Genomic DNA, 72,089 nt, shown 5'->3' with positions numbered 1-72,089 from the left:
ATCGAAGATGTTACTGAGTACAAATACCAGGTTAGAGTCATGGCCAGATATTTCATCATCTCATAAGCCACTGATACAACACACAGTACCATAATGGTCTGAAACCAGGGCCCGGAGAGGATAAACAACATGACAGAGAGCACATACGGAAAATAACGTGCTATAATACTCAATTTGGAAAACAGGCGCACCACAGTTGAGATTAAAGCAATCAGCATTATGACAAGTGACTATTAAGCAGGTCTAATACTTATACCAATTTTAGTTTAACACACTCTGGTCAGATCTGCCGTTATCTCAACCTTTCGAGCCCCACGTTGGGCGCCAAAAAGACTGTCGTGGTTTAACCCGGCTGGCAGCTAAACACCACGCAGCCGTTCGCTCACCCTCCCCCCTCCCTCTCTGGGACGGGGGAGAGAAATGGAAAGTGAAGCCCGTGAGTTGAGATAAAGACAGTTTAATAAGACAGGAAAATAATAATAATAATAATAATAATAATAATAATAATAATAATAATAATAATAATAATAATAATAATAATAATAATACAATGATGATAATAGTACTACTACTACTAATATGTACAAACAAGTGATGCACAATGCAATTGCTCACCACCCGCTGACCGATGCCCAGCTTAACCCCGAGCAGTCCGGCCCCCTCCCCCGGCTAGCCACCCCTATATATTGTTTAGCATGACCGTCAGATGGTATGGAATACCCCTTTGGCTAGTTTGGGTCACCTGTCCTGGGTCTGTCCCCTCCCAGCTCTTACTGCACCCCCAGCCTGCCTGTTGGCAGGACAGAGCAAAAGGCTGAGGTGTCCTTGGCTTGGTATAAGCACTGCTCTGCAACAATTAAAACATCGGGGTGTTATCAGCACTCTTCTCATCCTAAGCCAAAACACAGCATTCCACCAGCTACTAGGAAGAAAATTAATTCTGTTCTAACTGAAACCAGGACAGACATCCACTTCTGACCCCAAATAGTAGAGCAGTGCATCCGCGAGACCCTGCTTCTCTTCACTGGTGGCCTCTTGGACAAACAGGATGTGGAATTCTTCTTCAATGGTATTGGCATTCTTACCGTGCAAATAAAAGTGGTCGCCGTGATCTTCTTTACTGTCTGCATGCTGGAGGTGGCTGGCACTTGCAACATGCTCAAAATGCTTCTCATGGTGAATGGATCATGTCTTCGAAGAATATCAGGAGGAGTGTGAGCGGGAGATAGCAACTCCCTGCCATGCCTGAAGGAAAGGCACCGGGGTGAGACACCCCAAAGAGTGGCGGACCCGCTGACCTGCTGAGCAGAGGGAGCGGACCTAGAAGTTGAGGAGGAATGGAAAGAGGTCCCTGCTAGACATCGCAGGCAACCCCCTTCCCTACTGGCCCTGCCTTCCCAGGTGCCCTTACACAACAGGTTTGAGGCCCTGGAGCTTGAGAGACTGATGGGTGAGGACGAGGTGAACAGTCTACCCAGGAGGATGCCTAGGGCGAGGAAGTCAATTCCACGCTTCAGGACTGCCTCCACGAAGAAAGAAGGAAGGGTGATCGTTGTAGGTGACTCACTTCTCAGGGGAACAGAGGGCCCTATTTGTTGACATGACCCTACCCGTAGAGAAGTCTGCTGCCTCCCTGCGGCCTGGGTCAGGGACATTGCCAGAAACCTTCCCAACCTGGTTCACCCCTCTGACTATTATCCTCTTTTGATAGTCCAGGCTGGCAGAGATGATATTGAGGAGAGAAGCCTGAAGGCTATCAAATGGGACTTTAGGGGACTGGAACGATTAGTAGATGGAATGGGAGTACAGGTCATGCTTTCCTCCATCCCTACAATGGCAGGGAGGGGTATAGAAAGGACCCGGAAAGCCTACCTGATAAACAGGTGGCTCAGGGGCTGGTGCAGAAATTTTGTGTTTTTTTGACCATGGGGCGCTTTACTTGGCACCCGGCCTGATGGCTGCAGATGGGTCCCACCTGCAAGGGGAAAACAGACACTAGCGCAAGAGCTGGCAGGGTTCATTGAGAGGGCTTTAAGCTAGGTAGGAAGCAGATGGGGATGAAATAAGGTTTGCTGGAGGTGTGCCAGGGGGAACAATGTCCGAGCTGGGGGAGCAGGCAATGGCCCAGCTGAAGTACATCTACACTAATGCACGCAGCATGGGCAACAAACAGGAGGTCTTGGAATCATGCAGCAGGCAGGCTATGACTTGGTTGCCATCACTGAGACGTGGTGGGACCACTCCCATGACTGCAGTGCTGCAATGACTGGCTATAGGCTGTTCAGAATGAACAGGCAGCACAGAAGGGGTGGTGGCATAGCTCTCTGTATTAGAGAGTGTTTTGATGTTTTGGAACTTGAGACTGGGAATGATAAGGTTGAGTCCCTGTGGGTTAGCATCAGCGGGAAGGCCAAGAAGGCAAGCATCCTGGTGGGGGTCTGTTACAGACCGCCAAACCAGGTCGAGGAGACGGATGAGGAATTCTACAGGCAGCTGGCAAAAGTTGTGAAATCGTCAGCTCTTCTCCTTGTGGGGGACTTCAACTTCCCAGACATATCCTGGAAGTACAATACAGCTCAGAGGTAGCAGTCTAGGAGGCTTCTGGAGAGTGTGGAAGATAACTTCCTGACACAGCTGGTTAGTGAGCCTACCAAGGGAGACACCCCACTGGACCTTCTGTTCACAAAGAGAGAAGGACTGGTGGGACATGTGGTGTTTGGGAGCTGTCTCGGGCAGAGTGACCACGAAATGGTAGAGTTCTCTATTCTTGGCGAAGTCAGGAGGGGGACCACTAACACTGCTGTCTTGGACTTCCAGAGGGCTGACTTTGAGCTATTGAGGACACTGGTTGGTAGAGTCCCTTAGGAGGCAGCTCTGAAAGGCAGAGGAGTCCAGGAAGGCTAGGCACTCCTCAAGAAGGAAATCTTAATGGCTCAGGAGCGGTCTGTCCCCATGTGCCCAAAGACAAGCTGGCATAGAAGACCACCAGCCTGGCTGAACAGAGAGTTGGGGGTAGAGCTTAGAGGGTTTATGATCTTTGGAAAAGAGGGTGAGCCACTCAAAAGGATTATAAGGATGTTGTAAGGATGTGTAGGGACAAAATTAGAAAGGCCAAAGCTCATCGGGAGCTCAATCTGGCTACTGCTGTTAAGGATAACAGAAAATGTTTTTATAAATACAATAACAGAAAAAGGAGGACTCAGCAGAATCTCCATCCTTTACGGAATGTGGGGGGAAACTTTGTGACGAGAGATGAGGAAAAGGCTGAGGTGCTTAATGCCTTCTTTGCCTCAGTCTTTAGCGGCAATACCAGTTCTTCTCTGGATACCCAGTACCCTGAGCTGGTAGAAGGGGATGGGGAGCAGAATGTGGCCCTCATAATCCACCAGGAAATGTTTGGTGACCTGCTACAGCACTTGGATGTGTGCAAGTCGATTGGGCCATATGGGATCCACCCGAGGGTACTGAGAGAACTGTTGGAAGAGCTGGCCAAGCTGCTTTCCATCATTTATTGGCAGTCCTGGCTATGAGGGGAGGTCCCAGTTGACTGGCGGCTAGAAAACATGACGCCCATCTACAAGAAGGTAAATCCTGGGAAACTATAAGCCTGTCAGTTTGACCTCAGTGCCAGGGAAGCTCAAGGAGCAGATTATCTTGAGTGTCATCACACAGCACTTGCAGGGCGAGCAGGCAATCAGGCCCAGTCAGCATGGGTTTATGAGAGGCAGGTCCTGATTGATGAACCTGATCACCTTCTATGACAAAGTGACGCGCTTGGTGGATGAGGGAAAGGCTTCAGTAAGGCTTTTGACACCATTTCCCACAGCATTCTCCTTAAGAAACTGGCTGCTCTTGGCTTGGACTGGCGTACACTTTGTTGGGTTAGAAACTGTTGAGGAATTTTGGAAAGAGCAAGGAGGCCATGACTTGCTGCAGCTGAGCAAAGCAAGCTACCAGGACGCCTACGAGGAGTTGCCATAACAATGCTCTTCTATCCCCCAGTTGAGGAATTAAAAATATTGTTGCAAGCAGCTGGCACTTTCTTCAAGGACAAGGTCTACGTGACTGCTATCACAAGGGGGTTGTTTTCTTGTAGGTGGGGTTGTTTTCTTGTAGTTGTTTGTCTGAGTGCTTTTGACCAATAATCTTGTGTTAGATGCTGTACGCCCCTACTAGATTGGTATAAGAATCAGGCTATTCGGGTAATAAGAGAGAGCATGATCTGATCATATTGGGGTATGTCATGACTTCGGCCGTTCTTCCTGCAACAAGAAACTGGCTGGGTAGCCGGGCACAAAGCGTCGTGGTGGATGGAGTTAAATGCAGTTGGAGGCCCATCACTAGTGGAGTCCCCTAGGGCTCAGTACTAGGGCCAGTTCTCTTTAATATCTTTATTGATGATCTGGACGAGGGCATCGAGTGCACCCTCAGTAAGTTTGCAGATGACACCAAGTTAGGTGCGTGTGTCGATCTGCTCGAGGGTAGGAAGGCTCTGCAGGAGGATCTGGATAGGCTGGACCGATGGGCTGAGGTCAACTGCATGAAGTTCAACAAGGCCAAGTGCCAGGTCCTGCACCTGGGGCACAACAACCCCAAGCAGAGCTACAGGCTGGGAGATGAGTGGTTGAAAAGCTGCCAGGCAGAGAAGGACCTGGGAGTGATGGTTGACAGTCGGCTGAATATGAGCCAGCAGTGTGCTCAGGTGGCCAAGAAGGCCAACAGCATCCTGGCTTGTATCAGAAGCAGCGTGGCCAGCAGGGCTAGGGAGGTGATCGTCCCCCTGTACTCGGCTCTGGTGAGGCCGCACCTCGAATACTGTGTTCAGTTTTGGGCCCCTCACTACAAGAAGGACATGGAGGTGCTCGAGCAAGTCCAGAGAAGGGCAACAAAGCTGTTGAAGGTCTGGAGAACAAGTCTTACAAGAAGTGGCTGAGGGAGCTGGGCTTGTTCAATCTGGAAAAGAGGAGGCTCAAGGGTGACCTTATTGCTCTCTATAGGTACCTTAAAGGAGACTGTAGCAAGGTGGAGGTTGGTCTATTCTCCCAAGTGCCTGGCGACAGGACAAGGGGGAATGGGCTAAAGTTGCGCCAGGGGAGGTTTAGGTTGGATATTAGGAAGAAATTCTTCACCAAAAGAGTTGTTAGACATTGGAACAGGCTGCCCAGGGAAGTTGTGGAGTCACCATCCCTGGACGTCTTTAAAAGGCGTTTAAATGTAGAGCTTAGTGATATGGTTTAGTGGAGGAAGGGTTAGTGTTAGGTCAGAGGTTGGACTGTTTAAATATATCTCCAATCCATGTAGGCATTTAATTCATGTAAGCACTTCTTGTATGTCTCTGATATGTTTTCTTTTTTTTAAGATATTTTGTCCCAAGCTTCTGGAATTTGTCCACACTGTTTCCTCATTTTCCACCACTGGATTTACAACTAGTGTGGTTACTGTCACATTGTGATGTTGCTGCACCATGAGTAAACAGAAGTTCTCACTGCTAAACTGATTTCTGTAGCTATAAGTGGTACCCTGCATGGTGGTTTTCCAGAGTTCATTAATGAGATGAAATTTACAGTTTTCTGGTAAACATGAGCAGTTCTTATTGCAAACACACTTTATCTCTGAAGCTATCCTTCCCAATTGTTATTCATACTCACAATATTATGTGAGACAAAATGGATTTGGTGGGACAATATACTGCAGCATTTGTCTTTTCTTTTCTTTTCTTTTCTTTTCTTTTCTTTTCTTTTCTTTTCTTTTCTTTTCTTTTCTTTTCTTTTCTTTTCTTTTCTTTTCTTTTCTTTTCTTTCCTTTCCTTTCCTTTCCTTTCCTTTCCTTTCCTTTCCTTTCCTTTCCTTTCCTTTCCTTTCCTTTCCTTTCCTTTCCTTTCCTTTCCTTTCCTTTCCTTTCCTTTCCTTTCCTTTCCTTTCCTTTCCTTTCCTTTCCTTTCCTTTCCTTTCCTTTCCTTTCCTTTCCTTTCCTTTCCTTTCCTTTCCTTTCCTTTCCTTTCCTTTCCTTTCCTTTCCTTTTTTTTTTTGAGTTTGCCTTTAGACATTTCTCTGCTGCGTGCTTTTTAAACACTTGTGGGATAAAGAAACATCCCCTCCCTCACATCCTCTCCCTTCCTCCTTTCTTCCCTCTCTTATTCCCTTCTTCCCCGTCTGCCTTAGAAAACATCCCTACATTAACTACAGTTAAGATATGAATGAATCCCCCCGGAGAGAAATGTATCTTTAAGAATGCAGCTAAAATTTGGAGATACAAGTTACAATGTTGTATGCATGGGACTATGCCTGGTTCACGGTAATTTTCTTCAGTCACCTTACCATGGCTACTCCAGGCAGAAGACACAGAAATATATTTGATTTAAAAATAAAAAAAGCCAGTGATCCACATCAGATGAACTGTGTGTTGCAACAACAGAAACTTCTAAACCTATACTTAAAGGACCTCACAGGGGTGTTTTTTTGTCCCTGAAGCCCAGAAATGAGCTTTATGAGCTGATCATCTTTTCTGAAACCAGCATAATACAGACCACAGAAGCTTTTCTAATATCTCAATTGAGCACATAAGTTGTCTTTAAGTCTCCCTAGCTTCTCTTTCAGAGTATGGCACAGTAACTGTGGGATCCAGAGCATCCATGGCATCCTTAGGTAAGTTTAGGACTTAGAATTAGATACCTGCTTGGGTACTGTACGTAGGCCTTTAAAAAGAGCCTTACTGATGTGGGGGATATTTATTTCAGCTAGTTCCATTTGTTCATCACTATCATGATATGGCCTTAGAGGAAACAGATGACAATACACATTGTGTACTTTGGGTTGAGATTGTCTCTCCATGTGGAGCAGAGAGCAGTGAGGCAGTGCTGACTGCAGTCAGGCCATATTCCAAAGAAATAGCTCCCTTGGGTGATGTGAATCAGACGTAGCCTTTTGCATAAGCCTTACCAAAACTGTTTTGGCTTTCTGAGCTCATTTTGATTCCAGGCTGTAAAATCTATAAGATTAGGAAAAGCTCCCTCATTTATTTCCCACTGTTGAGCCAGTACTGTGATACGTTCAGTGGCCAGAACATCACTATGAGTCTCTGCTGTGCTTCAAAGCTAGCATCTTCACCATCCAGAGCCATCCAGTACTGGGTGAGATAATTAATCTCCCACTGTAGGAGGTCAGGTTCAAGACAAGCTAAGGAACCGGAAGGGTGCACAAGTCCATGGGGCCTGATAAGATGGATCCAGGTCCTGAGGAAATTGGCCCATACCATGTCCCTCATGATATCTTTGTCTCTAAATTTGAGAGATTTGACAGATGGACCTTGATTTGACAGATGGACCACTTGGTGGGTAAGGAATTGGCTAGATGGTTGCACTCAAAGAATTGTAGTCAACAGCTTAATATCCAGGTGGAGATCAGTAATGACTGGTATTCCTCAGGGATCAGTATTTGGATTGGTACTGTTCAACATCTTTGTCGGTGACATGGACAGTGGGACTGAGTGCACAATCAGCAAGTTTGATGATGACACGAAGCTGTGTGGCACCGTAGACAGGCTGGAGGGAAGGGATGCCATCCAGAAGGACCCAGGCAGACCTGAGAATTGAGTTTTTGTGAACCTCATGGAGTTCAACCAGTCCAAGTGCAAGGTCCTGCAATCCCCAGCACAAATAAAGGCTGGGAGAAAAATGGATTGAGAGCAGCTCTGAGGAAAAGGACCTGGGGGTGTTGGTTGACATGAAGGTCGACATTGTCAGCAATGTGTGCTTGTAGCTCAGAAAGCCATCTATATCCTGGGTTGCATCAAAAGCAGCGTGGCCATCAGGGAGAGGGAGGTGATTGTTTCCCTCTACTCTGATCTCATGAGACCCCACCAGGAGTGCTGCGTTCAGCTCTGGGGCCTCTACCCAGCACAGGAAGGACATGGATGTATTAGAACAAGCCCAGAGGAGGTCCACAAGGATGATCAAAGGGCTGGAGTACCTCTGCTATTAGGATGTTTGAAACTTTATTGTTTGAAACCCAAACAGCTCAGTAATGTACATAACAATGATGGATGGATGTATAAGTACATTATAACTTCAAGATTCTGCTGATTCATATGTTTAAAAAATAATAATAAGAAGAAAACAATAACAAGAGAAGCAGGTGATGCGCAATGCAGCTGGTCACCACAAGCCAACTGAGGCCCACCTTGTCCCTGAGCAATAGTGGCCTCTCCCACCAACCCCCCAGCGTTATTGTCCCACATGACACCACATGCTATGGGACATCCCTGTGGCCAGTTGGGGTCAGCTGTCCTGGCCATGTCCCCTCCCACCTCCCTGTGCACCCCCAGCCTTCTCGGATTCACCAGGAGGAAGTCATGCTTGATAAACCTCTTAAAATTATATAATGAAAGGACTGGCTTGGAAGACAAGAAGAGGGCATTGGATTATGGTGGTTTTACTTGGGTGGGCAGCCGAGCTCCAGCACAACCGCTATCTCATTCCCCCTCCTCAAAGAGGAACACGGAGAAAATACGATGAAAAGGACTCAAGGGTTGAGATATGAACAAGGAGATCAAACAGTAATTATCGTGATGGGAAAAACAGACTCAGAATAGGGAGGTAGTGAGGTTTATTACCTATTACTAACAAGCTAGAGAAGTGAGAAACAGAGGAAAGAAACCAAAAGCACCTTCCCCCCCTCATCCGCCCTCTTCCACCACCTCCCCCCGAGCGGTGCAGGGGGACAGGGGAATGGGGGTTATGGTCAGTCTATAGCACTTCTCTGCTGCTCCTTCTCGGTCACTCTCGTCCCTTGTGCTGTGGGGTCCCTCCCATGGGATGCAGTCCTTCATGAACTGATCCGGCATGGGCTTCCCACAGGCAGCAGCTCTTCCAGAACTGCTCCAGATATGGGTCCGTACCACGGGGTCCATCCCTCAGGAGCAAACTGCTCCAACCTGGGTCCCCCATGGGCAGCAGCTCCTGTCAGGTCACCTGCTCCTGTGTGGTCTCCTCTACACAGGCTACAGGTCCAGCCCGGAATCTCTTCTCGGACCAGAATGTCTTCCACAGGCTGCAGCCTCCATCGGTGCAGGTCCAACTGCTCCACCCCGGTTTCCTCCATGGACTGTAGTGTGGAACCCTGCTCCACAGTGGTACTCCATGGGCTGCAGGGGGAAATCCTGCTCCACCATGGTCCTCACCACAGGCCGCAGGAGACTTCTGCTCTGGCACCTGGAGCACCTATCCCCCTCCTTCACTGACCTTGGTGCCGGCAAGGCTTTTTCTCACTCCTCTCCCAGCTGCTGTGTGGTGCAGCGTTTTTCTTTCTCCTGTCTTAAATATGCTCTCACATATACAGGCACAAAACAACATCATAAATTGGCTTGGCTCTGGTCAACAGTGGGGCTCTTAGCAAACATGGGGCAGCTTCTAGATCCTTCTCACAGAAACCACTCCTAAGGCCCGCTGCTCCCAAAACCTTGCATGTAAACCCACTGCATGGATATAGACAGGGGGACTGATGGCTGAAGTGCAGCCCTGCAGAAAGAGAGTTGAGTACTGAGCTGCACAACTGCTCTGCTGCTACCACACTGCTATTAGTATTCAACAAGTGTGTAATTCAGAGCTTAACCCAGCCTCACAGAAGGAAGCGAAGTCCCAAATGAGTCCTCCTGAAAACTGACAGCCAAAACACAAGTGCAACATTGGGGGAAATTCAGAGAAGATGGGACCGGTGTTGCAAAGGACAGGGCAAACTAGAATAAACACAGCATATGGTAAAAATAAAATAAAATAAAATAAAATAAAATAAAATAAAATAAAATAAAATAAAATAAAATAAAATAAAATAAAATAAAATAAAATAAAATAAAATAAAATAAAATAAAATAAAATAAAATAAAATAAAATAAAATAAAATAAAACAGTAACACGCAGAGGGTTGCCCGCTGCTGCTCAGAGCTATTTCCTGCAGGACTGTACTAGGAGGGTCAGCCTCAGCTCCTTGCAGCAGGTCTTTAGGAGACTCTTTTGGTTTTGCAGAACCCTGTCTACCACCTCCTGGAGGGTGACCAACGTCCTTCCAGCACTGTGAGAAAGGAGTATGACAAGAAGCTGAAGGACAGGATGAAAGAGAATGTCAAAGGCCAAAGCCCTGCAAGTAAGACAGCACCAGATGCCTCGAAGGAAGAGCCAAAGGCCATGAAGACAACACAGACAGAGTAAGTGTGCACCGGTCCAGCTGAGGCCTGGGAACAGCCCTGGAGGCCCTGAGCCCCTGAGCCGTGTTCTGGGGTTCCAGGCCTTGTCGTCTTCCCCTTCCTCGTGACACGGGAAGGAGCTGGGTGCGATGCCAACCCAGGGACCTCTCTGCACCCCACAACTGAGGCATGACACAGGTCCCGAGGGGAAGGCTGTGGGTGCAAAGGGCCAAGGGGGCCGTGTCTGATGGTGTGCGTCTGCATGGGATGTAGCAACACATCCCACAGCTGGAGGCTGAGTGAGTCCTTGGGACAATTGTGACCCTTCCTCCGCACCCAAACTGATGGCCTTTGTTTTGGATCCTGCAGGAAAGGGGAGAAGACGAGGCTCTTGGACCACCATGAGAAGGCCCAGGTCGTGCATTCCATGCCAGGAAACCGCAAGTGGCCCTGCAGCTTCCAGCTGCAGAGGCCGTAGCCATCAGCTCCCATACCAAAAGCTGGAGCAGGCGCCGGCACCAGCACCATGGACACTCGAGAAGAAGCTCCCACCTCTGCTCATGGCGCTGCCCCCTTTGCAGTGTGACAGCTGTCAGCAAGGGGTGTGAGGAGTGCCTTCCAAAGGGTGACCTGCCAAATAAAGAGTGCTGGTGCCTGCTGCCAGCTTATACTTCAGGACCCACAACACAAACCGATTTGCATCAAGCCCAAAAGAGATCCTTAGCCTTGGGGCATGGGTGGCCGAAGAGGTAATGTCCCAGTGGGCTCCTGGCAGGGGGTTGCATGTTCTCCTTTTGTCCTCGCAGGGCAGGAGAGCCAATGTTGTTGTGGGGGGGATGCGAGAGAAGGGTGGTGCCAGCGGTAGCAATGAGTGTGGGTGGGCATGGCTGAGCAGCTCTGCTGCTGCCGCTCCCCTGCACAGACACAGAGCTGACATCGTGGTGTTCTCTTGCAGTGAGTATGCTGGACCCGGTGGTGATGGCTCGGAGGAGGGTTTCTCTAGCCAAGAGGGCAGAGAAGAAAAGAAAGGAGGATGCAAAGAAGCAGGGTGACCAAGCCAGGTGAGCCTGCTGGGGAAGTGTTGTGGCGGAGTTAGGGGACTCGCTGTGCTCTTGCCATTTGTGCCAGTGAGAAGTTTCCATAGGCTGCAGTGCCGGTGCTCATGCCAGCAGGCACTGGAAACATCAAAGAGACAGGTGTTGTCCGGGCGGGGCCGTGGTCTTCCTCCTGCAGAAGCACCTTGTGCTGCTGGAGCTAAGATGTGAGCTGCGAGCCCGCCTTTTAGAAACTGCCTCCCATAAGCTAAACCTGCTGTGTCTTTCTAGATCCCTGCCACCAATTCATGAGAGGTCTGAGGAGGAGCTGAAGAAACCAACACCTTCAGCTTATCCACGGTCATCCATAATCCCGGCTTGTGATAAGGACACTCCAACAATGGTACGCCATAGGCATTTGTCAGTCCCGTTTCACTTTGGGGGTTCCAGAGCAAGGCAGAAGCAGCAGCTGTTGCTGCCCACCGTCCCTGTGCTCCTGCCTGTGCCCAGCCCCAGGAGACTAACGCTGCATGCAGATGTGTTTCCCTTGCCTGCAGAGGTGGCGCTCTGTGCATGCTCGGATGGAAGAAAGCACTGAATACTCATGGCCCACAAGCGCACCGAGCTTGAAGATGAAATCGGTGGGGAATACGATGCAATCCTACGGAGTAGGAGCAGAGAGAGAAAACAGCTATGTCACGCATTCAGAGCCCCCATGCAGGGGGTTGGATCTAGGTGATGCTTGAGAGCCCTTCCACCCAAGCCATTCTATGATTCCTTTTTCTTGCCTAAACTAGAGGTCTTTAGGATACTTGGACTTGCTATCAACCCCATTGGAATAAATCTCACTGCCTCTGCCTACTTCTTTTAGTAAACATGGTCAGATACTACTCCTGTTCATTAAGGCACACATGAGGGGTCCAAGAGAGTTGTCATGGAAACAAAAATGGTGCTAACTCTTAAAACAACCTGAGTTCATGCATGAGCTCAGATTGCCAATGGGACCGCTCAGGGAACTGTCAACGATTGCATTACCCTGACCACCCCCCTCACTGAGACCACCCCCCTCACTGAGACCCTAATCACTCTGGAAATTACGTAAATACCAAAATCTGGTTAGCTTGGGAATTGAGAATCTTTTCCAACAAGGTCCAAAAGAACCCCTATGGAATTTTCAAATTTTTGCGCCAACTTTTAAATGCAATGAAAAAAAAAACCATGGACCTGGCATCTGAAAACAAACAGAGGCAATTGGCTAGCCTCTTTCTAGGGCAATCGGCCCTTGATATCAGAAAGAAATTGTCTTAGGCTGCAGGATAAACTTACAACAGTCAGGAATGACGGGGACCAGGAGCATCTACCCTAGCAGGTCCACTAGTTGAAATAAAACTAGGAAACGAAGAGAGAGGCTTGAATTTTTTTGTTGGTTATGGGAGCTTCTTCCTCTGTGTTAATTAGTCTGTAAGTGTAATAGGAGCAACTGGCCAACAGGAAAAGGTGGGTTTTTTTTTTTTGCAATACCAGAAATTTAAATTGGGAAAATTGGGGAAGTAAAGGGACTCATAGGCACTCAAGGAAAAGGGCTAATTCACCAAACTGTAGTTACTCAAATATTGCCCGTATTGAGAGGACCTAGGGAAATTGCCGTAGTACATGTCAGAGGACATCAAAAGGGAACTGGTTTCCACATAAGAGGGAATGACCTAGCAGATAAAGAAGCTAGGGAAGCAGCTCTTAGGAAGCATGATGTCGTTCTAACCCTACAGGAATCGGATAATGAAAAAGGGACACAAGAGAAAAAGTATACAGAAGCAGAAATAAAAACTATAAAGACAATAGGGGCAGAACTGAAAGAAGGAAAATGGATTCTGCCAGATGGAAGAGAAATACCGCCAAAGGAACAAGCTAGGCGTGTACTTCTACAGTTATTACTACAAACCCATTAGGGAACAACAGCATTGAGTGATCAATTTCTAAAATTTTACGGGTGTGTAGGAATACATGAGATAGCCAAACAAACTGTCCAGGAGCAAAAAACAAGCAGTAGCAGGGAAAATTCTGATTAGCAAAAGAAAACAGTGTTAGCCAGGAGGTGCTTTCACAGTGATGGCTAGCTCAGCTTTACCACATGGGTCTCTCACCCTACCCCTACTCAAAGGAAAGTGAGGAGAAAATGTGACAAAAAAGGGTTTAGATCAGGACAGTTTACAAAGGAATAAAGAAAGGAAAAAAAAATCAGAAAACAATAACACAAATAAAAGAAGCAGGTGATGCACAATGCAGCTGGTCACCACAAGCCAACTGATGCCCACCTGGTCCCAAGAGAGCAACAGTGACCTCTCCTGCCAACCCCCCCAGCGTTATTGTCCCACATGACACCACATACTATAGGACATCCCTGTGGCCAGTTGGGGTCAGCTGTCCTGGCCGTGTCCCCTCCCACCTCCCTGTGCACCCCCAGCCTTCTCAGGTTCACCAGGAGGAAATCATGCTTGATAAACTGCTTAAAATTGCATGATGAAAGGACTGGCTTGGAAGACAAGAAGAGGGTATTGCATATAGACAGGGGGACTGATGGCTGAAGTGCAGCCCTGCAGAAAGAGAGTTGAGTACTGAGCTGCACAACTGCTCTGCTGCTACCACACTGCTATTAGTATTCAACAAGTGTGTAATTCAGAGCTTAACCCAGCCTCACAGAAGGAAGTGAAGTCCCAAATGTGTCCTCCTGAAAACTAACAGCCTAAACACAAGTGCGACATCAGGGGAAATTCAGAGAAGATGGGACCGGTGTTGTGAAGGACAGGGCAAACTAGAATAAACACAGCATACGGGAGGATCAAAGAAGGAAACGGTTGTTCATCCCTTGAGACATAAAAATAAGATTTCAATGGGAAGAGAAAGTAAAACAGCACAGCACAAAATAAAAAACAGCGTTATTTATTATATACCCTGCATCTTCCCTTGGAACAGCCACAGCGAGGTCCCGACTCCCCTCCCACCCCATTTTCCCTCTAACCCTTGCTGATAAGATCAGCAGATTAAGGAGATGAACAACTCTTGTCATCTTTGGTCGCTGTCTCCCAAGTAAGAAACCTGCACGCAGACAGAGAGAGGTAAGTGTACCTCTCAGAAAAATAAATAAGTAAATAAAATAAAAATAATTAAAAGAAAAAAAAAAAAACAACAACAACAGAATAAACAAACAAACGAACAATAAAACAGCCACACTCAGTGGTATTCTACTGCAACAACACAATCTTTGTTTCTCACACTCCCCAGTCAGAAACCTGCACACAGGCAGAGACAGTCAAGTATTTCTCTCAGAAATTGATAAATAAATTAATAAACAAAATAAAACATCCACACTCGGGCGTAAGGGACACCTGTGACAGAGAACTGGCACAGGGTGCCCAGAGAGGCTGTGGAGTCTCCCCCAACAGAGATCCTCAAAAGCAGCCTGTGCATGCTCCTCGGCAACCTGCTGTAGGTGGCCCTGCTTGAGAGGATCTAGGATTCCTCTCTGATCTATGGTTCCGTGATTCTCTTAATTTTGAAAGCAAAGAATTCGCCTGAACATCAAAAGCAGCCTGAAGAAGACAGCCGTGCTCTGGAAGAACACTTTGAAGGAGCATATGCAACTAAGCTGGGCCTGGCTGGCAAGGAGCCTTACTGCAGCCTCCAGCTTGTTGGGACACGGTTTGCGCAGACCCTGGCAAAACCAGGCTGTGGGTCTTGTTTTGAGCAGTGAGCTGAACAAATTCTCTACAGGCACTGCGGTGATACCTATATTCAGCCTGCGTGGAGTTCTGAGCTCAAAGCAGCCTCACACAAGGGAGTGAAGTCCAAAATGTGTCCTCCTCACAACAGTAATTGCAATGGACGTGGGGGTGCTGGAAAGGTGGAGGCAGTATATCAAAGAAAACGGTGCGCTGGAGTAACAGGAGCATATGGTAACAAGCTGAGGTGACAGATTGTGGTGGTTCCGCTCGAGTGGGCAGCCGAGCTCCACCACAGCCGCTCTCTCACTCCCCCTCCTCAAAGAGGAATGGGGAGAAAATATGTGAAAAGGGCTCAAGGGTTGATATAAGGATGAGAAAATCACGCAATAATTACTGTAAAGGGCAAAACAGACTCAGCATAACAAGATAGTAAGATTTATTGCTCATTACTAACAAGCTAGAGAAGTGAGAAACAAAGGAATGAAACTGAAAGCACCTTCCCCCCCCATCCACCCTCTTCCACCTCCTCCCCCCGAGCGGCTCAGGGGAATGGGGGAATGGGGGTTATGGTCAGTCTACAGCGCTTCTTCTCTGCCGCTCCTTCTCGGTCACTCTTGTCCCCTGTGCTGTGGGGTCCCACCCACGGGATGCAGTCCCTGATGAACTGATCCGGCGTGGGCTTCCCACAGGCAGCAGCTCTTCCAGAACTGCTCCAGATATGGGTCCGTACCATGGGGTCCATCCCTCAGGAGCAAACTGCTCCAACCTGGCTCCCCTGCGGGCAGCAGCTCCTGCCAGGTCACCTGCTCCTGCGTGGTCTCCTCTCCACGGGCTACAGGTCCGGCCCGGAATCTGCTCCGGCAGGGGTCTTCCACAGGCGGCAGCCTCCGTCGGTGCAGGGCCACCTGCTCCACCGTGATCTTCTCCACGGGCTGCAGCGTGGAACCCTGCTCCACTGTGGTACTCCATGGGCTGCAGGGGGACATCCTGCTCCACCATGGTCCTCACCACAGGCCGCAGGGGACCTCTCCCCCTCCTTCTACACTGACCTTGGTGCCTGCAAGGCTGTTCTCTCACTCCCTTGACTCTCCCAGCTGCTGTGTGGCGCAACGTTTTTTTCCCTGTCTTAAATATGCTCTCACAGAGGCGCAAACAACATCGCTTATTGGCTCAGATCTGGAAAACAATGGGACCCTTCCCAAACATGGGGCAGCTTCTAGATCTTTCTCACAGAAACCACCCCTATGGTTCCCTGCTACCAAAACCTTGCCACGTAAACCCACTACAGAGATGGAGGCAGAGGTGTCTGCACCGCCCCCTCAGGGGCCTCCCTCTGCAGCCCTGCCCATGCTGAGGCAAGATGTGGGTGGCCTGTGAGGTGTCATCCCATTGTGACGCGTTCGATGATGTCATGGGGCTCGGCTATAAATACCGGCCCTGCCGTGCCTGGCCACACTCCCCAGCAAGGCCTGGGAAGTGTTGGAGCTGCTCTCGCCAGCGCTACTCTGCTCCACAGGAGCTGCTCTGCCGGCAGCAGAAGGCGAGGGGAGCCTGTGGTAGAGAACGCTGGTTGGGAAGTGTTGAGGAAAAGGAGGAGGAGCCAAGGGAGTTTTGTAGCACGAAGAGCACGTCTTTCCCAGCTTCTGTAAGGCTAGGGTAAAGATGAAGCACTACCTGCTGTTCAACCCCTTGAAGCCTGAGGACCTTTCGTTAATTAAGGAGCTCACCAGGAAAGGTAAGGCCCTGGGGGGCCCTTGTGGGAGCGCTGTTGTTGCAAAGATGGACATGAGCTGTGGAAATCTTGCGGCTGGGGCTGCCGGGGGAAGGTCTTCTGAAGGGTCCTGGCGTCTGCAAGGAGAGCCCTGAGTGCATCCAATGTGCTTCCCAAAGCGCATCTAACGCCTCCCCTCCCTCCCCAGGCCATTCCTGGGCACAGCGTGGGCTTCTTGCAAGCTGGGCAAGGTTCAGGAGCTGTGCAGCAGCTTGCCCCAGCGGTGCGAGTGCTGGTTGAGGGCAAGGCAGAGCTTGATCACACACCACTGTCACCTCTGTGGCTATGGGGCTTCAGACTTCATGGGCATTGCCAACTCACAGCATCTTGGGATCTGTCTTTTGCTTTCCAGAAATTGCCCAAGTGTGGAATAGTACATGCAGATACATCAGAAGGCAACTGTTGCAGAAGAAGGTGAGCCTTACATCCTGCCCCTGGCCCATCTTGCCCCTTTGGACCTGGGCCACACAGCACCATCTTCAGGGCCAGCAAGTCACCCAGCACCCTTCCAGCTCTGCCCAGCACTGCCATTGGTCCCTCTTCTTGCTTGCGTTTTCAGGCGGTGAATATTGGAATCGGGACATTTGCCGTTGTGTCAGCGAAGACCACTGGTGCGGATGGCAGGGCTATGGTTGTTCGCAAACCCATATTCAAGCCCTGCAGGTTTATGAAGATGTTTTACAAGCTCAAGTGTGCTGAGAGCAGAATTCCTAGTAAGAAGATTTTTGCTTTGCTTTCCCTCTGCAGCCCTTGCCTTTCGCTCCATGCAGTCGTCCTTGTGCCACGGCAGAGCAAAGTCTCTTGCACCATGGAGAGGCTGAGTGTGGGTGCACATACAGCATCCCAGAACATGCCCCTGCCCTGGGAGTCAGCCCCGTCTGCAGCTCATCCCACCCTCTAGCAGGATGCTCGTAGCAGGTGGCAGAGCTTCCCTTGGCCTTCTGTTCCCCATCTGCTGTGCTCTGGAGATGTGGCCAAAGCTGGCAAGGACCTTCCCCGTGGCACAGCATCGCGCGAGGGCTGGGTGCTGCACACACTTCGTCTGTGAGTTTGCTGAACTGAGTGAGGACTGACATTGTTCCTTCATGGTTGTTTTCTAGTCGAGACACTAATTGATCCGCTGGACTTTGAGAAAATTGCCGCAGACATCTACTACCGACCACAAATAGTAGAGCAGTGCATCCACGAGACCCTGCTTCTCTACGCTGGTGGCCTCTTGGACAAACACGATGTGGAATTCTTCTTCAAGGGCATTGGCATTCTTACTGTGCGAAGAAGAGTGGTCACCATGAACTATTACACCGAGTTCCTGATGGAAGTGGATGACACACGCAATATGCGTGAAGCTCTTCTCACGGTGAGCGGATCATGTCTCCAGGGCAGCTTGCAGCTCTGGGAATGCTGTTAAAGCTCTCAAAAAAAGCTTTCTCCTTGCCTGCCTCACCTTTGGGTGAGACAGGCTTGAGGAGCTAACAAAATGTCGGTAGCACCTTGGCCTGTTTGTGTTGGGGGCTAATGACACCAAAGGACAAAGTGGGGCAAGGATTTTGGAGAGCTAGCCACGTTCCTGAGCAGTGGGAACGTTTGCTACCTTTGGGAGCAAGGAGCACATATCCTTGGCTTCTGCTGACGTGTGTCTGTCCCATTGCAGAACCCCAAGATGATGGATATGCTTGCGTTCAACGGCAAAAATAAATATACTCGTATCAGTGGAAATACTTTCCTCACACTACCAACGTGAGTACCCTCTCTTCTATAACATCTGACTGGCCAGGGGAGCTGGTGCCCAGCTCGTGCGTTGGGTGCAGCCTCTTCTTGATGCTTCTCTCCTGCCAGAGTGAGGCAGGACCAGCTCATTCCTGGGAGGCCTTCCAGGCTGACCCCCTGCTCAGTCCTTCTGGGCAGTGCAGATGAAGCGGCCAGTCTGCAGTTGAGGGTCCCTGAGAGCGGTGGGAGGGTGTGAGGGGACAGCGAGGAGGACTTGTGTTGGGTCTGGCAGTAAGGCATAAGAAGCACGGGAAGAAGCTGCTGGAAGCTGTGGGTCCCCTCCGCTCGCACAGGCCATTGTGTCCTCCAGAGGCTCGGCAGTGGCTCCCAAAGAACCCTGCCAGCAGCTTCTTAGTGTGGGGCACCAAGGGAACATGGTGCCTTATTTGACAACTGGTGTCTTCCTGTTTGCAGGCTTATACTTCAGGACCCACAACGCAAACCGATTTGCATCAAGCCCAGAAGAGATCCGCAGCCTTGGGGCATGGGTGGCCGAAGATGTAATGTCCCAGTGGGCTCCTGGCAGGGGGTTGCGTGTTCTCCTTTTGTCCTCGCAGGGCAGGAGAGCCAATGTTGTTGTGGGGGGGATGGGAGAGAAGGCAGCTGTGTGGGATAAAATGCCCCAGGAGTGGTGGCTCCCAGCGGTGGCAATGAGTGTGGGTGGGCATGGCTGAGCAGCTCTGCTGCTGCCGCTCCCCTGCACAGACACAGAGCTGACATCGTGGTGTTCTCTTGCAGTGAGTGTGCTGGACCCGGTGGTGATGGCTCGGAGGAGGGTTTCTCTAGCCAAGAGGGCAGAGAAGAAAAGAAAGGAGGATGCAAAGAAGCAGGGTGACCAAGCCAGGTGAGCCTGCTGGGGAAGTGTTGTGGCGGAGTTAGGGGACTCGCTGTGCTCTTGCCATTTGTGCCAGTGAGAAGTTTCCATAGGCTGCAGTGCCGGTGCTCATGCCAGCAGGCACTGGAAACATCAAAGGGACAGGTGTTGTCCGGGCGGGGGCGTGGTCTTCCTCCTGCAGAAGCACCTTGTGCTGCTGGAGCTAAGATGTGAGCTGCGAGCCCGCCTTTTAGAAACTGCCTCCCATAAGCTAAACCTGCTGTGTCTTTCTAGATCCCTGCCACCAATTCATGAGAGGTCTGAGGAGGAGCTGAAGAAACCAACACCTTCAGCTTATCCACGGTCATCCATAATCCCGGCTTGTGATAAGGACACTCCAACAATGGTACGCCATAGGCATTTGTCAGTTCCGTTTCACTTTGGGGGTTCCAGAGCAAGGCAGAAACAGCAGCTGTTGCTGCCCACTGTCCCTGCTGGTCCACAGGCTCAAGAAGATTGAAGCTGAAATGTGGGACCAATGCTGTGTATGCATATGGAGTAGGAGCAAGGAGCATGGCATGTTTTCAGAAAGCCTAGGAAAAAATGCCCCCAGTGGGCTTTTGCCCTGCTTCTTGGGAGGGAGGGGAGCAGTGCAGGTCTCCGGCACGGCAGCATTGCAGTCCCCACCTGGCCAGGCAGGTGCCTGCTGTCTGCCCGCTCCCCTGCACGTTGCTATGCGGGAGGAGCTGTTGCAGTGAGCAAAGGGCAAAGCCAGCAGCAAGCTGGGCATGGGCAAGGATCTGCCGAGGGTCTGTACCGCCCTGCGGGGGATGAGTGCCCGCTGTACCTGCACCCTGAGGGCTAAAGTGAGGCTGTGGAGGCACCTGCCTCAGCAGAAGCACACACGCAAGCAGAAAAAGCAGGCCCTGCCCTGGGCTCGGGGAGCAAGGGCTGCAGCCTTGAAAGCACTGTCTGTTGGTAGGAGACCCCATTGGAGAGCGTGGCCCGCTGCTGCTCAGAGCCATTTCCTGCAGGAACGCACTGGGAGGAGCAGCCTCAGCTGCTTCCTGCAGTTCTTTAGGAGACTCTCTTCTCGTTTTGCAGAAATCGTTCTGCCAAATACTCAAGTGCACGCGAGTTCCTTCCCACATTGTGAGAAAGGCGTTTGATCAGATACTGAAGCAGAGAATAAAGGACAAGTTGAAAGGCCAAATGCCTACGAGCCAGAAGGCACCAAAGGGGTGGCAGCAAGTGCCACAGCAACCAAGGACAGCACAGACAGAGTAAGTGTGCACCGGTCCAGCTGAGGCCTGGGAACAGCCCTGGAGGCCCTGAGCCCCTGAGCCGTGTTCTGGGGTTCCAGGCCTTGTCGTCTTCCCCTTCCTCGTGACACGGGAAGGAGCTGGGTGCGATGCCAACCCAAGGATCTCTCTGCACCCCATAACTGAGGCATGACACAGGTCCCGAGGGGAAGGCTGTGGGTGCAAAGGGCCAATGGCGCCATGTCTGATGGTGTGCGTCTGTGTTCGACTTAGCAACACATCCTACAAGTACGGGCCTGAGTGAGGCCTTGGGACATTTCTGTCCCTTTTTCCCCACACAAGTGGAGGAAGTCAGATGGTTTTGTGCCAGTGAGATGTTCCCCTTGGCTGCAGTGAATGTGCTCATGCCAAAAGGCACTGGAAACATCAAAGGGACAGCTGTTGTCCTGGTGTGGTCGTGGTCTTCCTCCTGCAGAAGCACCTTGTGCTGCTGGAGCTAAGCTGTGAGCTGCGAGCCCAGCTCTGAGTAACTGCCTCCAAGTGTACTCCGATAAGCTAAGCCTTCTCTGTCTTTCTAGATTACTGCCACCAATTCATGAGAGGTCTGAGGAGGAGCTGAAGAAGCCAACACTTCCAGCTCATCCACAGCCTAGGACGCCTGAGCACGGGGCTTTTGCTCAGGACACTTCAACAACGGTACGCCATAGGCATTTCCCAGCCCCGTTTCCCCTTGGAGACTCCAGAGCAGGGCAGAAGCAGCAGATGTGGCTGCCTACCGTCCCTGTGCTCCTGCCTGTGCCCAGTCCTAGGAGACTAACGCTGCATGCGGATGTGTTTTCCTTGCCTGCAGGGAGCGCGCTCTGTACGCGCTAAGATAGAAGAAAGAAGGCACCGCATACTGATGGCCCATAAGCTCAAAAAGCTTGAGGCCGAAACGTGGAACCAATATGATTCCACATTGAGGAAGCTGATGATGGAGCACAAGCAGGTATGACATGCGTTCAGAGCCTCCGGGAAGAAAATGTCCCAGGAGGCATTTCCCCTGCTCCTCGGGAGGGAGGGGAGCAGTGCAGGTCTCCGGCACGGCAGCATTGCAGTCTCCACCTGGCCAGGCAGGTGCCTGCTGTCTGCCCGCTCTCCTGTGTGTTGCCATGCGGGAGGAGCTGTTGCAAGAAGCAAAGGGCAGAGCCAGCAGCGAGCGGAGCGTGGGCACGGGTCTGCCAAGGGACCGTCCTTCCCTGCAAGGGAGCAGTGCCCGCTGTACCTGCACTCTGAAGACTAAAGTGAGGCTGTGCGAGGCACCTGCCTCAGCAGAAGCACACACACAAGCAGAAAAGGCAGGCCCTGCCCTGGGCTCAGGAAGTAAGGGCTGCAGCCTTGAAAGTGCTGGCTGTTGGAAAGAGACCCCATTGGACAGGGTAGCCCGCAGCTGCTCAGAGCCAGTTCCTGCAGCAGTGCACTGGGAGAGGCAGCCTCGGCTGCTTCCTGCAGTTCTCTAGGAGACTCTCTTCTGGTTTTGCAGAAAAACTCTCACCAGCCGATGGAGCATGACCATCGTTCTTCATTCCAAGTGAGAATGGATTACAACGAGAAGCTAATGGAGAGGATGAAAAAGAATGAGAAAGGCCAAAGCGGTGCGAGCCCAAAGGCACCAGAGGGGAGGCAGGAAGAGCCACAGCCCCTGAGGAGAGCACAGGCAGAGTAAGTGTGCACCGGTCTAGCTGAGGCTTGGGAACAGCCCTGGAGGCCCTGAGCCCCTGCACTGTGTTCTGAGGTTCCCTGGGCTTGAAGCCCTCCCCTTCCTCGTGACACAGGAAGGAGCTGGGTGCAATGCCAACCCAGGGGCTTCTCGGCATCCCCAGGCCTTTCCACGACACAGGTCCGGAGGGGAAGGCTGTGGGTGCAAAGGGCCAAGGGGGCCGTGTCTGACGGTGTGCGTCTGCATGGGATGTAGCAACACATCCCACAGCTGGAGGCTGAGTGAGTCCTTGGGACAATTGTGACCCTTCCTTCCCACACAAGTGGAGGAAGTCAGATGGTTTTGTGCCAGTGAGATGTTTCCCTTGGCTGCAGTGAATGTGCTCATGCCAAAAGGCACTGGAAACATCAAAGGGACAGCTGTTGCCCTGGTGTGGTTGTGGTCTTCCTCCTGCAGAAGCACCTTGTGCTGCTGGAGCTAAGCTGTGAGCTGTGAGCCCAGCTCTTAGAAACTGCCTCCAAGTGTACTCCCATAAGCTAAGCCTGCTGTGTCTTTTCAGATTCCTGTCACCAATTCATGGGAGGTCTGAGAAGGAGCTGAAGAAGCCAAAACCTCCAGCTTACCCACAGACTAAACCCCATGAGCGCCTGTCTTTTGCTGCTAAGAAAACAGCAACATCGGTACGCCATAGGCATTTCCCAGCCCCGTTTCCCCTTGGAGATTCCAGAGCAGGGCAGAAGCAGCAGCTCTGGCTGCCCACCTGTCGCTGTGCTCCTGCCTGTGCCCAAGCTCCGGAGACTAATGCTGCATGCGATTGTGTTTTCCTTACCTGCAGGGAGTGCACTATATGCGTGCTCTAAGAGAGGAAAAACCGGAACAAGCGCTGATGGTCCACGGGATCAAAATGCGTCTAGCTGAAGCATGGAATGAATATGATTCCAAGACGCAGAAGCTGCTCTTTGAACGAAGAAAGGTATGACATGGATTCCAAGCCCCGAGGAAAAAAAAAAAAAGCAAGCAGGCACTTCGCTCTCTCCTTGGGAGGGAGGGGAGCAGTGCAGGTCTCTGGCACGGCAGCATTGCAGTCCCCACCTGGCCAGGCAGGTGCCTGCTGTCTGCCCGCTCCCCTGCATGTTACCATGCGGGAGGAGCTGCTGCAGTGAGCAAAGGGCAAAGCCAGCAGCGAGCAGGGCATGGGCACGGGTCTTCCAAGGGACTGTACCTCCCTGCGAGGGATGAGTGCCCGCTGTACCTGCACTCTGAAGACTAAAGTAAGCCTGTGCAAGGCACCTGCCTCAGCAGAAGCACACACGCAAGCAGAAAAGGCAGGCCCTGCCCTGGGCTCAGGAAGTAAGGGCTGCAGCCTTGAAAGTGCTGGCTGTTGGAAAGAGACCCCATTGGACAGGGTAGCCCGCAGCTGCTCAGAGCCAGTTCCTGCAGCAGTGCACTGGGAGAGGCAGCCTCAGCTGCTTCCTGCAGTTCTCTAGGAGACTCTCTTCTGGTTTTGCAGAAAAACTTTCACCAGCCAATGGAGCATGACCAACGTCCTTCATTCCAAGTGAGAATGGAGTACAACGAGAAGCTAATGGAGAGGATGAAAAAGAATGAGGAAGGCCAGAGCGGTGCAAGCCCGAAGGCACCAGAGGGGAGGCAGGAAGAGCCACAGCCCCTGAGGAGAGCACAGTCAGAGTAAGTGTGCACCGGTCTAGCTGAGGCTTGGGAACAGCCCTGGAGGCCCTGAGCCCCTGCACTGTGTTCTGAGGTTTCCTGGGCTTGAAGCCCTCCCCTTTCTCTTGACACAGGAAGGAGCTGGGTGCAATGCCAACCCAGGGGCTTCTCGGCATCCCCAGGCCTTTCCACGACACAGGTCCTGAGGGGAAGGCTGTGGGTGCAAAGGGCCAAGGGGGCCGTGTCTGACGGTGTGCGTCTGCATGGGATGTAGCAACACATCCCACAGCTGGAGGCTGAGTGAGTCCCTGGGACAATTGTGACCCTTCCTTCCCACACAAGTGGAGGAAGTCAGATGGTTTTGTGCCAGTGAGATGTTTCCCTTGGCTGCAGTGAATGTGCTCATGCCAAAAGGCACTGGAAACATCAAAGGGACAGCTGTTGCCCTGGTGTGGTTGTGGTCTTCCTCCTGCAGAAGCACCTTGTGCTGCTGGAGCTAAGCTGTGAGCTGTGAGCCCAGCTCTTAGAAACTGCCTCCAAGTGTACTCCCATAAGCTAAGCCTGCTGTGTCTTTTCAGATTCCTGCCACCAATTCATGGGAGGTCTGAGAAGGAGCTGAAGAAGCCAAAACCTCCAGCTTACCCACAGACTAAACCCCATGAGCGCCTGTCTTTTGCTGCTAAGAAAACAGCAACATCGGTACGCCATAGGCATTTCCCAGCCCCGTTTCCCCTTGGAGATTCCAGAGCAGGGCAGAAGCAGCAGCTCTGGCTGCCCACCTGTCGCTGTGCTCCTGCCTGTGCCCAAGCTCCGGAGACTAATGCTGCATGCGATTGTGTTTTCCTTACCTGCAGGGAGAGCACTATATGCGTGCTCTAAGAGAGGAAAAACCGGAACAAGCGCTGATGGCCCACGGGATCAAAATGCGTCTAGCTGAAGCATGGAATGAATATGATTCCAAGACGCAGAAGCTGCTCTTTGAACGAAGAAAGGTATGACATGGATTCCGAGCCCCGAGGAAAAAAAAAAAATGCAAGCAGGCACTTCGCTCTCTCCTTGGGAGGGAGGGGAGGGAAGGGAGCAGTGCAGGTCTCTGGCATGGCAGCATTGCAGTCCCCACCTGGCCAGGCAGGTGCCTGCTGTCTGCCCGCTCCCCTGTGTGTTGCCATGAGGGACGAGCTATTGCAAGAAGCAAAGGGCAGAGCCAGCAGTGAGCTGGGCATGGGAATGGGTCTGCCAAGGGACTGTACCTCCCTGCGAGGGATGAGTGCCCGCTGTACCTGCACCCTGAAGACTAAAGTGAGGCTGTGCGAGGCACCTGCCTCAGCAGAAGCACACACACAAGCAGAAAAGGCAGGCCCTGCCCTGGGCTCAGGAAGTAAGGGCTGAAGCCTTGAAAGTGCTGGCTGTTGGAAAGAGACCTCATTGGAGAGGGTAGCCCACAGCTGCTCAGAGCCAGTTCCTGCAGGAGTGCACTGGGAGGGTCAGCCTCAGCTGCTTCCTGCAGTTCTTTAGGAGACTCTCTTCTGGTTTTGCAGAAAAACTCCGTCAACCCCTTGCAGATGTGTGACCGACGTCCTTCCTTCCACATTAGAAAAGAGTACGATGAGAAGCTGAAGGAGAGGATGATGCCTGTCAGTGGCCGAATAAAGAGTGCTGGTGCCTGCTGCCAGCTGGACTGACTGCACTGCTCCCTGCATGGCCTTTATTTTTTGCACAGAGGAGGAGAGGAGAAGCCCTGCAACTCCTGGTACTGCTCCCACGGTTGCGAGCCACCTCTCCCAGTGGAGGGTAGCTCGTGCAGTGGGGTCTCGGGCCCTGTGGCAGAGGGCTTCTCGCACTGCTGACGAGGACCATCTGCCACCAGGGACTTGCTGCTTTGCAACAGTGGCCGGGAATGACAAGCAGGCTTCTGTCTCTGGGACACCTTCCTTGCCATCCGTTCTACCATTTGTGGGCCAACAGACCCATTCTCCTGCTTTGGGGATTCCTTTGGGGTTTTCTCCACATGCCCTCTCAGCACTTTAGACCTTCACTAGAAGTACTCTGCTTTTCCTGGTTCAGTGCGCAAAAAAAAGAAAAGGTGGTTTTCTAGCCGAGACGCTACTTGCTCCACTGAACTTTGAGCAGATTGCCTCGGACATCCACTTCTGACCCCAAATAGTAGAGCAGTGCATCCGCGAGACCCTGCTTCTCTTCACTGGTGGCCTCTTGGACAAACAGGATGTGGAATTCTTCTTCAATGGTATTGGCATTCTTACCGTGCAAATAAAAGTGGTCGCCGTGATCTTCTTTACTGTCTGCATGCTGGAGGTGGCTGGCACTTGCAGCATGCTCAAAATGCTTCTCATGGTGAATGGATCATGTCTCCGAAGAATATCAGGAGTGTGAGCGGGAGATAGCAACTCCCTGCCATGCCTGAAGGAAAGGCACCGGGGTGAGACACCCCAAAGAGTGGCAGACCCGCTGACCTGCTGAGCAGAGGGAGCGGACCTAGGAGTTGAGGAGGAATGGAAAGAGGTCCCTGCTAGACATCGCAGGCAACCCCCTTCCCTACTGGCCCTGCCTTCCCAGGTGCCCTTACACAACAGGTTTGAGGCCCTGGAGCTTGAGAGACTGATGGGTGAGGACGAGGTGAACAGTCTCCCCAGGAGGATGCCTAGGGCGAGGAAGTCAACTCCACGCTTCAGGACTGCCTCCACGAAGAAAGAAGGAAGGGTGATTGTTGTAGGTGACTCACTTCTCAGGGGAACAGAGGGCCCTATTTGTTGACATGACCCTACCCGTAGAGAAGTCTGCTGCCTCCCTGCGGCCTGGGTCAGGGACATTGCCAGAAACCTTCCCAACCTGGTTCACCCCTCTGACTATTATCCTCTTTTGATAGTCCAGGCTGGCAGAGATGATATTGAGGAGAGAAGCCTGAAGGCTATCAAATGGGACTTTAGGGGACTGGAACGATTAGTAGATGGAATGGGAGTACAGGTCATGCTTTCCTCCATCCTTACAATGGCAGGGAGGGGTATAGAAAGGACCCGGAAAGCCTACCTGATAAACATGTGGCTCAGGGGCTGGTGCAGAAATTTTGTGTTTTTTTGACCATGGGGCGCTTTACTTGGCACCCGGCCTGATGGCTGCAGATGGGTCCCACCTGCAAGGGGAAAACAGACACTAGCGCAAGAGCTGGCAGGGTTCATTGAGAGGGCTTTAAGCTAGGTAGGAAGCAGATGGGGATGAAATAAGGTTTGCTGGAGGTGTGCCAGGGGGAACAATGTCCGAGCTGGGGGAGCAGGCAATGGCCCAGCTGAAGTACATCTACACTAATGCACGCAGCATGGGCAACAAACAGGAGGTCTTGGAATCATGCAGCAGGCAGGCTATGACTTGGTTGCCATCACTGAGACGTGGTGGGACCACTCCCATGACTGCAGTGCTGCAATGACTGGCTATAGGCTGTTCAGAATGAACAGGCAGCACAGAAGGGGTGGTGGCATAGCTCTCTGTATTAGAGAGTGTTTTGATGTTTTGGAACTTGAGACTGGGAATGATAAGGTTGAGTCCCTGTGGGTTAGCATCAGCGGGAAGGCCAAGAAGGCAAGCATCCTGGTGGGGGTCTGTTACAGACCGCCAAACCAGGTCGAGGAGACGGATGAGGAATTCTACAGGCAGCTGGCAAAAGTTGTGAAATCGTCAGCTCTTCTCCTTGTGGGGGACTTCAACTTCCCAGACATATCCTGGAAGTACAATACAGCTCAGAGGTAGCAGTCTAGGAGGCTTCTGGAGAGTATGGAAGATAACTTCCTGACACAGCTGGTTAGTGAGCCTACCAAGGGAGACACCCCACTGGACCTTCTGTTCACAAAGAGAGAAGGACTGGTGGGACATGTGGTGTTTGGGAGCTGTCTCGGGCAGAGTGACCACGAAATGGTAGAGTTCTCTATTCTTGGCGAAGTCAGGAGGGGGACCACTAACACTGCTGTCTTGGACTTCCAGAGGGCTGACTTTGAGCTGTTGAGGACACTGGTTGGTAGAGTCCCTTAGGAGGCAGCTCTGAAAGGCAGAGGAGTCCAGGAAGGCTAGGCACTCCTCAAGAAGGAAATCTTAATGGCTCAGGAGCGGTCTGTCCCCATGTGCCCAAAGACAAGCTGGCATAGAAGACCACCAGCCTGGCTGAACAGAGAGTTGGGGGTAGAGCTTAGAGGGTTTATGATCTTTGGAAAAGAGGGTGAGCCACTCAGAAGGATTATAAGGATGTTGTAAGGATGTGTAGGGACAAAATTAGAAAGGCCAAAGCTCATCGGGAGCTCAATCTGGCTACTGCTGTTAAGGATAACAGAAAATGTTTTTATAAATACAATAACAGAAAAAGGAGGACTCAGCAGAATCTCCATCCTTTACGGAATGTGGGGGGAAACTTTGTGACGAGAGATGAGGAAAAGGCTGAGGTGCTTAATGCCTTCTTTGCCTCAGTCTTTAGCGGCAATACCAGTTCTTCTCTGGATACCCAGTACCCTGAGCTGGTAGAAGGGGATGGGGAGCAGAATGTGGCCCTCATAATCCACCAGGAAATGTTTGGTGACCTGCTACAGCACTTGGATGTGTGCAAGTCGATTGGGCCATATGGGATCCACCCGAGGGTACTGAGAGAACTGGTGGAAGAGCTGGCCAAGCTGCTTTCCATCATTTATTGGCAGTCCTGGCTATGAGGGGAGGTCCCAGTTGACTGGCGGCTAGAAAACATGACGCCCATCTACAAGAAGGTAAATCCTGGGAAACTATAAGCCTGTCAGTTTGACCTCAGTGCCAGGGAAGCTCATGGAGCAGATTATCTTGACTGTCATCACACAGCACTTGCAGGGCGAGCAGGCGATCAGGCCCAGTCAGCATGGGTTTATGAGAGGCAGGTCCTGATTGATGAACCTGATCACCTTCTATGACAAAGTGACGCGCTTGGTGGATGAGGGAAAGGCTTCAGTAAGGCTTTTGACACCATTTCCCACAGCATTCTCCTTAAGAAACTGGCTGCTCTTGGCTTGGACTGGCGTACACTTTGTTGGGTTAGAAACTGTTGAGGAATTTTGGAAAGAGCAAGGAGGCCATGACTTGCTGCAGCTGAGCAAAGCAAGCTACCAGGACGCCTACGAGGAGTTGCCATAACAATGCTCTTCTATCCCCCAGTTGAGGAATTAAAAATATTGTTGCAAGCAGCTGGCACTTTCTTCAAGGACAAGGTCTACGTGACTGCTATCACAAGGGGGTTGTTTTCTTGTAGGTGGGGTTGTTTTCTTGTAGTTGTTTGTCTGAGAGCTTTTGACCAATAATCTTGTGTTAGATGCTGTACGCCCCTACTAGATTGGCATAAGAATCAGGCTATTCGGGTAATAAGAGAGAGCATGATCTGATCATATTGGGGTATGTCATGACTTCGGCCGTTCTTCCTGCAACAAGAAACTGGCTGGGTAGCCGGGCACAAAGCGTCGTGGTGGATGGAGTTAAATGCAGTTGGAGGCCCATCACTAGTGGAGTCCCCTAGGGCTCAGCACTAGGGCCAGTTCTCTTTAATATCTTTATCGATGATCTGGATGAGGGGATCGAGTGCACCCTCAGTAAGTTTGCAGATGACACCAAGTTAGGTGCGTGTGTTGATCTGCTCGAGGGTAGGAAGGCTCTGCAGGAGGATCTGGATAGGCTGCACCGATGGGCTGAGGTCAACTGCATGAAGTTCAACAAGGCCAAGTGCCGGGTCCTGCACCTGGGGCACAACAACCCCAAGCAGAGCTACAGGCTGGGAGATGAGTGGTTGAAAAGCTGCCAGGCAGAGAAGGACCTGGGAGTGATGGTTGACAGTCGGCTGAATATGAGCCAGCAGTGTGCTCAGGTGGCCAAGAAGGCCAACAGCATCCTGGCTTGTATCAGAAGCAGCGTGGCCAGCAGGGCTAGGGAGGTGATCGTCCCCCTGTACTCGGTTCTGGTGAGGCCGCACCTCGAATACTGTGTTCAGTTTTGGGCCCCTCACTACAAGAAGGACATGGAGGTGCTCGAGCAAGTCCAGAGAAGGGCAACAAAGCTGTTGAAGGTCTGGAGAACAAGTCTTACAAGAAGTGGCTGAGGGAGCTGGGCTTGTTCAATCTGGAAAAGAGGAGGCTCAAGGGTGACCTTATTGCTCTCTATAGGTACCTTAAAGGAGACTGTAGCAAGGTGGAGGTTGGTCTATTCTCCCAAGTGCCTGGCGACAGGACAAGGGGGAATGGGCTAAAGTTGCGCCAGGGGAGGTTTAGGTTGGATATTAGGAAGAAATTCTTTACCAAAAGAGTTGTTAGACATTGGAACAGGCTGCCCAGGGAAGTTGTGGAGTCACCATCCCTGGACGTCTTTAAAAGGCGTTTAAATGTAGAGCTTAGTGATATGGTTTAGTGGAGGAAGGGTTAGTGTTAGGTCAGAGGTTGGACTGTTTAAATATATCTCCAATCCATGTAGGCATTTAATTCATGTAAGCACTTCTTGTATGTCTCTGATATGTTTTCTTTTTTTTAAGATATTTTCTCCCAAGCTTCTGGAATTTGTCCACACTGTTTCCTCATTTTCCACCACTGGATTTACAACTAGTGTGGTTACTGTCACATTGTGATGTTGCTGCACCATGAGTAAACAGAAGTTCTCACTGCTAAACTGATTTCTGTAGCTATAAGTGGTACCCTGCATGGTGGTTTTCCAGAGTTCATTAATGAGATGAAATTTACAGTTTTCTGGTAAACATGAGCAGTTTTTATTGCAAACACACTTTATCTCTGAAGCTATCCTTCCCAATTGTTATTCATACTCACAATATTATGTGAGACAAAATGGATTTGGTGGGACAATATACTGCAGCATTTGTCTTTTCTTTTCTTTTCTTTTTTTTTTTTTTTTTTTTTTTTTTGAGTTTGCCTTTAGACATTTCTCTGCTGTGTGGTTTTAAACACCTGTGGGACAAAGAAACCCTCACATCCTCTCCCTTCCTCCTTTCTTCCCTCTCTTATTCCCTTCTTCCCCGTCTGCCTTAGAAAACATGCCTACATTAACTACAGTTAAGATATGAATGAATCCCCCCGGAGAGAAATGTATCTTTAAGAATGCAGCTAAAATTTGGAGACACAAGTTACAATGTAATATGCATGGGACTATGCCTGGTTCACGGTAATTTTCTTCAGTCACCTTACCATGGCTACTCCAGGCAGAAGACACAGAAATATATTTGATTTAAAAATAAAAAAAGCCAGTGATCCACATCAGATGAACTGTGTGTTGCAACAACAGAAACTTCTAAACCTATACTTAAAGGACCTCACAGGGGTGTTTTTTTGTCCCTGAAGCCCAGAAATGAGCTTTATGAGCTGATCATCTTTTCTGAAACCAGCATAATACAGACCACAGAAGCTTTTCTAATATCTCAATTGAGCACATAAGTTGTCTTTAAGTCTCCCTAGCTTCTCTTTCGGAGTATGGCACAGTAACTGTGGGATCCAGAGCATCCATGGCATCCTTAGGTAAGTTTAGGACTTAGAATTAGATACCTGCTTGGGTACTGTACGTAGGCCTTTAAAAAGAGCCTTACTGATGTGGGGGATATTTATTTCAGCTAGTTCCATTTGTTCATCACTGTCATGATATGGCCTTAGAGGAAACAGATGACAATACACATTGTGTACTTTGGGTTGAGATTGTCTCTCCATGTGGAGCAGAGAGCAGTGAGGCAGTGCTGACTGCAGTCAGGCCATATTCCAAAGAAATAGCTCCCTTGGGTGATGTGAATCAGACGTAGCCTTTTGCATAAGCCTTACCAAAACTGTTTTGGCTTTCTGAGCTCATTTTGATTCCAGGCTATAAAATCTATAAGATTAGGAAAAGCTCCCTCATTTATTTCCCACTGTTGAGCCAGTACTGTGATACGTTCAGTGGCCAGAACATCACTATGAGTCTCTGCTGTGCTTCAAAGCTAGCATCTTCACCATCCAGAGCCATCCAGTACTGGGTGAGATAATTAATCTCCCACTGTAGGAGGTCAGGTTCAAGACAAGCTAAGGAACCGGAAGGGTGCACAAGTCCATGGGGCCTGATAAGATGGATCCAGGTCCTGAGGAAATTGGCCCATATCATGTCCCTCATAATATCTTTGTCTCTAAATTTGAGAGATTTGACAGATGGACCTTGATTTGACAGATGGACCAATTGGTGGGTAAGGAATTGGCTAGATGGTTGCACTCAAAGAATTGTGGTCAACAGCTTAATATCCAGGTGGAGATCAGTAATGACTGGTATTCCTCAGGGATCAGTATTTGGATTGGTGTCCTCGATGTCCTTCTTGTAGCGAGGGGCCCAAAACTGAACACAGTACTCGAGGTGTGGCCTCACAAGAGCCGAGTACAGGGGGACGATCACCTCCCTAGCCCTGCTGGCCACGCTGCTTCTGATACAAGCCAGGATGCCGTTGGCCTTCTTGGCCACCTGAGCACACTGCTGGCTCATATTCAGCCGACTATCCACCATCACTCCCAGGTCCTTCTCTGCCTGGCAGCTCTCCAACCATTCCTCTCCCAGCCTGTAGCTCTGCTTGGGGTTATTGCGCCCCAGGTGCAGGACCCGGCACTTGGCCTTGTTGAACTTCATGCAGTTGACCTCAGCCCATCGGTGCAGCCTATCCAGATTCTCCTGCAGAGATTTCCTACCCTCAAGCAGATCGACACACGCACCTAACGTGATGTCATCTGCGAACTTACTGAGGGTGCACTCGATGCCCTCGTCCAGATCATCGATGAAGATATTAAAGAGGACCGGCCCCAGCACCGAGCCCTGGGGGACGCCACTAGTGACTGGCCTCCAACTGGACTTGGCTCCATTTACCACGACTCTTTGGGCCCGGCTATCCAGCCAGTTTCTAACCCAACGAAGCGTGCGCCAGTCTAAGCCAAGAGCAGCCAGTTTCTTGAGGAGAATGCTGTGGGAGACGGTGTCAAAAGCCTTGCTGAAGTCAAGGTAGACCACATCCACAGCCTTTCCCTCATCCACCCAGCGCGTCACTTTGTCATAGAAGGAGATCAGGTTCGTCAAGCAGGATCTGCCTTTCATAAACCCATGCTGACTGGGCCTGATCGCCTGCTTGCCCTGCAAGTGCTGTGTGATGACAGTCAAGATAATCTGCTCCATGAGCTTCCCTGGCACTGAGGTCAAACTGACAGGCCTGTAGTTTCCCGGGTCTGCCCTCCGGCCCTCCTTGTAGATGGGCGTCACATTTGCTAGCCGCCAGTCAACTGGGACCTCCCCCGATCGCCAGGACTGCTGATAAATGATGGACAGTGGCTTGGCCAGCTCCTCTGCCAGTTCTCTCAGTACCCTTGGGTGGATCCCATCTGGCCCCATCGACTTGTGCACATCCAAGTGCCGTAGCAGGTCACCAACCAGTTCTTCATGGATAGTGAGGGCCACATCCCCTCACTATGACCCAGGCAGGACCCAGGCAGACCTGAGAATTGAGTTTTTGTGAACCTCATGGAGTTCAACCAGTCCAAGTGCAAGGTCCTGCAATCCCCAGCACAAATAAAGGCTGGGAGAAAAATGGATTGAGAGCAGCTCTGAGGAGAAGGACCTGGGGGTGTTGGTTGACATGAAGGTCGACATTGTCAGCAATGTGTGCTTGTTGCTCAGAAAGCCATCTATATCCTGGGTTGCATCAAAAGCAGCGTGGCCATCAGGGAGAGGGAGGTGATTGTTCCCCTCTGCTCTGATCTCATGAGACCCCACCAGGAGTGCTGCGTTCAGCTCTGGGGCCTCTACCCAGCACAGGAAGGACATGGATGTATTAGAACAAGCCCAGAGGAGGTCCACAAGGATGATCAAAGGGCTGGAGTACCTCTGCTATTAGGATGTTTGAAACTTTATTGTTTGAAACCCAAACAGCTCAGTAATGTACATAACAATGATGGATGGATGTATAAGTACATTATAACTTCAAGATTCTGCTGATTCATATGTTTAAAAAATAATAATAAGAAGAAAACAATAACAAGAGAAGCAGGTGATGCGCAATGCAGCTGGTCACCACAAGCCAACTGAGGCCCACCTTGTCCCTGAGCAATAGTGGCCTCTCCCACTAACCCCCCCAGCGTTATTGTCCCACATGACACCACATGCTATGGGACATCCCTGTGGCCAGTTGGGGTCAGCTGTCCTGGCCATGTCCCCTCCCACCTCCCTGTGCACCCCCAGCCTTCTCAGGTTCACCAGGAGGAAATCATGCTTGATAAACCTCTTAAAATTATATAATGAAAGGACTGGCTTGGAAGACAAGAAGAGGGCATTGGATTATGGTGGTTTTACTTGGGTGGGCAGCCGAGCTCCAGCACAACCGCTATCTCATTCCCCCTCCTCAAAGAGGAACACGGAGAAAATACGATGAAAAGGACTCAAGGGTTGAGATATGAACAAGGAGATCAAACAGTAATTATCGTGATGGGAAAAACAGACTCAGAATAGGGAGGTAGTGAGGTTTATTACCTATTACTAACAAGCTAGAGAAGTGAGAAACAGAGGAAAGAAACCAAAAGCACCTTCCCCCCCTCATCCGCCCTCTTCCACCTCCTCCCCCCAAGCGGTGCAGGGGAACAGGGGAATGGGGGTTATGGTCAGTCTATAGCACTTCTCTGCTGCTCCTTCTCGGTCACTCTCGTCCCTTGTGCTGTGGGGTCCCTCCCATGGGATGCAGTCCTTCATGAACTGATCCGGCATGGGCTTCCCACAGGCAGCAGCTCTTCCAGAACTGCTCCAGATATGGGTCCGTACCACGGGGTCCATCCCTCAGGAGCAAACTGCTCCAACCTGGGTCCCCCATGGGCAGCAGCTCCTGTCAGGTCACCTGCTCCTGTGTGGTCTCCTCTACACAGGCTACAGGTCCAGCCCGGAATCTCTTCTCGGACCAGAATGTCTTCCACAGGCTGCAGCCTCCATCGGTGCAGGTCCAACTGCTCCACCCCGGTTTCCTCCATGGACTGTAGTGTGGAACCCTGCTCCACAGTGGTACTCCATGGGCTGCAGGGGGAAATCCTGCTCCACCATGGTCCTCACCACAGGCCGCAGGAGACTTCTGCTCTGGCACCTGGAGCACCTATCCCCCTCCTTCACTTTCACTGACCTTGGTGTTGGCAAGGCTTTTCCTCACTCCTCTCACTCTCCCAGCTGCTGTGTGGTGCAGCATTTTTCTCTCTCCAGTCTTAAATATGCTCTCACCTATACAGGCTCAAAACAACATCATAAATTGGCTTGGCTCTGGTCAACAGTGGGGCTCTTAGCAAACATGGGGCAGCTTCTAGATCCTTCTCACAGAAACCACTCCTAAGGCCCACTGCTCCCAAAACCTTGCATGTAAATCCACTGCATGGATATAGACAGGGGGACTAACGGCTGAAGTGCAGCCCTGCAGAAAGAGAGTTGAGTACTGAGCTGCACAACTGCTCTGCTGCTACCACACTGCTATTAGTATTCAACAAGTGTGTAATTCAGAGCTTAACCCAGCCTCACAGAAGGAAGTGAAGTCCCAAATGTGTCCTCCTGAAAACTAACAGCCTAAACACGAGTGCGACATCAGGGGAAATTCAGAGAAGATGGGACCGGTGTTGTAAAGGACAAGGCAAACTAGAATAAACACAGCATATGGTAAAAATAAAATAAAATAAAATAAAATAAAATAAAATAAAATAAAATAAAATAAAATAAAATAAAATAAAATAAAATAAAATAAAATAAAATAAAATAAAATAAAATAAAATATAATAAAATAAAACAAAACAGTAACACGCAGAGGTAACAGCCACCTGTGAGAGAGAACTGGCACAGGGTGCCCAGAGAGGCTGTGGAGTCTTGCCCAACAGAGATCCTCAAAAGCAGCCTGCACATGCTCCTCGGCAACTTGCTGTAGGTGGCCCTGCTTGAGCGGGGCAGTAGGGTGCTGTTGGACCTCCAGAAGTCCCGTCCAACCTCAACTATTCTCTGATTCATGATTCCGTGATTCTCTTAATTTTGAAAGCAAAGAATTCACCTGAACATCAAAAGCAGCTTGAAGAAAACAGCCACGCTCTGGAAGAACACTTTGAAGGAGCATATGCAACTAAGCTGGGCCTGACTGGCAAGCAGCCATACTGCAGCCTCCAATTTGTTAGGACATGGTTTGCTCAGAACTTGGAAAACACAACACAGGCAGAGTGAGCAGGAAGGGCACCCTTACTGCTTTTTTCTAACGCTCTTTCCCAACGGTGGTTGTAACCTAATCATGAAGAGCCTGGCCATGTTATCCTTCACGCAGAAAACCTTGGCCTCCACACCTCTTGTGGCAACTCCAGACACAGTCACCAATGGGCTACCCAGACAGAGGTCTTGGGAAAACACACAGCCGTCCAGGTCTTGGGCTGCAGGGTGTGTCTGAGTCTTCTGTTGGTGTCTGACCACAGAAGCGGTAGGTGTGCCTGTGGGAGGTGTGCCCAGATGGAAGAACTGCTCAGTCCAGTGGCGGAGCTTCGGGTGGAGATAACAAAGTAAGTAACAAAGGTGCCTCTATCCCACTAGGCAGCCGCTACACAGAAGACAAATATTGCCCTATGTGCTCCTGCCTGTCCCCAGCCCCAGGAGAATAATGCTGCATGTGATTGTGTTTTCCTTACCTGCAGGGAGTGTGCTCTGTGAGCACTCAGAGGAAAGACAGCTCCAAATACAGATGGCCCACAAGCCCAAAGAGCTTGAGGCTGAAGTGTGGGGCCAGTAATATGAAGGCACCCTCTGAAGACTAAAGTGAGCCTGTGCGAGGCACTTGCCTTAACAGAAGCACACCCAGAGGCATAAATGCCAGGCCATGCCCTGGGTTCACTGAGCTAGGGCTGCAGCCTTGGCAGTGGTAGCTGTTGAAGAGACCCCATTGGAGAGGATAGCCTGATGAGGGTAGCCTGCTGAAGCTAAAACCTACAGCTCATCTACAGTCTGAGAGCCCTAAGCACCCAGCTTGTTCTCAGAAGCCTTCAGCAATGTTTCGCCATAGGCATTATCCTGCCCCGTTTCACCCTGGGGGTTCCAGAGCAGGGCAGAAGCAGCAGCTGTTGCTGCTCACCATCCCTATGCTCCTGCCTGTACCCAGTCCCAGGAGACTAACGCTGCATGTGGTTGTGTTTCCCTTGCCTGCAGGGATTGTGCTCTGTGCGTGCTCAGATGGATGAATGACAGCACTGAATACTGATGGCCCATAATATCAAAAATATTGAAGGTGAATTGTGGGACCAATATGACTCAGGCACACGGAGACAGATAATGGAGTGAAGAGAGGCATGGCATGCGTCTCTGGACTTATTTAGCTGTATGCTGGACATTTTTCTTTGAGAATGATACTGTGAGAGACAGTATTGAAAGCTTTGCTGATATCCAAAAAGATTATGTCAACTGTTTTTTCTTGGTCAACCAGGTGGTTAACATTTTCATTATGGGAAATGAAGTTCATTAAAGTGCACTTTCTCCTTTTCAACCCATTTTTGTCATGACCAATGACTGCATTGTATTTCAACTGTTTCTCAGTATCTCCCAGAAAATTTTTCTCCGTAATTTTACTGGGCACTGAAATGAGACTGACAGGCTTGTAATTGTTAGGGTCTTCTTTGTTAACCTTCTTTACAATTGGGCTATTTTGCAATTTGCAGTCAACTGGAACCTCTCCAGATTCCTAAGACAACTAAAAATTGGTTGAGAGAGAGGTCTCATAATAATGTCCACAAGCTCTTTGAATACTGTGTTTTTACAAAGAAAAAATAAAAGTAAATGTATATTGTAATATTGAATATCTCCTTAACTTGAACAGAAAACTACGTGATGATGAACATGATGTTGGTAACAACAATTAAGTAATATACATTGTATGAGTTATGGAACGGGAGCTGACACAAAAAAACTGTCTTTTTTTTTTTTTCAGAATGAAATTTTGAGTTGACCGAAAAGGAGTCCTCAAACATTTTATTCTCTTGAATATTGAATTTAATTTATAATAATTTAAAGACTCTTAATTTGATTCAAAGCCACATAATTTAATTCATTGCCAGTCCAGATCAGAATGAAACAAATAGATTTCTGAAGCATGGAAGAGACGATCTAGACCCACTTTGTTCCTGGTGTGCAGTCTTATCTTTCTCTACACTTCTGCTCAAGCCTCCTACTCAGAATTTGCATAATTTTAGTATTATTCACGTGAGCTGTCCAATTTTCTTCATAGTATTATGACTATCTGCACTCCCTGCCCACTGCAGGCAAAGGAATTTCTGTCTAACCCAGTGTCAGGAAAAGGAGTCAGGGTGCACAAATTGTACTATGTAGTACATAGTATGTAGGTATCTGCATTAAAAATGAACTGCAGTGGTATCTGTTTTCTGGGTGAGTTCTGTTTAATCAGGAATCAATACTGGAACAGGAATGCACAGGAGAGAGATCTCACTAAAGTGGTGGTGGAAAAATAAGGGGGAGCTGTGCTTGACTGTGTATTTATGAAAGATCCTTTACTTAATGCAAGGTATGCAGTTTAGCTGCTGCACTTTGCCCAGTCACTTCACTCTGCACTTTTTCTCCCTGGTGATGTTTCCCCAAAGCTCACCTGTGCACCAAGGTCTCCCTTAAGGTCCAGTTCCACATCCAGTGACCAACAGTGGCAGGCTCCTGACTTCCCTTGGGTCAGCCCTCCAAGGTTTGGCCATCCCATCTCCTGGTAGTCCTCCTATCTTGTGTAACCATGCTAGATGGGAAGGTCCCACTCCACACTGCAACAGAGATGTGGAGGAACTGACTTAAAATGTGTAGTTAATTTATGTGTTTGTTTTTTTTTTTTTTTTTTTTTTTTATTTATTTAAAACTCAACACATTTACTATTTGGACCTCAGGGAAGAAGAGGGGTTAAAAAGAGCTCAACACCATAATAATGCTTAGCAAGGGATGTGGAGTGTTCACCCAGCAGCCAACAGACATGTCAGATTTGCATTTTCTGTAGCCATCCTAAAGCTAGATATTAAGCCAGCTCTAAGATGAGCAGACATACATGTCCATAAAGAGTTTACCATGTACCATCCTGAAGACTTCTATTCAAGACCTTAGAAAAGCGCATTTTGCTCAATTGGCAACACCATCAACTCCTGTTTTCTGTACTTATACTAACTGCAATAGTAATAATAGTAGCAGCAGCAGTAATAATAATGAAATAAAAAATACAAAAATAATTAATATAATATAATACAATACAATACAATATAATAAACCTAATATATTTTTTTAATTGCAGTTACCAGAGAAAAAGGAAATGGATTTTTTGGTAAGACCAGATAAACCTCTTCTCTCAGAAAAAATAAAGAGTCATCATTGAGACTATATGGTAGTAACAAGACTCTATATGAGGAATAAGAAGTATTTCATGAAAGGAAGCAAGAGATGAGGTAAATACAAGAAATACCTATTCCAGATAACTCACCCTAAAAGTAACCAGTTACATAAGATGGCATGTGGTCCCCTCAGAGGGTCAAGTGAGTAACAGGTCAAAGATACCAGATTTGCCTTCCAAAGAAAGCAGAGCCAGAACACACACTTTGATCCTCCTCTGGCAGTTTCAGTAATCTTGCTTGTCTGGATGCATCTTTCCTGGTCACTCACTCTGTTTAGGAGACATTAAATATCTGTAACAGGCAAGTTACCTTACACATGTATATTTTCTTCTCTTCAATTATTTGCCTTGCACTTGCTTGTAGAGATTTCCAGATAAGATTCCACCCATTCTTTCTACTAAAATGTCATTGTGGCTATTCTCCCATAATTTGAGAGGTCAGTAGCTCTCTTTTGTACTGTCTGTAGTTCATGAACTTCATTAATCATGTCCCTTGTCATAAGTTTTCATGTATATTTATTTTGTGTTTTTTTTTTTTTTTTTTTTTTAATGACTTACTATGTTCCTGTTCTATTGCCAACTTCCTTAAACTAAATCAATTAACATTATATTTGCTTTGCAAAGTGCTCGAATATTTGAAATCTGAATTCACTACAGTGAACATCTCCCATTGTTTATATTTTATTTTAAACTTAGAGATAGAAAGACTGCCTATAATGAAAAGAAAAAAAAAAAAAAAGAAAAGAAAAAAAAAAAAAAAGAAAGTAAAAGCAAGACATTTAGGAACCTATAGAACATTCTCATCAGAATTACAGCTATTCAGTTTCAAAAAAAAAGAACCCAAATCAACCTCTCAAAACACTATGACCAACTAGTAACTGTAATTCCGAGGACTTAGTGAAAGGAGCTAAATTCTGATGCATTAGAATATAATTATGTTGCTATAAAATACTGAAAAGCTGCTGACACCCAATTAAAAACTTTAATGAACTTTTTTTTCCATCTTGCTTCTGCTAACACTTTTCAATTTTTTCTCAATGCCTTCCTCCACCCAGTGACCATCCCATCACCAGCATGCCACAACATCTAATTAACTGCAACAATCGAAGATAAAGAATGGATGAGTTCACAAAACTCAGCTTATGTGTTAGAAAAGCTTTCTAAAACAACATTTTTTGCTAAACGTTCTATCAGGTGTTCCTGTTGAAAGCTCCTTCCTCTGTTAATTCCCAGTTCCCATGAACATGCCACAAACACTCATCTACATTTTCCTTAATGCAAGGTCTTGTCCTGACTATTAGTTGTTGTCACGGTCTCAAAAATGTAACATATAGACTTAATACAATTTTATATTAACCCAAAGAAACCTGTTCAGTAGAAATTGAAATTAAATGTATCTCTCAGGATAGAGACCTGTTGGCTATCCAAAAGGAAATAACATAAAAATCAGACAGTAACATTCTGGTTACATTTTATCAGGAAATAAACAGTATTACATGAACATGGTAATCAAGAGAGGTGGGGCAAACAAACATTTGTGCAACGATGTAGATGTGCAACAGCTAGTGTAGGTTTTCAGTATTTAAATACTTCATCCACTTTGTTTTCTCAACTAGTAGGGTACTTTCCATACTCTCCCCACAATTAGTTAATCTGATTATACAGAAAGCAGTGAAGTTGAATTGAACTCTATGGAGGGAGAATCTGTCATTAGGTAACAACATAACACATGATTAAAAATGATTTTAAAACGTTTTCTTTAGCTTATTCAGCTACCCACTTCTTCAATAGATTTTCTTCCTTCAATTGATCTAAGGCTCCTTTTTTCAAATCATGTTTGCCTTCCTCAAACTGGTTCACCAGTAAGACTTTTATTCTATTGAAATAAAATATTTTGACAAATTTACCATTTAAATTAAAACAGTAAACTATGTGTGAAAACTTCAAATCTGAAAGGCCAAAATGAGCAGGTAGTTGAAACCTAATGCAGTGACAGCTTGTCCACACACTTGAACAAATGACTTATGCACACATACAAACATAAGTATGTAAAGCAGATGACTGAAGCTTATCACAAAGAAAAATATTCATTGCCACTTTCCTTCTGTATGTCACAAAAACATTCTAAGGCATTACTACAACATAACTTTGATCTGGTGAATGAAACTTATGTCATATACAGCTAATAGTGAACACGGAAGTCCTGACAAATTAAATCCTACTCTGGGGCTCTGGAATTGATTTTTTTTCTTCCTGGCCTGCAAAGAAAGATTCATCACTTGAAAGAGCAGCAATAGTACCAGCAAAGTCAATAGCATGTGACAGAGAATGTATACTGAAGCAATGATATAGCAAGTTCAGATTCTAAAATGAATTATTTGAATCATAAAGGGCTTGACTGCCATTTGGACGTCATGGCTGTGTGGAAACACCAAGGAATATAAAGAAATTCCTTTCTCAAAATAAGTGGGAGGGGAGTGTGTCCCTTGTCTCACTCTCCCCCTCAAACATAAGGACTGTAGCTATCATTGTCTGAGAACCAGACATTGCTAAGGACTAGAGTTATCTACTTGGTCTGAGAACCAAGTACTGTTGGACAGCTGCCTTTTTATACTGGGCAGAGTGAGCATAGTAGGGCTGGCTCACCCTCAATGGATAAAAAGCATGGGTTTTCTCTGAGTTCATGTGCATCAACACCCACAGAAACATCATTGAAACTGTAAATGACCACAAAGGATCCTGTGAATTAAATGGTGCTTATTCAAACATGGTCAGACCATTATTTAGCTGTCTTACTGCTTTCATTGACATTGGCATCTACCTTTTGATGATTTTAGATGATGGCATAATCTCCAGTCATGCTACCAAAACACTGGCAGTTCCCCTTCCAGCCTCATAGTATCTGTACCTTAACATGAACAGACTAGCTGCTGTTGGCAATCAGTATGTAGAAAGTGCTTAATACAAATATATTGAAATACCAGAAGGCTGTTGCCCTACTCAGAGCAGCAGGAGATACATAGTCTGCCCTCTAGGCTTCCACATTAGTATCTATGTATTTTGTCAGAAAGTGCTGGAAGACCTAATTTAAACTGCATCTTGTTATTTTTACATGATCTATGGGAGGGAAATTAGGTCAAAAAACTTTGGGGAGGAAATAGCTGTAAGCGATACCAAACAAAAAGGTCTGAACCAGCTCTGTCCGGGATTGTCAGATTCATTTTCCTTGTGATCCAACTCCGTCAGATTGTCAGATTCCCTAGAAGCTAAGTATAATCCAACAGGTAGCACCACAGAACGTCTGCAGGATGCTCTAGGAAAACTCCTGGCATCTAGTTCATCTGAAATATTACCAGATTTATTTGCTGGTAGTATCCTTCTCCCTTACATATGAATTAATGGTATAGAGTATTACAAAAAGAAAAATATCCAAATAAATAAATGTATCTTGGTTCTTTCCCCTGGTGTTGTTCTAGCTCTGGTTAGTGAAATATTACTGTGATCTTTGTTAAACAGCTGTTAAAAACTGTTTTTTAACATTTTACAATTAACTGTAATGTTAATTAACATTAACAATAAAAATTTTGAACTTTGTTAAAAACTGACTCCTTATTTTCTGTACCATATACAATTTCATATGTAACATAAGTTCTCCCAGTGTGCACTTTTTCTTACATGTGAGTGCCCATAAAATAGACACAGGCACAGTACTACCAACTGTGGATGCTCCTCATGGCACAAACACAAGAAAGTCAAATCAAACAGCAATCTGCCAGCACACTTAGTTGCAGAATCCCACAGAAGATGCAGCCTACAGGACAAAATTCAAATGTTTACAGTCGAACATGCTAAAATAATAATCAGAACTTTGATTGTACTTACTGGAGACACACTGACTTCTGCATGCATGCTAAGTATCTCTGTTGGCAGAAGGAAATGACTACTGAACACACTGAATGCATAGTCACTTGATATTCCTCACTCCGAAAAAAGGCCAATATGCTGATGGATGAATGGACAGCTAGACAGACAGAAAGAACTGACCAGATGAGAGAGACATACAGGGTGTTTGTAACTGATTTGGACCTGCAGTACCTGCAGACTGGCAACAACTGGGTGCAGCAGGGGATGGTAAGTTTTTTCCCTAGGTCACTCCAAGAGAAAGAACTGTAATGATCAGCTCTTAATATGTAATGGTTTCCCTGTTTTCATATAACTCAGCTCCTAGTTACTTGCAGGCACATGTACGAATTTGTGGGCATTCATTTCCAACCATTTGCTTTCATCTACCTGTTACATAGTCTAGCAATATAACAAGATTCCCTTCATGATCCCTGCAATAGTGAGATTTGACATTTTGTATTTTAAGGGATGTGCTATTATGATTTTAATTTCAAACAGATATTTGGACTTCTAACAACATGTTAAACCAAGTAACACCAAAGACTACATACATAGTTATGCACGTCTTATCAAAACTGTCCAACAGATAATAATCTTGGAACTAATTGTCACTATCTGAAAATGAGTCTAAATTAAGTAATCCCAAGGAAGTGTGTCATGGTTTTCAGTTGAGATAGAGTTAATTTTCTTCACAGAAGCTCATATGATTCTGTGTTTTGCATGAAAACACTGCTGATAGCACACCCATGTTTTGGTTGTTGCAAGCAGTCTTACACAGAATCAAGGGTTTTCCAGCTTCTTGTTTTGCTCCACCAGCGAGGCAGCTGGGGATGCACAAAGAGCTGGGAGGGGACACAGGGGATATTTTTTTCCTGGGGGCTCTGAATGCATGCCATAGCTGCCTGTGCTCCATCATCAGCCTCCACAACATTGAATCATATTGGTTCCACATTTTAGCCTCAAGATTTTTGAGCTTATGAGCCATAAGTATGCAGTGTCGTCTTTCTTCTATCTTAGTGCTTACAGAGTGTTTCTCTTCCCTGCAGGCAAGAGAAACTCAAACGCATGCAGCATTAGTCTCCTGGGGCTGGGGACAGGCAGGAGCACAGGGGTGGTGGGCAGCAACAGTTGCTGCTTCTGCCCTGCTCTGGAGTCTCCAAGGGGACACAGGGCTGGGAAATGCCTATGGCGTATCAATGTTGGAGGGTCCTGAGCAAAAGCCCCGCGCTCACGTGGCTTAGGCTGTGGATGAGCTGGAGGTGTTGGCTTCTTCATCTCCTCCTCAGATGTCTCATGAAGTGGTGGCAGTAATATAGAAAGACACAGTAGGCTTAGCTTATGGGAGTACACTTGGAGGCAGTTTCTAAGAGCTGGGCTCATAGCTCACACCTTAGCTCCATCAGCACAAGGTGCTTCTGCCAGAGGAAGACCACAGGACAACAGCTGTCCCTTTGATGTTTCCAGTGCCTTTTGGCATGAGTACATGCACTGCAGCCGAGAGAGAAACATCTCACTGGCACAAAACCATCTCACTTCCCCGACTTCTGTGGAGAAGGCCCCTGTGCATGGCATCGCACCCAGCTCCTTCCCGTGTCACCAGGAAGGGGGAGACTCTGAGCCCAGGGAACCACAGAAAATGTCTGCAGGACTCTAGGCCTCCAAAGCTGTTCCCAGGCTTCAGCAGGCCTGGCACACACTTACTCTGTCTGTGCTCTAATGGGGATCTGTGGCTCTTCCTGCCACCCGTCTGGTGCCATCTGGTTCACATGGCCTTGGCCTTTGACATTTTGATTCATCCTCTCCTTCAGCTTCTCATTGTACTCCATTCCCATGAGGACAGAAGGACATCGGTCACCCTCCAGTGGGTGGTGGAAGTTCTACAAGTCCAGAAGGAAGTCTCCTAAAGAACTACTGCAAGGAGCTGAGGCTGCTCCTCCCAGTGCATTCCTGAAAGAAATGGCTCTGAGCAGCAGCCGGCTACCCTCTCCAATGGGGTCTCCTACCAACAGACAGCACTTTCAAGGCTGCAGCCCTAGCTCTGCGAGCCCAGGGCATGGCTTGGCATTTCTACCTGTGTGTGTGATTCTGCTAAGGCAAGTGCCTCACACAGGCTCACTTTAGTCTTCAGAGGGTGCCTTCATGTTATTGGCTCCACACTTCAGCCTCAAGCTCTTTGTGCTTGTGGGCCATCAGTATTCGGAGCTGTCTTTCCTCTGAGTGCTCACAGAGCACACTCCCTGCAGGTAAGGAAAACACAATCACATGCAGCATTATTCTCCTGGGGCTGGGGACAGGCAGGAGCACATAGGGCAATATTTGTCTTCTGTGTAGCGGCTGCCTAGTGGGATAGAAGAACCTTTGTTACTTACTTTGTTATCTCCACCCGAAGCTCCGCCACTGGACTGAGCAGTTCTTCCATCTGGGCACACCTCCCACAGGCACACCTACCGCTTCTGTGGTCAGACACCAACAGAAGACTCAGACACACCCTGCAGCCCAAGACCTGGACGGCTGTGTGTTTCCCCAAGACCTCTGTCTGGGTAGCCCATTGGTGACTGTGTCTGGAGTTGCCGCAAGAGGTGTGGAGGCCAAGGTTTTCTGCGTGAAGGATAACATGGCCAGGCTCTTCATGATTAGGTTACAACCACCATTGGGAAAGAGCGTTAGAAAAAAGCAGTAAGGGTGCCCTTCCTGCTCACTCTGCCTGTGTTGTTTTTTCCAAGTTCTGAGCAAACCATGTCCTAACAAATTGGAGGCTGCAGTATGGCTGCTTGCCAGTCAGGCCCAGCTTAGTTGCATATGCTCCTTCAAAGTGTTCTTCCAGAGCGTGGCTGTTTTCTTCAAGCTGCTTTTGATGTTCAGGTGAATTCTTTGCTTTCAAAATTAAGAGAATCACGGAATCATGAATCAGAGAATAGTTGAGGTTGGACGGGACTTCTGGAGGTCCAACAGCACCCTACTGCCCCGCTCAAGCAGGGCCACCTACAGCAAGTTGCCGAGGAGCATGTGCAGGCTGCTTTTGAGGATCTCTGTTGGGCAAGACTCCACAGCCTCTCTGGGCACCCTGTGCCAGTTCTCTCTCACAGGTGGCTGTTACTTCTCTGTGTTGCTGTTTTATTTTTGTTATTTTTTTATTTATTCATTTACATTTTCTGAGAGAAAGACTTGTCCGTCTCTGCCTGTGTGCAGGCTTCTTATCTCAGAGACAGTGAGCAAAGATGGCAAGATTTATTCATCTTCTTAATCTACTAATCTTATCAGCAAAGGTTAGAGGGAAAATGGGGTGGGTGGGGAGTTGGGACCTCAGTAAGACCATTCCAAGGGAAGATGTAGAGTATATAATAAATAATACACCTGTTTTACTTTTTACCTGTTTTACAGTGCTGTTTCACTTTTTCTTGCCATTGAAATCTTATTTTTACATCTTGAGGGATGAATAACCTTTTCTTTCTTTGTTCTTACCATATGTTCTGTTTATTATAGTTTGCCTTGTCCTTTACAACACCGGTCCCATCTTCTCTGAATTTCCCCAAATGTTGCACTTGTGCTTTGGCTGTTAGTTTTCAGGAGGACACATTTGGGACTTCACTTCCTTCTGTGAGGCTGGGTTAAGCTCTGAATTACACATTTGTTGAATACTAATAGCAGTGTGGTAGCAGCAGAGCAGTTGTGCAGCTCAGTACTCAACTCTCTTTCTGCAGGGCTGCACTTCAGGCATCAGTCCCCCTGTCTATATGCAATACCCTCTTCTTGTCTTCCAAGACAGTCCTTTCATCACATAATTTTAAGATGTTTATCAAGCATGACTTCCTCCTGGTGAATCTGTGCTGACCACTGCTAATGATTCTCTTGTTCACGTGCCAGAAAATGGTTTCCACGGTTAGCTGTCCCATCACCTTCCCAGGGACTGAGGTGAAGCTGATTCGCCTATCGTTCCCTCCTCCTTCTTCTCACCCTTCTTAAAGATAGGAGTGATGTTTTCTTTTCATCTGTCTTTGGGCACTCTTCCGAATCACTGTGACTGACCGAGGATTATCAAGGACGGCCATTACATCTGCCAGCTCCCTGAGCATTTGTGGGTGTATCCCATCAGGGCCCATGGGCTTACAAATGTCCAGTTTGCTTAAGTACTCTCTGACCTGATCCTCATCTATCAAGGATTCATCTTCCATATTCCAGCTTTTCCCCTTGGTTTCTAGGACCTGGGATTACTAAAGTTCAGTCTTCCTAGTAAAGACTGAGAAAATAGGTCTTCAGTACTGTGGTGCTTTTACTCAGGTGGGCAGCTGAGTTCCACCACGACCACTCTTTCACTCCCCCTCATCAAAGGGAAAGGGGCAGAAAATACAACACAAAGACCTCAAGGCTTGAGATAGGGCTGATTTAATTAAATGAAAGAGGAAGAGGGAGAAAAAGAAAAGAAAAAAAAAAAAAAAAAGACTGCAGAAGCACAGAGAGAAAAGCAGTTACTCTCTTCTTCCTATCAATGAGCGGTGTTTGGCCACGTCCCAGGAAGCATCGCCTCAATAAACATACAGTTGTTCAGGAGTACAGACGCTTCCACAACAAGAGCCCCCCATCTCCTTCCCCTCTCCCATCTTTTATTGCAGACTGTGACATCATATTGCATGGAATATCTGTTTGAGCGGTTTAGGTCAGCTGCCCTAGTGATATACCCACCAGTGAGGAGGCTGTGGGTGCACAGGGAGGTGGGAGGGAACATGGCCAGGACAGCTGACCCCAACTGGCCACAGGGATGTCCCATAGCATGTGGTGTCATGTGGGACAGTAACTCGGGGGGGACGGGGGAGGGAGTAGCAGGAGAGGACACTGTTGCTGAGGGTCAAGGCGGGCATCAGTTGGCTTGTGGTGACCAGTTGCATTGTTCATCACCTGCTTTGTTTATTCTTGTTATTGTTTTCTTAGATGAGAGCTCCCCCCCCACACCCTACACCCCCAATTTTTATCCCCTTTCCCACCTGTCCTGGTTTCAGTTAGGACAGAATTAATTTTCCTCCTAGTAGCTAGTAGGGTGATATGTTTTGGATTAGGATGAGAAGAGTGCTGATAACATGCTGATGTTTTAATTGTTGCCACCTTTTATTGCAGATTGTGACATCATATGGCATGGAATATCCCTTTGAGTGGTTTAGGTCAGCTGCCGTGGTGATATCCCCTCCCCACCTCTTTTTCAGCCCCAGCCTGGTGGCTCTTGGGGCTTGGAGGAAGTCCTGATTCAGTGCCTGTGTTGTGCAGCAGCAGACACAACACTGGTGTGATACCAGTGCTGTTCTAGCTACAAGCGTAGAGTACAGTACTGTGTGAGCTGCTGCAGGGAAATTTAACTCCATCCCAGCCAGACCCAGCACACTTGTATATTTTATCACAGAAGTGCCACCAGCATCACTGATGGACTCAATTTGGCCAGCAACAGGTCCATCACGGAGCTTGCTTGAACTGTCTGGTAAGACATGGGGCAGCTCCTGGTGTCTTCTCACTGAGGCCACCCGTGCAGCAACTCCCACCCTCCCCTACCCTCCCAATGTAAACCTGGACACTGACACCCCTTACAGAATCACAGAATCACAGAATTTCTAGGTTGGAAGAGACCTCAAGATCATCGAGTCCAACCTCTGACCTAACACTAACAGTCCCCACTAAACCATATCCCTAAGCTAATGGATGTCCCATAGCATGTGGGATCATGAGGGACAATAACACTGAGGGTGTTTGTTGGGCTGGGGGCAACTGCTCAGGGACAAGATGAGCATTGGTCATTTGGTGGAGAGCAATTGCATTGTACATCTCTTACTTTATATATTCTTTTATCATTATTGTTATTATAATTATTATTTTTATCCCTTCATTTTCTCTCCCATTAAACTTATCTCTCCCATGATTGTATTTTTGTTGTTGCTTGATTGTTTGTTATGCCTTTCTTTTTTTCTGATTCTTTCCCCCATCCCACTGTGGAGCAGGAGGGAGGGAGGAAACATCTGTGTGGTGATTAGCTCCCTGCTGGTTTAAACCACAACACTGACTCAGTGTCCCTGGGGAGTATCACAGAAGAATATAGCAAAAGAGTGCCCTTTGCTTTTATTGCACTAATTATCAATGATGGATTAGTCTTTCCTGTTTAATAGAAATGGACAAGCAGAATTATTCATTTTTACAAGTAAAATACACAGGTAGTTCATGTGCAGTCTGGTTTAACACACTTCTTAGCTGCCTGACCAAATACTTTCTCACTAGATAACAAAGTGCCCCACTGACCTGTCAACAGCCTCCACCAGATAAACAGGATTTGTCTCATCTAAGTTTAGGCATCAACACCGCAAACTTTTTAACTGCTTACTCATCTAGTGGAGAGAAATAGGATTTTCTATTCTGCGTATCATTTGAATTACATCAAAGTCTACAAGTGTTAAAAAGTATCATTTATTAAAAGTACATTTCTCTTTTTCTGAACTATGAAGGGAAGTCTAATTTAATTAATTACATGTAGTCATTTATGAAGCAGGCATCTCGATTTGGACAAATTAATTCCACCTCTTATGCCTTTGACTTTGGTCCTGTGAGTCCAGCTACCACGTTTTCTCTTGGTTTTCTGCAGGATGTATAAATTTTTTTCAATTTTTTTTTTTTTTTTTTTTTTTTTTTTTATGGCATCCAGTCCAAGAACAGAAGAAGATGACTTTGACTATACCATTTCTGTATGGTGAGAAACTGTAGTTGGTTTACGTGGCAAGGTTTTGGTAGCAGGGGATTATAGGAGTGGTTTCTGTGAGAAGGATCTAGAAGCTGCCCCATGTTTGGTAAGGGCCACACTGCTGACCAGAGCTGAGCCAATAAGTGATGTTGTTTTGCGCCTCTGTGAGAGCATATTTAAGACAGGAGAAAGAAAAATGTTGCGCCACATAGCAGCTGGGAGAGTGAGAGTGAGGAACAGCCTTGCAGGCACCAAGGTCAGTGCAGAAGGAAGGGGATAGGTGCTCCAGGCGCCAGAGCGGAAGACCCCTGTGGCCTGTGGTGAGGACCATGGTGAAGCAGGATGTCCCCCTGCAGCCCATGGAGTACCACTGTGGAGCAGGATTCCACGCTGCAGCCTGTTGAGGAGACCACGGTGGAGCAGGTAGACCTGCACCGATGGAAGCTGCAGCCTGTGGAAGACCCCTGCCGGAGCAGATTCCGGGCCAGACCTGTAGCTCATAGAGAGGAGACCACGCAGGAGCAGGTGACCTGGCAGGAGCTGCTGCCCATGGGGGACCCAGCTTGGAGCAGTTTGCTCCTGAGGGATGGACCCTATGGCATGGATCCATATCTGGAGCAGTTCTGGAAGAGCTGCTGCCTGTGGGAAGCCCACACCGGATCAGTTCATGAAGGACTGCATTCCATGGGAGGGACCCCACAGCACAGGGGACGAGAGTGACTGAGAAGGAGTGTCAGAGAAGAAGTGCTGTAGACTGACCATAACCCCCATTCCCCTGTTCCCCTGCACCACTCAGGGGGAAGAGGTGGAAGAGGGCAGATGAGGGGGGGAAGGTGCTTTTGGTTTCTTTCCTCTGTTTCTCACTTCTCTCGCTTGTTAGTAATAAGCAGTAAATCTTACTATCTCCCTATGCTGAGTCTGTTTTGCCCGTTACAATAATTACTGTGTGATCTCCTTGTCCTTATCTCAACCTTTGAGCCCTTTTCATCGTATTTTCTCCGTGTTCCTTTTTGAGGAGGGGGAGTGAGAGAGCGGCTGTGGTGGAGCTTGGCTGCCCACTCGAGTGGAACCACCACAGAAACATCTGTACCTTCTCAGATCAGTCTGTGAAAGATTTGAGTATTGTTGATTACAGGGTATTGCACCAGCACTTCATTAAAATAAATGTTGGACACTTGTCTGATGATCAAGAGAGAATAATTTTTAATTAAAATTAAATTTCCTGAGAAATATTTAATCTTATTCCTCACATTATTTTCTTCTCATCTGATCATCTATACCTAAATTCAGTATCAGGACTGCAACAAAAATTGGATTCATTTTTATAATGCCTGGTATTTATTTCAAATTACCTTTCTGGAAGATTACTTATAAGAAGTCTGGAGGTTACTTATAAACAAAAAAGGAAGAGCAAGGAAGTTCTTCCCATGCTTTATCTGATGTAGTAGCGTAGCATTTTAATGAATATTATTGGCATATACTTAGATTTGACCTTGGCACTGAAGTGGGAAAGGAAAAGCATGCATCACTTACAATTTCCAGAGCTTGTAACTAGGGAATGCTGGGAAGTAAATAATCTTTGACTTGTTATATACATTTGTCTATACACTCAACATTCTGAAGAAAGTTTCCTCAGAAAACAATGAGCCCTTCTAGTTGCTTCCATTTTTGCATTATATGACCTGATGTCTTTCTACAGTAAGAACTTCAAAGTGTTATTTTAAAATGAGTGGGTTAAATTATGTTAATTAAGGGCTACAGTGGAATAATGTGAATTTTGTGTATGAATTATTACCAAAGGACATAGAAAGGCTGTGGATCAGTTGCTGCTTCTCAGAGTGCAGTCAACAGGAACAGAATCTGGTAAGGTTAGTCTAGACTATTATATCTTCCCCATCTGTTTTAGGACACTGGAATATGTAGAAGATTTGATCCAGTTCCAGTTAATGGAATGAATACACTTCAGCAGCTTCAGTGGACTTTGGATCACATTGTATGTGAATTTTCCTGTTCTGCAATTTTATGAGTTGGTAATATAGTTAAGAGAAAATGGAGATAAAAAGAATCAAACCCCTTCTGATCTGGGTAATATACATTTTGTCATACTCTCACAGACAGTCCAGGAAGACCATCAATGGGCTGATTGCACTTTAACATCACTAGCATGTGAAGAGTGATTTTGGAGCAAAAGTTATTGAGAGGATGGCAAAGGTTTTTTGTGTCACCTGTTCTGCATCCTGTTGTAAGGTTCCGTGGTTAACAGACCTAACATAAAAGAATTTGGCATTCAGGCACATAACTAAACATTACGGTAGGACAAGGGCTGTACACTTCCAGAAACATAAATATGCAGGTGCATATACAGAAATAGCTTTCATTTACCAGTTAAGGCTGGGCAACAAAAAGGAGAAAAATCCATCCTTCATGTTTCTCTGGAGTAGACCCAGTTTAGGAATCCAAAAATTGTTGTCCTGCTAAAGGATAAAAAAGGGGAAACAAGTACTTAGGCATAAAGTAAATAGAAAGTTCTCCTAAAGCTATCATTCATAGTTTATATTTGTCACAAATACATTCCTACATAAGCTATTGATAAATATCCTATCTTTGCCTTCATTTCATGGAAGAAAGAGCAGCTAAGTGCACTGTGTTGTTACAAAAACTGGAGCTTTATAATATACTTGCACTTAAGCAACAACATGAAGAAAAGAAGCTTACCAAAAAACATAACCCACACAAAGAAAGGAGGTTAGCCTGAAAATGCTATTTGCAAGCAAATTATTTTTTCATCTTGCTCCTGGCACAGATTAAGGGAAAGTATTTTCTCTGTGTATTTTTTATGATGAAGTCACACCTTTTTTTTTTTTTTTTTCTGCGAAGAAAGACAAAACAACAACAAAGTAAGTGTTATGTGAATAGAAAAGTGCTAATATATTGAGTATCTTCCTAACTTCTCTGAGAACAAGAGGAGTTTGGTATCCACAGAGGAATCCACTTACACATAAGAACCACATAATCACAGGATCACAAAATCACAGAATTGAAGGGGCTGGAAGGGACCTCAAAAGATCATCTGGTAGACCCCCCCCTGCCAAAGCAGGTTCCTTAGAGCAGGTTCCTTAGAGCAGGCTGCCAAGCTAGTCGTTCAGACGGGCCTTGAGTCTCTCCAGAGAAGGAGACTCCACAACCTCCCTGGGCAGCCTGTTCCTGTGCTCTGCCACCCTCACCATGACATTCTTTCGCATGTTGGTGTGGAACTTGCTGTGCTCCATCTTGTGGCCATTGCTCCTTCTCCTGTCACCACAAACCACTGAAAAGAGGTTGGCCAAATCCCTCTGTCTCCCACACCTCAGCTATTTATACACATTGATGAGATCCCCTCTAAGTCTTCTCCAGGCTGAACAGACCCAGGTTTCTCAGCCTTTCTTCATAGGGAAGATGCTCCAGGTCCCGTATCATCTTTGTGGCCCTCCGCTGGACTCTTTCCAGGAGATCCCTGTCTTTCTTGTACCGGGGAGCCCAGAACCGGACACAGTACTCCAGGTGAGGCCTGAGCAAGGCAGAGTAGAGGGGGAGGATCACCTCCCCTCACCTGCTGGCCATGCTCCTTTTCATGCATGCCAGGATCCCATTGGCTCTCTTGGCCACCAGGGCACACTGCTGGCTCATGGTCAACCTGTTGTCCACCAAGACCCCCAGGTCCTTCTCCTCAGAGCTCCTCGTCAACAGGTCATCCCCCAGCCTGTACTGATGTGTCCGGTTGTTCCTTCCCAGGTGCAGGACTCTACACTTGCTCTTATTAAACCTCATTTGCTTTCTTCCTACTCATCTCTTGAGCCGGTCCAGGTCTCGCTGAATGGCAGCACAGCCTTCTGGCATGTCAGCCACTCCTCCCAGCTTTGTGTCGTCGACGTACTTGCTGAGGGCAAACACTATTCCCTCATCGAGGTCATCGATGAAGATGCTGAACAAGACTGGACCCAGCACCAACCCCTGGGGAACACCGCTAGTCACATGTCTCCAGCTGGACTCTGCTCTGTCGATCACCACCCTCTGAGCTTGGCCAGTCAGCCAGTTCTCAACCCACCTTACTGTCCACTCCTCTATCCCACACTTTCTCAGCTTTGCTAGCAGGATGTCATGGGAGACAGTATCGAAAGCCTTGCCAAAGTCAAGATAGATGACATCCACTGCTCTCCCCTCATCTACCCAGCTGGTGATGCCATCACAGAAGGCAATGAGGTTGATCGAGCACTAATTCCCCTTTGGTGAATCCATGCTGACTACTCCTCATAACCTTCTTCTCTTCCAATTGCTTGGAGATGGCATCCAGAACAAGCTGTTCCAACACCTTTCCAGGGACAGAGGTGAGACTGACTGGCCTGTAGTGGCCCGGATCATCCTTCTTGCCCTTCTTGAAGACCGGAGTGACATTGGCTATCCTCCAGTCTTCAGGCACCTCTCCTGTTCTCCAGGGCCTTTCAAAGATGATGGAGAGTGGTTCAGCAATCACCTCTGCCAATTCCGTTTGCACACGTGGATGCATCCCATTGGGACCCGTGGATTTGTGTGCATTGAGCCCACTCAGACACTCCCAAACCATTCCCTCATCAACAAGGGGGGAGATCTCCACTTCCCAGACTCTTTCTCCTCCCTCCAGGGTCGAGTAATCCTGAGGGGGAGCCCTTGAAGCGAAGACTGAAGCAAATAAAGCATTCAGTATAAGAAGTTGCTCATAAGAACAGAAAAAAATGTTATCTCTAATTAAAAATACAGAATCATAGAATGTTTTGGGTTTGAAAGGACCTTAAATATCATCCAGTTATAACCACTTGCCTTGAGCAGGGACACCTTCCACCAGACAAGGTTGTTCATAGCCCCATGCAGCTTGGCCTTGAACATTTCCAGGTATAGGGCATGATACCAATAATTCCAAGATGATCTTTAGTTCAAAGAACTATCCCAGAAGAGTAGCTAAATTCTATCAAAACTTTTACATATTTATTACAGGAGGGAACTGAGATGCAGGAAATTGTTGTTGAAGGTATCCCATGAGTGCACATGTACTATTGACTCTCCAAAGAGTTCTTGGATGACCAAGTTAATAGGTAGAAAACTGATTAATTTTAAGAGATTTTTGTTTGTTTATCACATCATAATCATTCATTTTGCCTTTTCATTAAAGATCCAGTATACCTTAAATTGGATGGTCTGTATGCTGATTCAGTTTTGGGTTGAAATTTCTTTACTTTCTGTAGCTAATAATTTTGGAGGAAGGAAGGGGGTGGGAGGGGAGGGGAGAGAGAGAGAAGACTCAGTCTTAGTGATTTTTCTGCTTTATTTTTTCACTTTATTGACAGCTTTAATCATAGTGTGATCAGACATGATATTGTACAATTGTACCACTTTTAGTTGTTTAAAAATACATGTAAAGCCATTCAAGAGGGTAGCTAAGAATTTCCCCAACATGAGAGTCTGGCTGTAGAAGGAGCATACCCAGAAGAAGTTGATGCCACATGACTGAAAACAGCCAGGAAGGCTGTTCTTACATGTATAACCCTGAAATAGATGTAACTCATAATGGAGTCTCCATTTTTCCCCAAATGATGCAGATTAGAAAGTCCTACAGACTTTTTGTGTCTATAACCAGCCTTTTGTTTGCAAAAAAAAGTAATAACCTGTCCAGATACAAGAAAGAATGTTCTGAATAGTAAAACTCCAAAAGAAAATAAGAGCTCTTATCTCAATAGCCCAGGAAAACAATTATCTTGCTTTCTAGTGAAGACAGGACTGTGGTTTTGCTACTATTTTTTCCATCTTTGCAATTCCGTAAGTTGAATGTATAGACCTGTAGATATCACATCAAAGCATAATAGTTTATGGCATATCACATTTATGTAACCCTTTTAATCCTGATGGATTGCAAAATATTTCACATTCACAGTTGATTCTAGCATCATACTATATTGAGGAATGAAGCCTAGCAGACTGAAAATCCCCATCTGTTGCAGAGTACAGCGGCCTTTCTGCCTAGGAAGATAAGTCACAATAAATACATCAGCCCAGTAATCTGCACTCTGTCTTTGCTACTTCTACAGAGGACATGGAGACCAGGTCAAGGTTTTGTTAGCAGTATTCAAAGCCCTCTGAAATATATATATATATATACATACAGCTACTTAGGACATCACCTCTCCCTCCACAAAAGAGCATCAGTTTTCTGCTACCATAAAAACTTCAATCAGAAGAAAGATGTAATGTTGAAGAAGGGGAAGTAGAAAATGGTGTCTTAGAATTTTTTGTCTTAAGTGTTAAAAACAGTTATTTACCACAGAAGATTCTGATCTGGGCATGAACATCTAATTTGCCTATCTGTAGGTCCAGAGAATAAGTCTGGGGAGGCTAAGAGGATTTGCACCATCCCCTATCTATGCTGGAGGAGAGCTTCCTACTTCCTATGGTGGGACACTGCAGCTTCACAGTGTAGAATCAAAAGCAGGAGATAAAGACAGGCACTTTATCAAAATTCATAGAGTGGGAACTCAGTCATGGAATAGCAAATGTCTGTGTTTTACTGCTCCAGAATTAACCATCTTTAATGTCTCATGGGGTGATTGGGTCCCATGAAAGTCATGAACACACCTGAATCCAGATTGCCTTGTGTTTTTTGTTGTGTTTTGGTTTGTTTAACTTTTTTTTTTTTTTTTCTTTAATGGTCCTATGACAATTTCCTGAGCTCAGAATTGCTGCTGACATACAAATAAATACGAGTTTCTAGCCCAGTTTGGAGGATTTCAGTATTTGCACTAGATCATAGGTTAAAAAAAAAAAAAAAAAAAAAAAAGTTTGTTTGTTTGTTTTCCAATTTCATGAAACAATTTCATTCTGAGCCAGGAAACATGAAGAGAACAGACTGTATTCTGTCCCTTCATACCTAAGTAACAAGTAAGTAGATAGGCACCATACTCTTTCTCCCAGGAGCAGCTGAATCGCTATTGAAGTGACAGAGAAATAAGAAGCTGAATAACTTAGTTAATTATTACTAAGCAGGTTGTTACATGTAGTGGCAGAAAGCCAAAATAGCAAGGCTTCAGCAGCTTGTATCCTACTATAATCTTTAAAATATGTCAAGGTAATCATCATTGCAATGGCTGGTATTACTACTATGAGCCATGGTCGGACTGTGCTTGGAGCATTACAAATATACATGATGACAGGCTTGCTTTTTTTTTTTTTTTAAATCAGTTTAAATGGTATCAAGCATTAACTAGCTAAGTAAACTTTTCTGTGACTGTGAAAGATTTGGTGTTGATATTGTGTGTTACAATATATTGCTAGAGGAGAAACTACTCAATTCCCATGACAATGCACCTCTTTCACAGAGAGGTTAGCTTGTAATTACTATGTTCAGCATTGCAGAGTCCCTTTTTGTGTTCTACTCTCACTGAAGTCAGTTTCTGTCATGATATTTATACATGCTTGACAGCAGAAAGAAACAAGATTCAGCTAAGGATAAATTGTTGTTATTATTATTTCTAGTGCTACTACTACTGCTACTGTTACCAACTATCATATCTACTATGATTATTGAATAGATGCACTAAATAGAAACCACCCTTGCTAGTACTATCAGCAACAGGTGAGAGACCAGCCCAGGTGAGAGACCAGCCGTTACTTGCTATGCCTGTATGTCTTACAGGAATATAACTCTTTGGGACAAGTGAAATGAATTCAGAAAAGGAAAAGAAATAATTTTGAAATAGGACTTTTCCAGACTAACAGGCTTATCTGCAACAGTTTCTGATGCAGTGTACATGGTCTTCAGGAACTTCATGATTGCATGTCAGTTTAACCATTGCACAAACTGTGCTAACTTGGTTGTATGATAATAATGGATTTGCATGTAGTCCATGGAAACATAGAATATCACAGAATGGAGAGATTCACAAGGATCATCAAGTCCACATAAGACCACCCAAAAATCAGACCCTATATCTGACAGTGTTGCCCAAACACTTGTTGAACTTGGACAGGCTCAGTGCCATGACCACTGCCCTGGAGAGCCTGTTCCAACCAACATCTTGGTAAAGAACCTTTTCCTAACACCCAACCTAGACCATTTGTCCCTTGGAAAGAGAATATTTAGGGCAGCAGATTATTTCTGGTTTTGAGGCTGATCAACTAAGATGAAAGAGGTATCCCTTCTGGCTTCAACAAACAAGGAATCTAACACTTAAGGTCTATTTTAGAACTGCTTTAAGCCCCCGAAAAGCATATCTATCTGCTCATATGCTCAGATTTTGAAGCAGATTTGTTTCTACATGCATTTTTTTTACTTTTTTTTTTTTTTTTTTTTTTTCCTGCTTATTCTGTAGTTTTGTAAATAAAACAATCTGCTCTGGTTGGCAGAAATGATAACTCTCATACACAAGAAAACAAGTCATTTTAAAGTATTGGAAACATTAAAATCCAGAGAGGACTCCCTATCTTAACACATGTATAACTCCAGTAACTCATTAACCATATCTGTCTTTTGCCAATATTGTGTTTGCAGCCGAACATGTTGTATTTGTGCTATACGCACAGACATAATAACACTTAAGGCCACTCCATAGGCAAATAATCTTAGCAAATTTCTCTGCTGTTGGCAAAACTATGATAGAATTAATTTCATTATGAGGTGGAGTGCACATTATGGCTAACCATAAGAAGTTTCCTAAATACACCATGTTTAATAGGATTCATTTGTACTACAAGGCAAAGTACAGTTTAAGTTTTTCTAATTCCCTTGCTCTACTAAACCTGCTGTAGTATTGTGTTGCAGTGCTTGTTCATTTTCTGAGCACTTCTACTCACAAAAAGCAACAACACACCATCTACCACCCAAGATGGGGTAGTTCTGAGTTACAAACAGATGGAGATGAACCTCTGAGAAGGAACTGATGCTTGCAGCATGCAGGATTTTGGTCCGTATGCAGAACTGTCAGGGCTGTGAGCCCAGGCAGACAGTCTCTAGGGTACTAGGAGGAGGAGTGGGAAGAGCATGGATCCCACAAGCAGCTAATAAACAAAAGCTCAAAGCAAAAACATTTAAAGTCATGTCACAATAAAAATCCATTGGTCAATAGGATGCTGCAAGAGGCTGGTAGTGGGAGACAAACCAAGAAAAGGAATGCTGTTGACCACGTAACTTGTGTCATGTTATAACTGCATGAATTAATGGCAAGGAACCTAGTTTGCTACTTATGAGATATTTCATTTGTTTTACCTTCTTTTTGTGGAGAGGTTGCATTCTTAGATAAAAGGCATTTCCTTAAGCCTTTATGAAAGAAATTTATAAATTTAGAATTTATAAAACCTTTCTGATTCCTTTTGTAAGAATTGCAATTTTTACCAGCAAAAGCAAAATTCCTTGAGACCTTTCCTTAAACAGTAATTTCTATTTTTAGTTTTGTCCACAGAAATAGAAATGAATAATTTCTATAATTATGGAAACATAAAAGTGCATCTGGAATTGCTCAAAGGGGGAAGAAAAGATTATTAACAACATTAGAAATAGCTTTTCAGAAGAATGTCTTCTCAGTCACAAAATAGTATTCCCCCCTGTAAAAGGACTGTTCTGAGAAAATCAGCATTTATTTGCAATAGTTTCAAAGTGATATGTGGTATTTAAAGTGAAGTAAATACCACTTTCACAAAGTGAAAGTGGTATTTATGAACAGAGGAAACCCCTTGTGTTATAAAAACCCTACTACTAGGCATTTACTTTCCCAATCTTCCACTTTCTGGAGTGAAGTCAAGTAAAAAAACCCTCCCTGGCCCTGCCCCAAGTGTGGGTCAGGTTTGTGAGCTCCTTCAGAGAATTGTTTGTCTTTCTCTGAAACTCTTGGCTCAGTCCTTGCATAACAGGATGATCATGTTTGACAGGTTATGTACTAAGAGAGAGGAAAACAGAGGCAAAGGCTTCCACTCACTTTAAACTGTAAATCATCTCCACCAGTCTGCAACACTGCCTCACTGGGGGTGAGTCATCCAGTTGCTATGGAAGCCTTGCATCTTGTCCTTGCCTTTGCATGAGAAACATTACAGCAGAAAATCCACTCATGGCAATGTCTATCAGTGATGCTGATGACACATCATGGAAGGTTTGCTGGCTTTTCGTCTCTTTTCCTCTTTTCCTTTTTACCAACACACAAATATATAGAAACTGACATCTGTGGCTGTGTGAGGAATCTGTAGTGTTTCTATCTCAGAAAAAAATCTGTAAAACAGATAATCTGACAGATTATTCATCCTATGTGGAAATTCACAGGGAGGTTACAGGATACATGCCTGTAAAGGACTGGATGATCTTGAAAAAAAACTTCTTCCTCAACTCCAATCCACTCCTCACTTCAGATATTTTTCTATGTTTTGGGGCAAATAACAAATATCTAACCTGATCCAGCCCAGTCTTGAGTGGGTCTCCTGTCAGTTTCAGTAACAGAACTCTTCTTGCTAACAAAATGACTGGAAATGAGATAGAAATGACTGGCTGCTATGTTAGGACTGAACAGTGCCAAGAGAGGCCGGTCAGGCAACTAACATGATGCCATGAGCACTGCCCACTCTGCTAAGTTTTCAGCTTTATAAAGATCAAATACCTGTGCCAGTCTGCAATCTTAAAGAAGAATATAAAACAAAGCAGAGAGAAGAAGAGAAAACTTTATAGCGTTCAGCCACTGGAAGAATTTTATAAGTTACTTGCATTCATTGCCAGAGTAGGAGTCCATAAGTTGCTCAGCAGGAGAAGTACAGTCCAATAAGTTTTCTTAATACTATTAGGTCAGAGGCTAATACAGCCTTAGATTTTATAAAACTGAATTTCCCTTGCATGTAGCAAAGCAGATTAAACTAGTGTGTGACCTACATTATACTTCTTTACTCAAGATGAAAAATACCCCAAGGAAGCCTATTTTAGCAACTAAGTTAAAAAGCTAAAGTCTGGCAAAATCTCCAGGTTCAGCTTGCAGTTGATACTAACAGTGAAGAAGGACTCCATGTCATCTGAATTAAACTCTAATATGCTCTGATATGCTGAGATATGCTCATATCTGAAGGAGAACCAGTTCTGAAGAATGACAGACACTTTCTAGGAAAAGGATTTGGGCTAGCCATTTTGACCTATAAGTATATAAGTGATGAAAGCAATTCTGTAATCCCAAATAGTATGGACATTATATTTGGTTGATACAGAAAAATATCCTCTATTTTCACTTTCCCTGAAAAGTATTTTTCTTTGATTTACTTACACTTTCATTGGAGCAGATATTGATCTTTCTTTGTGTGTGGTTTCTGAGTGATATAAGCATGACTATGTACAAAAAAGCAGAGGATAAGATTTTCATTATGTGTCTATATGATTTATGAGTAAATCATAAACAGAAGAGACTCAGTCTTCTTATCACTTTTTTTAATAACTTTTAAACACGCATTTCCAAAACCAGACAATCATTTATAACCCATGTTGAAGAAAAAAATGCCAGTGACTTAAGTTCAAAGTGTGCTGTCACAGCTTTTTACAGAAAATTTGATTTTCGGATACATACATAACACATATAACATCCTTCTGAACCTCTAGTTACAAGATCCACAGTTATAGGGCCCTTTTGAAAACCTGATCCTTATTCAGGTTCTTAAATAAGGAGATGACAAACTGTACCTCATCAGGACCAGTTGGAGATGAAATACCTAAATTGTAAAAGCTGTAGGTCCAGGTGGCAGTTGATAGTATAAGTCTGCAAATGTAGGAGTACCTAGATACAGAAGATAATGTAAGAAATCAGAGAGAAACTGTTTATGGGTGTATTTAGATAAGTGTATCTATTTTGCTTTTAAGGTGAAATTTGATGAGCTTTAGTCTGACCTATTTCTGCTATTCCCCAGCTCATTTGCTTCTTCATTTCTGTTTGTTTTATAATCCAACAATAAGTGTTCAAATTGCAGTCATTTTACACTACAGATTGGAAGAAGGCAAAATAAGGTACTAAAAAGTCAGACCCCATTCACACATTCACAGTCCAAGCAATGACTCTGCTTATCCACTGCTGAGTTGTAGAAAAAGACTTCCAAGCAGCACATACTTGGCCAGATTTTGGAGTACCATTCCCATGAGGACACGTTTACAGGAACAGACACCTGCTTGCTGCTGACTAAACATAAGCAATATTGTCCAAGACCTGCAGGTGCTCCAGCCTTTACTGGCTGAGGTAAAATACTAGGAAACTGTATGTCACATTTTTTGAGGAGTAAGAGCCACACTACAAAGAAGTCAAAGCAATTTCTCAAGAAAGCCCAAATATGGGATTGACTTCTTACTTTCCAGTAAAACTTTTTTCCTTTAGGGTGTCTGTAGGGTGGCAGACACCTTCCACTATCACTGAATTATATTTATCATCATTCAGAAGTGACTGCTCTTCTCCATTGTCTATATAGTCCACTCAAGCGATGTCTTCTGAAAAGACATCTGTTTGCAATCTGCTCAGGATAGCTGAGAAGTTCCCACCATAAGTGGATTCAGAACTGGACTTTTGCTATTAAACTAACTTAAAATGTTTAAGACCTTCTCCATTGGAAACTGAGGCCTATCTATCTACAATCCCATGATCTGCATGACAGCATATCCCTATTTATTTCTCTCAGGACACAGCCAGTCTCCATGAAAGCTAGATGGTGATGAGGCAATAAATCATATAGAAGTTGTGAAAGATCACGATGTAAAGAGAGATCATACAATTCAGAAGTTAGGAATTGTTAACACCTGAAAGTTTGTTCTATAATCTGTACTGAGGTGTAGTTCAGATTACACAAATAACCTGCAAAAAACCTTCTTGCCTCCAGCAACTGAAATGTTTGGGAGCAAAGATACAGCTTGGAGCTTAACTTGGCCAGTGACATGTGGATATGACAATGAAGTGTGAACTAAAGATGGGAAGGAGAAAAAGAAGAAGAAGAGGAGGAAGAAGAAGAAGGGGAAGGGAAGAAAGTGAGGAAAGGAAAGACTGAGGCTGAAACTATGTTTTAATATTAACCGGTATCCAGATTTTGTAAATGTATGTGTTCATAGAATGTGTTTGTATATAGAATGTATGTAATGTATCATAGAATGTATGTAATATACACAATATGCAATAAACATAATGTACTCCAGGTATCTGTCTTGTACAGAAATGTTATTAATAACAAGGCTTCATGCAGCAAATGATCCATGTGGGCTGATCTCTCCATATCCTGCAGCACTCCAGAAATGTCAGTGAAGCTTCCATAGGTGTGGGGGTGAGTCAGACCAGACAACTGGATCTGAGCATGATGCCTCTCTCCTGACATGTTCTAGTGGCAAATGCATATCCGAGAATTTATAGTTTAAAACTGGATTTGTTTCATAACCTTTTCACCATGCAAAATGGGAACAGATATAGTTAGAATCCAAAAACAATTTGTAATGCATTGTATTTTCAGCTCAAAGTGTGAAAATTGTTTGGAGCATGACAACAACCATTCAACGATTTGTCAAGATCTAGTAGATTAGAGTCCATTTTAGATCTCAAATCTTTATCCTCCTGCTGCAAACCAAGAAAATTGTTATGTTTTAGAGGACTCTTCTAATCTCTATTAACCCGTGATATTAGCAGGGGTTGCCAGCAGTTCATAATTACATTCTCCAACTGTTATGTTCTTCAGTGTCACTAAAATATATCATTTAGGGCACAAAAGAAATCATGTCAGACAAAGACTATTAACGTTATGAATATTCTCTCATGTGCAATGTAAATAAGTACCCTACTTCCCATTGTAAATTACTCTTATGAAGATGCAGAGTACTATCTCCTGCAGCATTAGGAACCTGTGCTAGCGTTAAGAAATGAATCGCACAATACCTATACACGATGAGACAATGGAAACATGTACAATCACTTGAAGAAATTCTTCTGCCAGTAAATAAATGCACAAAGTGACTTTCAAAATGGGTGGTAATTAATGCCAGGTTTATGCTTATTGATTTTAAAGCATGTCCAAAAAAAGTAACTTTTTGCTATGAATGTATGGGTAGAACTGATTTAGCAATTTCACAGTTTAGTCAGACCCTTGATAACATCCAACACAGTCATTAGAAATGTTCTCATTTACTTCCAAGTCTTTCAAATAAGACCAGGAATTATATTTCTATTAATATTTCTTTTACAGTAACAGATTAGTCTGGATAGATCAAGAGTGTCAACATTTTATCTTAAGAGGAAGTGCTGAGGCCATGACTAAGGCACTCATTCAGATGTTTTTCTATTAAGCAATTTCTTACCAGAAAGGAAAAAAAAAAAAGTTTTCGATGAAAATCTTTTTTTTTTTCTTTTTATAAAGAAAAATGCCCAAACAACAGCACTGATTTAAAGTCCTCCATGTCCATCCAACCTGAATTATTCTGTAATTTTACATCCAGAGACTGTATTATGAGAAAATTCACAAGAAAAAGAAAGACATAAAATATACCAAAACAGATGTCAGATTAATCTCGGAGCAAGATTTAGAAGCTCTAAATCACTGTTCTCTAAGTACAATTTCAGTTAAAATAATTTGTTAAAAATTTAATACCTTCCATGAAAGATAAATAACACTTTCCCCCTTTCCTAGGGGTTCTTATGACTGAGAATTTTAGCTCTGCAGCACTTCCCTTTTTGAAGCTAAATGAAAGATTATGTACTACCACTTGTCACCATAACTGAAAACAGAACTGCCTTCATAAGTCAGCTGTCACAAAGTCTTCCATCCTCCTGCCCCCCAAATCTCATTAACTGTCAAAACCATTCCCTTTCAGTCCAAATTTGTTTGGGATCCGTATGAGTTTCAGGAACACAGAAGAGAATTTAACCTGTGCATGCAAGCATTGGTAGGAAGATTGTGCAATGTGTCCTAACAATCGCTCATCTCCAGCTTTGCCAATCTTTCTCTAGAAGACTGTTGTACTCGTGGCTGATCTTGGAGAACATGGTGCCTTCAGCTCACACAAGTTTCATTGTAAGGTTTGTGGTCTGCATGGCCCTAGAGGAGGAAAAGGAAAAAAGAAAGAAAGAAAGAAAGAAAGAAAGAAAGAAAGAAAGAAAGAAAGAAAGAAAGAAAGAAAGAAAGAAAGAAAGAAAGAAAGAAAGAAAGAAAGAAAGAAAGAAAGAAAGAAAGAAAGAAAGAAAGAAAGAAAGAAAGAAAGAAAGAAAGAAAAAACAAAAACAAACAAACAAAAAAACCACACACACACACACACAAAAAAAAAAAAAAAAAAAAAAAAAAGACTGAAATTCAGCTTCTAATGTAGCTGGATTTGCTACATTACTTGCTTTGGAAATTAGAATCAAAGCTTTAAATGCCCAGTAGAAGTTGATTAGCAGCCCACACAGAGACTTGAGCATGGTCTAGATGCGTTTGTAGCATGCTAATCCAAGGGAAAAGGAAGGAGTAAAATGACCTCTTCTTGCACATCAAGTCTTCATGTGTTATTGTCTTTACAACTGACTAGAATAAGAGATGGTAATCCAGCCAGAAAAAAAAAAAAAAAAAAAAAAAAAAATCGCATGAATTCTTATAGCTACATGTTTCTCCAGAGTGAAGAGATAATGCCAGCCCAAAGTAATGGTAAAAAGTATTCTCAGTAATGGAGACAACCAAGTTGTCCTTCCACAGTGAGAGTTTTTAAGCAGAACCATCACACTTTATGCTACCAACAAAGAGGAGCTGCATGCCTTCAAAAGTTTTAGCTGTCTCTTTGAAATTTTCCCACTTCCCACCACCATCATTTTCTGCTGGTCACACCAGACATTTTTTCCAAACACAAGGTAATTTTGTGTAGGCAGCCTGACAGCTTAGTGGCAGCAGAGATTGCATCAGTGGAAAATGAAATACACAACTGAGTATTATCAACCTGCTGTCAGAAGCTATATTCACAATCCATTATCTCTTCCAGTTGTCTCAGACAGGTGGAGAAAGAGGCAAAAAAGACTCATCCTGACAGAGAAGGGTGAAGGGGGAAATGGTAACCCACAGCCAGTCCCTGAGCTCTTGGGATCCATGAAAAGCTTTCTGAACCAGCAGTCCTCTGTGTAAGAGCAGAGTGATCCATGAATATGAGCATGGAAAACTGACCTATGTGAACCAAAATCAGATTGTCCTTTGGTATTTACAATAGAGTACAGTTAATGATACAACAGAAGACACAGAAGACATAGCAGCTAGACATAGAAGCAAAATTGTATTTGAAGAGAATTTCAGGATCATACAGTAGTTGTATGTGACTTTACCAGGTTAAATACCACAACAGATGTTAGATTATTTGTGAACACAGTAGTGATTAACTTGTCTAAAAGCCTGCTGAGAGAAGTATATTCCTGTCATTGTAGTGTCTTCAATCAACTATATAGTTAATATTTGTTTTGCATTTCAAATACATGGTGTTCATACAAAATGATATATGCAAAAATAGTAATCTAGTTTTAAGTCCTAGTTCCCTCAAAGCACAATATCCAAATAATTGTTGACAAATAATCAGTCAAGAATATTTAATGAGGAGTCATACTTTTTCCAGGTTTGATAGTATGGGTTACTTAAATTGGGAGGTGATAAATTCTAACTCTTAACAAATTTCACTTATCCCAGTTGCACTTTGTCTTTTATCAACCCATTTGCATATAACTAAATTATTTACATGATAAAACAAAGGAAATTCCTTATTATATATGTGGATTGTATAATTCTGGTTGATTAGGGGGGAGTTTTCTATTATGTGAAATAACAATCTGAAAGATCTTTTTGCATGTCTATGGCGGAGCCTTCACAGTTAAGAATGAGTATGAAACATATTTCTCTAAAGAAATATCTTGAAATAGCTCTATTTGTTATCAAAAGGAGCTACACAGATATTGATCTCCATCATTACATATGCACTTCAATTTACGTGATTTAATCCGGCCTGTGATTTTGAGCTGCAATTCTAAAATCTCATAAATATTTTGCTGTAGTTTAAACAATGAAGGATAACAGAAATACCAACATATTTTTATAATCTTTTGGATATTGAGAGGACGGTTCATTTATTTTCACATAGCTGTTAGCTGAAGGTCTGCCATGTAGACAATTAGACCTACACTGTACCTTACATACTACTTTTCTCCAACACTAGCATAGATGCAAACCTGGTATAAAACGCTCCAAGCCTTGTGCTGATTTACACTGACACTACTTTCCAGTGTTCCAGTATGATGTTTGCTTTATCTGCTGCTTCAATCAGCTCTGTGTTACCAAAGCAGAGTAATTTTCTCAGTGAAATTAATACCTTGCTATCATGATGTGGTAGTAGTTTACACTTATTCTGAGAGATAAAAGGGAAGCAAGTTTGCTCATATCAACCATTACAGTTAAGTCCTTGGTTAGAAACCCAAAAGAAAATGTTAATTTAAAAAGCAAAGATACATTCTGTTTGACGTTTTTTTAACATCAGAACAAACTGTAGCCTGCTGACATAAGCAAAACTGTCCTTGTGAAGACAAAGCTCCCTTGAACACAGAGCGGACTGTCATAATAGAGGTCACATCTGCAGAGTAAAAGTCTACTGTGACATTAATTTGATGTAAACTAAACACAAGTGACATGGTTCTTCATCCTCAGCAAGGAGTCACCATTGCAAAGATGTGAACATGCAAGTTCTTGTTTACAGCTGTTGTTAAAATGTCACACAAAGATCTGTCAGCCAGCCTCTATTCTCCTTTGCCTTTAGCTGTTGCTGCTGAGTTCTGATGAGAAATGAAGAGACAGTTATTCCAGGTAAGCAAAGGAGACTTTCTGATAGGTATAAACTTCCTACTCCCTTCTGTTTTTCAGCTATAATAGGGGTTCTGTCTTGTGACTGTGCATTAGCACATGCACACATAGTGAGGTGTTGTGTTAATCTCACCTCTGTCCCTGGAAAGGTGTTGGAACAGCTTGTTCTGGATGCCATCTCCAAGCAATTGGAAGAGAAGAAGGTTATGAGGAGTAGTCAGCATGGATTCACCAAAGGGGAATTAGTGCTCGATCAACCTCATTGCCTTCTGTGATGGCATCACCAGCTGGGTAGATGAGGGGAGAGCAGTGGATGTCATCTATCTTGACTTTGGCAAGGCTTTCGATACTGTCTCCCATGACATCCTGCTAGCAAAGCTGAGAAAGTGTGGGATAGAGGAGTGGACAGTAAGGTGGGTTGAGAACTGGCTGACTGGCCAAGCTCAGAGGGTGGTGATCGACAGAGCAGAGTCCAGCTGGAGACATGTGACTAGCGGTGTTCCCCAGGGGTTGGTGCTGGGTCCAGTCTTGTTCAACATCTTCATCGATGACCTCGATGAGGGAATAGTGTTTGCCCTCAGCAAGTACGTCGACGACACAAAGCTGGGAGGAGTGGCTGACATGCCAGAAGGCTGTGCTGCCATTCAGCGAGACCTGGACCGGCTCAAGAGATGAGTAGGAAGAAAGCAAATGAGGTTTAATAAGAGCAAGTGTAGAGTCCTGCACCTGGGAAGGAACAACCGGACACATCAGTACAGGCTGGGGGATGACCTGTTGACGAGGAGCTCTGAGGAGAAGGACCTGGGGGTCTTGGTGGACAACAGGTTGACCATGAGCCAGCAGTGTGCCCTGGTGGCCAAGAGAGCCAATGGGATCCTGGCATGCATGAAAAGGAGCATGGCCAGCAGGTGAGGGGAGGTGATCCTCCCCCTCTACTCTGCCTTGCTCAGGCCTCACCTGGAGTACTGTGTCCGGTTCTGGGCTCCCCGGTACAAGAAAGACAGGGATCTCCTGGAAAGAGTCCAGCGGAGGGCCACAAAGATGATACGGGACCTGGAGCATCTTCCCTATGAAGAAAGGCTGAGAAACCTGGGTCTGTTCAGCCTGGAGAAGACTTAGAGGGGATCTCATCAATGTGTATAAATAGCTGAGGTGTGGGAGACAGAGGGATTTGGCCAACCTCTTTTCAGTGGTTTGTGGTGACAGGAGAAGGAGCAATGGCCACAAGATGGAGCACAGCAAGTTCCACACCAACATGCCAAAGAACCTCTTCACGGGGAGGGTGACGAAGCACTGGGACAGGCTGCCCAGGGAGGTTGTGGAGTCTCCTTCTCTGGAGAGACTCAAGGCCCATCTGGACACCTAGCTTGGCAGCCTGCTCTAAGGAACCTGCTTTGGCAGGGGAGTTGGACCCGATGATCTTTCGAGGTCCCTTCCAACCCCTACAATTCTGTTATTACGTGATAATAATAGTAATACTAATAGTAATAATAATAAATAAAAGGAACAACATTGCAACGAAAAAGATAAAGGTAAATTTGGCCAACATGATTTTAAGATTCAGGGGCCTTTCACACATTTTTCCGATGTATTCGTACTGTTTCCTAACTAGTATAAAGGGAAGCACACTCAACTATTATATAAGTAGGAGCAAAACACTTCTTGTCCTTAAATTTGGGTGAACTTAGATATACGTGTGAGCAGAACAAGCCCTTTCGTTTTGTTCTAGTGCACCTGTAGGCTGAACATCCAGTGTGTTCCATTGATCAGCATGCACTATTTTAGCTTGCCGTAGAACATGATTTTCTGTTATTCATAATCACTGTAACGATGATGAGGATACCTATTTATTATTGATACATTTTGAAATTTATCTTTCTCAGCTGATGGGACAAGAAATTGTTAAGATTGAACTTAAAATTGTCATTAAGCACTGCCAATGTTGTGTATGTGCTTTACAATCGTCTGAGTAGTCCTTAAGTCCATGAATGACCTTTAACAGTGAAAATAACCCTTATGTGATGACTTTGAGTAGGTCACAATGCAATCAGAAAATGATGAATGAAGATGACGTGTCTTTCACCTGGAATTTAGGCCTTAAATGGTCTAAAATACAGGTAACTTTGTTGTTGTTGTTGTTGGTTTTGGTCTGGTTTGGTTTGGTTTGGTTTGGTTTGGTTTGTTGTTTTTTTTTGGTTATGTTCAGAAGGAGTATATATTTTGGTCTCTAAAAGCAGATAGTTTTGCACTAACATAAAAATATTGGTAAGCATTGTTGAAAAAAAGGTTAAAGAGCCTTTGAAAATCTTTCTCATTTATTTATTTATTTCTAATACATGCAGGGTAAACAAATTTCAGTACAAACAACTAGACTAGAAAACAATAGATATTAATTGATAATATTTGAGAACTATTACATAATTATATTATTGATTCAAAGTCTATTGCCTACATCCTATTTCAGTGTGCCTATTAGAAAGTGTCTAAATCAAATAGATTTTCACTGTTAAAATACTCAGGTTCATGGATATAAAAAATAAAAGGAAGTACTTCAGTGCCATGGGCTTGGAATGTGTGTTTGTGCAGAATCTGTAATAATGTAAAATAATGGTTTTATATCTGGAACACACTTGTGCTAGTCAAAACATAGAAGCCACATCTCTCTGCTGCTGTGCTTGCCCTTCTAATGTTTCCACAAGTCCCAAGACTCACAGCTGCAGTCAGGGGTGGTTGTTTACAGGGAAGTATTTACCGGGTTCCTTGCTGGGAGGAGTGTGATGCTAAAGATGGGTGCTTCCTCCTCTTTGCTAGCAAGAGGTAGACATTGATGTTGATAACGACTTTCTTTTTGGTCTTTTGTCCATCTGATCTTATTTTTATAGGCTTTGTTAGCAAAATCTGCCTACATGCCTCCCCCTAGCCCCCCCTCCAGTAATTCAGTTTTTCTGTTTTTTTGTTGTCCCTGAAGCAGTCCTTACCTGAATATCCCCAGGCCTATTTTTAAAACATTTCCCTAGTGACCCTGGATGGACCACTGTAATCTGTCCTTAAAGCTGAGACCTCTGGCACCATCCTGCCTCTGCACTGTGCTACACCACATTTTACTCTACAGTCAAGGATGGTTCAGTCCACACACAATAACTACCTGTTATCACTGTAAGCCAAAGAGAAGCTAAACCACACTAAGGCAGTGCTTGTCTGCTTGCAAGATAGTTGCTCTCACAGCCAGGCTAGCTAGAATAGCTTAGGCTAGATATAGCCCAGAGAAGTCTAGAGACCCTGCACTCTTAGGCCAATACAAAAATAACTTTACTAGTAATACTAAATTGTGATATTTACTGGGCTATAGGCATAGGATAGAGAAGGTATAAGAGAGTGATGAGTCTGAGAAGATATATATTCATTCATTCTGCTGCCATTGAAAAATATTTTTTCTGTGCTTTCAGAATAGGAAAGAAGGCTCTTCCATATCATTCTCAAACTTGGCATTTCAATTTCTCTTCTCCTGATCTTACAGGTGGGCTTCCTTGATTAATCTTTTCTGCTGGCCCTGGCAGTACCTGGGACACACAAAATAAGAAACATTAATGTAGGTCATGCAAGGCAGAACTATCACCTGCTGCTGCCTCTGTGACCCTATTGAACATCTCCCTAAAGGGCTCACATAGTTATGTTAGTTCTCAACACCCACTCAGATGAGCGCTTTTTTGCCTGAGCAGGAGCTTTGCAAAGGCATCAGCTGCAGGCACGGTGTCACAGGCTGCATGGCAGCAACAAGGTCTTTAAGGACAGGTCTGCACTACCTATCAGCAGCTGGATCTCTTTGACAGCCTTGAAGTCTGGAACAGCAGTGGAAGAAGGGAGAAATCTCCAGGAAGTTTTTATGTAGCCAGGTTAGCATTATTTCTCAAAGAAGGACTAGCAGAGATTGTGTCAAGTTTATATTTTCAATAAAGACTGTGTGCTTCTTCTCTTTAGTTATGTGGCAGAAATGCACAACAGCTAAAATTATTCGTTAGCAGTAGTGTGTACTGCTTGTGCTACTCCAATTTTGTACACAAACATCCATAAAAAAGTGCAATGGAGCCAATGTGCAATACGGCTCATTGACAAAGGCAGCTGGCACCCATGGGTTCTGGATCAAGCTGTGATTTATTCAATAATTCAAAAAGAGATTTTTTTTTTTTTCTGTGTGACCAAACATTAAACCTCACTAGTTTCTTTGTATCACTTAGAGTGCTATTTTGTCAAACTGCAGAAATCTTAATCAGCTTTGGTCCTGTGAAATATTACTAATGTTGGACAAAGTTTTCATGT

This window comes from Aythya marila (assembly GCF_965140915.1).
Source record: "Aythya marila genome assembly, chromosome: Z".
Classification (NCBI taxonomy): Eukaryota; Metazoa; Chordata; class Aves; order Anseriformes; family Anatidae; genus Aythya; species Aythya marila.
The sequence above is the reverse complement of the archived record's forward strand: the minus strand, read 5'-3'. Positions refer to the sequence as shown.